The 59,794-nt window shown below is 39.4% G+C and overlaps 1 protein-coding gene and 1 pseudogene across 3 annotated transcripts; both read right to left on the bottom strand.

The window, feature by feature from the left end:
* Positions 1-4,505: 4,505 nt before the first annotated feature.
* LOC116556410 lies at positions 4,506-5,442 on the bottom strand (annotated as a pseudogene). Its single transcript, XR_004270983.1, has one exon. The product of XR_004270983.1 is annotated as a 60S ribosomal protein L6 pseudogene (transcript).
* A 15,623-nt stretch (positions 5,443-21,065) lies between these two features.
* MMP7 (matrix metallopeptidase 7) lies at positions 21,066-32,099 on the bottom strand. 2 transcript variants are annotated; one of them, XM_032285763.1, is made up of 6 exons: positions 31,880-32,033; positions 28,754-28,980; positions 28,520-28,668; positions 25,821-25,949; positions 24,156-24,317; positions 21,066-21,357 (listed from the first exon to the last, which is right to left on the bottom strand). In XM_032285763.1, the coding sequence occupies exons 1-6, from the start codon at positions 31,994-31,996 to the stop codon at positions 21,329-21,331; spliced, it is 813 nt and encodes a 270-aa protein (XP_032141654.1). In that variant the 5' UTR covers positions 31,997-32,033; the 3' UTR covers positions 21,066-21,328. The 2 variants fall into 2 exon arrangements, with proteins under 2 accessions (XP_032141654.1, XP_032141653.1); XM_032285762.1 differs by lacking the exon at positions 21,066-21,357 and adding an exon at positions 22,650-22,732 and having other exon boundaries at positions 31,880-32,099.
* Between the last annotated feature and the right edge of the window lie 27,695 nt (positions 32,100-59,794).

Here is a 59,794-nt window from a genome sequence, read left to right as displayed (position 1 = left end):
GAGTGCAATGGCGCGATCTCGGCTCACTGCAACCTCCGCCTCCTGGGTTCAGGCAATTCTCCTGCCTCAGCCTCCTGAGTAGCTGGGATTACAGGCGCGCGCCACCATGCCCAGCTAATGTTTTGTATTTTTAGTAGAGACGGGGTTTCACCATGTTGACTAGGATGGTCTCGATCTCTTGACCTCGTGATCCACCCGCCTCGGCCTCCCGAAGTGCTGGGATTACAGGCGTGAGCCACCGCGCCCGGCCCTGGAGATTCTTGAAGGCAGGGTCTGTGTGTTTTTTATCTTTGTATCTTTCTTCATTCCCCAAATTCCTGGCTCAATGAATGCTTGTCAATTGACTAAGAATAATAGTAAAATCGCATTCCTTGTGTGGTTCTCAGAACAAATATTAATTACAGAGGTAATTAATATTCAGATATTAATTATGTTTAAATAGACTTGAAAATAATAGGTAAGACAGTCACATGAAAGCAGGAATTTCTTTAAAAATATGTTGTAAACAGATTTGAAAATAATAGTGAAGACAGTCACATGAAAGCAGGAATTTCTCTTTAATGGTACTTTGCTGTTCCTATCTTAGTAAATAGTTTCTATAGTCTTGTCTGCTAGCACTGCTCTCCTAACATTTTCTGACAGGATTATGGATAGGAGAATTCATAACTAACTAGACTGACATTTTAGTTTACTTCCTTGAGAGTACATTTGATCTTGTAAGTTCTGTACCCAAAGCCTTCCTTGTCACTGTATCCTATTGTGGCAGTCCCCGAATTTTTGAATTTCATTTGATTAATATCATTTTTTAAAAATTGGGATGCTGACACTTATTTTGTAAAGCAAGAACATCAGAAATAATCTATGACCTGTTATTACCATCATTTTACAAAAGAAAGGCTATGTTCATAACAAAAAGAGAAATTATCTCAGAATTTTAAAATGGAATGAACAGAGACAGATTACAGAGTTAATACATTACCGTATTGTTCTTCATTTCTTTACAGTTTGGTACCAAACTGTGTACCTGAACTATTGGTTGTAAATTAAAATTTCAACTTATTTAAGGCTTTCCTAGTTTGTGCTCAGCCTACATCTCCAGCTTTTTTTAATCCCCATATCCAGCAGCTGCCATTTTCCAGGAGCTGGGAAGGAGGAATGAGAATGTCCTGGGGACAACACTTCTTTATTTTTTTTTTGAGATGGAGTTTTGTTCTTGTTGCCCAGGCTGATGGGCTGGTATGCAATGGCACAATCTCGGCTCACTGCAACCTCCACCTCCTGGGTTCAAGCCATTCTCCTGCCTCAGCCTCCCAAGTAGCTGGGACTACAGGTGCCTGCCACCACGCCCAGCTAATTTTGTATTTTTAGTAGAAAGGGAGTTTTGCCATGTTGGTCAGGCTGGTCTTGAACTCCTGACATCAGGTGATCCACCTGCCTCAGCCTTTCAAAGTGCTGGGATTACAGGTGTGAGCCATCATGCCTAGCCAATGCTTCAGTTTTATAGAGGCAACACAGGAGGTACACACCTCACATTTGCTTACATTCTGTTGGCCCGGACTTGGTTGGAGGAACAGACCAGTGAGGCTGGGGAATTCTGGTCTGTAGCTCTTGGCCATGTACTTGGTGGTTCTATTTTTGAAAGGAAGGGGAGAATGGATACTGGAGAAAATAGTGATCCATCACAGTCCACTTTCTTGGCCCTCCATGTAGCCAGACTCATCTTTTTTCTCACCAGTGGAGCATAATCACCACGTACTAACAACCCAAAGTCCTGTCTGGGTGCTGCATCCATCCCCAAGTCCAGGATTGTTGGGTAATGTGCTGTCCACTCCATCAAGTGACAGGGAGGCTCTTGCCTCCCACACCCACATCAAATACGTAATGATGCTGTAGAATTGTATAGCTGCAATAAAATCTCTCTTTCAGAAGTGGAAAATTGGGAAATGGGAAAGGTACAGGACTCAATGGTTTATAACAATGGCGAAATTCTAATGGGCAGATAAACAGACTCCTTGCCCTGGGAATGGAATACATTCTTGGTTAGAACTTGTTCCATTTTCTGTGTGCAATTCTTTGTCTATTGTCCTTTAATCATTATTCTCTACTTTTTGCAAGTATTAAGAAATATGTTCTTGTAGAAGTCTGTTCAGATTTCATAGCCTTCTTCCTGCTGGTGCAAGATAGGTGTGCCTGATCTAGTTGCTAGATACATTATTTAGAATAGGCTAGAGACCTCAGAACATAATGATTTAAAGAAAAGATAGTCAATTTCATTTTTACAGAAGAGTTCTGTGCTGGAGTTTCATATCAGCAGTTACCCTGCTGATATGGTAACTGCTCCACGCAGTCCTTTGAAGACTAACATCAGTAGAGAATGAGCTAAGCTTCTTTTTTTTTTGAGACGGAGTTTCGCTCTTGTTACCCAGGCTGGACTGCAATGGTGCGATCTTGGCTCACCGCAACCTCCGCCTCCTGGGTTCAGGCAATTCTGCCTCAGCCTCCTGAGTAGCTGGGATTACAGGCACGCGCCACCATGCCCAGCTAATTTTTTGTAGTTTTAGTAGAGACGGGGTTTCACCGTGTTGACCAGGATGGTCTCGATCTCTTGACCTCGTGATCCACCCGCCTCGGCCTCCCAAAGTGCTGGGATTACAGGCGTGAGCCACCGCGCCCGGCCCGGAGCTAAGCTTCTTAACAAGGGGATATATATATGCAGTGGCTTAAAAAATAGAATTTAATTTCTTTCTGTATTTCTGCCTACTGGCTGGAAATTGGAGACAAGCAGAGCAAGCTTGGGAGCCTCATGTTGAGGAGAGCCCCTGCATCTGTCCAGGTCTGTGCACCACTGGACTGTTAGATAAAAGAGAAATAAAATTCAGTGTTGTTTGAACTTCTGTCCAGCTAGCTTTTCAGGCTGCAAAATATAAGAAAAGCCGAAAAGCATAAGACCAACAGTCACCTGTCTTTAAGCTTTCCTGGATATCCCATGTAACATTTCTGTATACTCTCTTTTAAGAAAGTCAGAGAAATGGTCTTTGATTTACAATGGCAATGTTATTAGCTAAAAATTGGGGCTCTCCAAAAAAAAGAAGCAGAGAATGAATGTTTGAGTAGGCATCTAGCAGTCTATGCCATCCTATCTAAATGCCAGGAGAAAATTAGTTGGCCTTTTCAGTGCCTGCCTTAGTCTGTTTTGTGCTGCTATAATAAAATACCGTGGACTGGGTAATATATAAAGAACAGAAATTTGTATCTGCAGAGTCTGGAGGATGGGAAGTTCAAAAACGGGGCTGGCATCTGATGAGAGCTTTTTTGCTGTATTATTCTGTGGTAGAAAGCAAGAGGGTGTGACAGGGAGAGAGAGAAAAAAGGGGGCCAAACTAGTCTTTTTATTATAAGGAACCAAATCTCATGATAACAAACTCACTCCTGAAATAATGGCATTAATCCACTCATGAGGGCAGAGCCCCCACAGCTTTGTCACTTTTTTTTTTGAGATGAAGTCTTGCTCTTTCGCCAACCTAGAGTACAGTGGCGTGATCTTGGCTCACTGTGACCTCCACCACCTGGGTTCAAGGGATTCTTCTGTATCAGCCTCCTGAGTAGCTGGGACTACAGGCGCAAGCCACCACGCCTGGCTAATTTTTTGTATTTTAGTAGAGATGGGGTTTCACCATGTTGGCCAGGATGATCTCAATCTCCTGACCTCATGATCCGCACGCCTTGGCCTCCCAAAGTGCTGGGATTACAGGTGTGAGCCATTGTGCCCAGCCTCAGCCTTGTCACTTCTTCAAAGGTTCACCTAATACTGTTAGAATGACATTTAAGTTTCAACATGAGTTTGACAAACATTCAAGCCATAGCAGTGGCTTAGTTTGTTCATCTGTAGTCGCATAAACTGGGTTGCTATGTGAGGTTAAATATAGTTCAGTTATTGTCAGGAACATTCTGGAAGACATGGAGTTGAAGAAAAAGAGTTCTACAACTGCAAAGTGTTACTAAAAATGATTTCTTTCAGCCTAATAAAACTAAACCTGAAATAGCTATAATTTCTTTACTAATTTATTAACTTTGCAATAATAAATAGCTGGTTCCTTTTTGTTACAAAAATTTTAAAGACACTTTTATTCCATGGTAACTTGTGTTGTTTCTTCCTAACAGATACACTTCATTTTTCAGATGAGATATCCTGTCTCTACCTTCTTCTTCTTCTTTATTAAAGGAACTTTTTGCCTGAAGAAACTTTGTGGTGATTATTTTTTATGTGCTTTTGAAAAATATTTTATGATCTTATTATTACAAAATAAATTCATGTCCATTATAAAAATACCTATAAGGAAAACCTGGATATGACCATGAATACTATTTTATTCTTTATCATTCCACATCCAAACATATGTTTATACTATAGTTATACATTTTAAAATATGTTAAAAAATATACTAAAAATATAACTGATAATTCAATACATAGTATTTTACAAATTGAATTTTTTTTTTTAAAAGTTAATCAGTTATTTAATTAGATCATCAGGACATTTAAAATACCAATTTGTGAGGATAAATTCCATTTGTCAGGGCAAACACAGATCGCAGGTAGCCCTGGAGCTGAGGAATAGCTTTGATTTTTGGTAAAATTTGTGAGTCCACAGCTTTCTGATCAATCTTGCACTATTCTGTAATCTCGTATTTCTCTTTTTCTGTGTCGAAGATCTCACCTTCCTGGTGTCTGGGCTTTTGCAGCTGCTTCTTCTTGAAGTAAGCATCAGTAAGATGTTTTGGGATTTTTACATTACTGATATCAATTTTGGTTGAGGTGGCAATGACAAATTTCTGGTGCGTTCTTCGCAGAGGAACTCGATTGAGGACCAGAGGTCCAGTCACAAGTAATAAGCCACTAGCCAGCTGCTTCAGGAAAACCACCCTTTTGCCCCTGGGGCGTCCAGTGAGGATGATCAGAATGGTCCCGGGGGTGATGCTGGTTCGCAGTTTTCTCACGTGCTGACTGAAGGGTTTTTTGCCGTGGCTCAACAGCTTTCCAGGCACATCTTCAGTAGGATAATACCTAGGCATTTTGCAAAGTTTAACCACCCGGGTACCGCCGTTTTTGTCACCACCAACTGGTTTTGTAACAGTTGCAAGAACCTTCTCCTTCTTTTTCTTTTCAACCTTGGATTTAGCCACTGAGTACTTCCTCTTGTACATGGCCTTTCTGGAATACATGGCAGATCGGGAATACCTGCCAATTCCTCTGACAAGAACAGGATTGCAGCTGCAATGGGGCTTCCCCTTCTTGGGCTTTTTAGCCTTGGGGTTACCCTTTTTCACTTTGCTACCAGCATCAGCCTTCTTGGCTTCAGGTTTCTTCTCTTTAGTATCCGGCTTCTCAACTTTTTCACCCGCCATCTTGCAAGATGGGAAAGCTACAAATTGAATTTTAACTTGTGATATTTTTTCATTGTAAAGATTTTCTCTTTTTTTGGGAAAAATACATATAAGATAAAATTTATTCTCAATCATTTTTAAGTGTACAGTTCAGTGGTATTAAGTACATTCGTGTGGTTGTACAATCATCACCACCATCAATCTCCAGAACACTTTCCATCTTGCAAAACTGAAGCTCTGCACCCATTAAACAATAACTCTCTATTGCCCCTTCCCCCAAAGGCCCTGGAAAATACCATTCTACTTTCCATCTCTATGAATGTTATTACTCTAAGTACCTCATATAAATGAAGTCATGCAGTGTTTGTCTTTTTGTAATTGGCTTGTTTCACTTAGCATAATGTCCTCAAAATTTATCCAAAATTTTCTTCCTTTTTATGGCTAACATTCCACTGTATCTATATACCACATTTTCTTTATCTGTTCATCTGCCAGTGGACACTTGGATGACTCTACATTTTAGCTCTTGTGAATAATGCTGCTATGAACGTTAAGTGTACAACTGTGTCTTTGAGATCGTGCTTTCACTTCTTTGAGCACACTCCCAGAAGTGGAATCGCTGGATCATATGATAATTATTCTACTTTTATTTCTTGGAGAACCACCGTACTGTTTTCCACAACTGCTTTACAATTTTTCCTCCAAGAGTGCATAGAGGTCGCAGTTTCTTCATATCTTTGCCAACATTTATTCTCAGTTTTTAAAAATTGTAGCCATGTTAGGGGATGTGAGGTGGTATCTCGTTGTAGTTTTTTTTTTTTTTTTTTTTTTTTTTTGAGACGGAGTTTTGCTCTTGTTACCCAGGCTGGAGTGCAATGGCGCGATCTTGGCTCACCGCAACCTCCGCCTCCTGGGTTCAGGCAACTCTTCTGCCTCAGCCTCTTGAGTAGCTGGGATTACAGGCACGCGCCACCAGGCCCAGCCGATATTTTTGTATTTTTAGTAGAGACGGGGTTTCACCATGTTTACCAGGATGGTCTCTTATCTCTTGACCTCGTGATCCACCCGCCTCGGACTCCCAAAGTGCTGGGATTACAGGCGTGAGCCACCGCGCCCGGCCTCGTTGTAGTTTTAATTTGCATTTCTTTAATGATTAGTGATGTTGAGCATGTTTTAATGTGCTTATTGATCATTTGTTTATCTTCTTTGTAGGAACTTTGATTTAAGTTCTTTGCTCGTTTTTGAATCAAACTTTTTTTTTCTTGTCGAATTTTAGGAGTTCTCTATATATTTTCAATATGAATCCCTTATTGTTGAGAGTGTTTTTTGATGTACAAAATTCTTACATTTTCATGAAGTTCAATATATTCATTTTGTTGTTGTTTGTGCTTTTGGTGTCATATCCAATAAATCATTGTCAAATTCAATATCATGAAGTACCTGCCCTTTGCTTTCTTCTCAGAATTTTTTTTTTCTTTTGAGATAGAGTCTCACTTTGTCATCCAGGCTGGAGTGCAGTTGCCTGATCTAGACCCACTGCAACCTCTACCTCCTAGGATCAAGTGATTCTTGTACCTCAGAGAATCCAAATAGTTGGGATTACAGGCGCATGCCATCACACCGGGCTAATTTTTGTGTTTTTAGTAGAGATGGGGTTTCACCAGATTGCTCGGGCTGGCCTTGAACTCCTGACCTCAAGGGATCCACCTGCTTTGGCCTCTCAAAGTGCTGGGATTACAGATTGGAGTCACTGCGCCTGGCCTCTTCTCAGAATTTTAGTTTTAGGTTTATATTTAGGTCATAGACCCTTTTTTCTTTTTTGAGACAAAGTTTCACTCTGTCACCCAAGCTGGAGTGCAGTTTGATCTTGGCTCACTGCAATCTCCACCTACCGGGTCAAGCAATTCTTGTGCCTCAGCCTCCCAAGTAGCTGGGATTATAGGTGTGTACCACCATGCTCATATAATTTTTGTATTTTTAGTAGAGACGGGTTTCACCATGGTGGTTAGGCTGGTCTCAAACTCCTGACCTCAAGTGATCTGCATGCCTTGTTCTCCCAAAGTGCTAGGATTACAGACCTGAGCCACTGCCCAGCCCCTTAGACCCATTTTGAGTTTTTTAAAAAAATTATTCTTTGAGTTCTAGGATACATGTGCAGAACATGCATGTTTGTTACATAGGTATACATATGCCATGGTGGTTTGCTGCACCCATCAACCCATTATCTAGGTTTTAAGCCCCGCATGCATTTGATATTTCTCCTAATGCTCTCCCTCCCCTTGTCCTCCACCCCCTGACAGGCCCTGGTGTGTGATGTTCCCCTTCCTGTGTCCGTGCGTTCTCATTTTTCAACTCCTACTTTTGAGTGAGAATATGTGGTGTTTGGTTTTCTGTTCCTGTATTAGTTTGCTGAGAATGATGGTATCCAGCTTCATCCATGTCTCTGCAAAGACAGGAACTCATTCTTATTTACGGCTGCATAGTATTCCATGGTGTATATGTGCCACATTTACTTTATACAGTCTATTAGTGATGGCCATTTGGGTTGGCTCCAACTCTTTGCTATTGTAAATAGTGCTGCAATAAACATATGTTTGCATGTATCTTTATAGCAGATTATAATCCTTTGGGTATATACCCACTAATGGGATTGCTGGGTCAAATGGTATTTCTGGTTCTAGATCCTTGAAGAGTCACCACATTGTCTTCCACAATGGTTGAACTAATTTACACTCCCACCAACAGTGTAAAAGCATTCCTATTTCTCCACATCCTCTCTAGCATCTGTTGTTTCCTGGCTTTTTAATGATCACCATTCTAACTGACATGAGATAGTATCTCATTGTGATTTTGATGTACATTTCTCTAATGACCAGTGATGATGAACTTTTTTTAATATGTTTGTTGGCCACATAAATGTTTTCTTTTGAGAAGTGTCTGAAGCTGACAATCTAGAGTGGACTTTTTAGTTAAACAGAAGATTGTTAATTCAGTGAGGTAAGTGATGACTGTGAGGGGTAAAGTTTAGTTACCAAGGCAGCTCTTAAGAGGAGTATCTAAGCAGGTTTAGGTGAGTGTGAGATCAGTGAAGATATTCTGGACGTAGAGACATATAGACCGAGAGATGAAGAACTCCAGAAGTAGCCAGGGGAAAAGAAGCAGCTATTTTTATGTCAGTTTTGAAACCCTGTAAGCTAGGTTGTTTCCTTTGTAGAGCCCCGATGAGTGATTCTGATGGCACACATTTTCCTTCACATCCTTGTTTTTCATGGCAGAATTGATAGCATTCATAAATTTACTCGAGTGAAATAAAATATTTCGACATGTAAAGGATTCTAAAGTCATAAATGATTACTGGTAAATATTATCTTATTAGTTGATCATGAAATTCTATAACTAGAAGGATCATAAGTCTTGCTTTATAAAGTAAGGGAGTTAAAATAAATGATGATCCGTAGCTGAGAGAAGATAAGAAAGCCCAAGGCCTCCCTTCTAGTTAGAACATAATTAGGATCAAAACAGAACATCAGACACAGATCAATATTTTTTCCATTTCATATGATTATTTTTACATTGACAACAACAACAAAAATGTAAGAACAGCCCTGGTTAGCGTCACACTAGGCTGGCACCAGGAGAAAAAAGTAATTAACTTATTTGTTTATACCACTTCAGTCACTTTTGATCTGGTCTTCATTCCGCATTGTTGGACTCTATTTTTCTGAAAGGTTTCATGGCAAAGATGGTGAATGACACTGACAAGGAGAGGAAGACTACTATATTTTATTTTATCCTTTCGTAGTTAGATTCATTTGTTTTTGTGCTAGCATGGCACAAATAATTTATTAGAAGAACATTAGAATGCTTTATGAAATCCTAAAAAACTGTTAAAGAACCAGGGCTTGGGAAAAAATAGTCCTACAGTATTTCTGGGATCTTCAGCAGCTTATTTGAAACATATGGATCTTTCCTGTGGGATCTCATCATAAATGAGACTCAGCTCAGAGCTCTCAGTCTCTAGGCCTCTCTGTTTACTGTGGTTAGTTTGTGGAGTCTTTGTGCATCCAAGAGCTTGCTCTGTTCAGGATGGTGTCTTTCAGGTGAGAACAGGGCCTGGAAAATGGTTGCTGTGGTTTGGATATGGTTTGTTTGTCTCCACTGAATCTCATGTTGAAATTTAACCCCCAGTGTGGTGGTGTCAGGGGGTGGGGCCTGGTGGAAGAGGTGTGGGTGATGGAGGCAGATCCCTCTTGAATGGCTTGGTGCTGTTCTTGCAGCAGTGAGTGAGTTCTTGTTCTTGGGAGACTGGACTGGTTCACAGGGGAACAGATTAGTTTCCATGAGAGTGGATGGTTATAAAGCCACGCTGTCCCTCAGTTTTGGGCCCTGCTTCACACATACCTGCTTCCTGTTTGATCTTCTCCATCATGTTAAGACTTAGCACAAAAACTCTCACCAGAAGCCAACCAGATGCTAGTGCCATGCTTTTTGTACAGTCTTCAGAACCATGGGGTAAATAAATCTCTTTTTTTTTTTTTTTTTTTTGGGAGGGAGTCTCGCCCTGTCACCTATGCTGGAGTGCAGTGGTGTTATCTTGGCTCACTGCAACCTCTGCCTCCTGGGTTCAAGTGATTCTCCTGCCTTAGCCTCCCAAGTAGCTTGAATTATATGTGTGTATCACCACACTTGGCTACTTTTTGTATTTTTAGTAGAGACAGGGTTTTGCCATGTTGGCCAGACTGGTCCTGAACTCTTGACCTTAAGTGATTTGCCCACCCTGGCCTCCCAAAGTGCTGGGATTATAGGCATGAGCCACCATGCCTGACCCAGCTAAAACCTCTTTCCTTAATTACCCAACGTCAGGTATTTCTGTATACCAACACAAAACAGACTAAGACAATGGTAAATACTCGGTACATATTGAATGAGTAAGTGAATGGAATTCCACAATTCCCTATGGAGAAAATACCTGATTGGTCCTGCCTGGATCAGGTGTCTGCCCCTGCTCCCAGCAGCTGTGGCAGGAGTTGGGATAGCACACAGTTGGCACGAAGGCCTGCTGTAGGTCGGGGTACTCATCAGAGAAGAAAAACTGTCAGAGAAGGGGGCTGATGACTTGCAAGTGAGTTATTTGTGTTTGTTCTTAAAAGACTGACAGGCAACCAACAGTTCTGGAGAACTGGCATTTAAAATAAAAAAAGATTATTGTATAAACTTTGGTGTCTTTTCATGTACTGCATCTAAACTTGGTATTCCAATTAGCACATTTCAGAGAAATAAAATGTCGTCTATTGTAGGATGAATGATTTCTTTGTATACCATTAAAAAAGAAGAGATACTAAAGAAGTAGAGTCTGATAGGAAACACTGATATAAAGCTCAGACACCAATGGCTGATCTTGTGGTACAAAGATAAATGAGAACTAAATCTGCCACACCAAAGATACAGCAAGGTTCAGCCTGGCCAACATGATGAAAACACGTCTCTACTTTTTTAAAAATCCAAAAATTAGCTGGGTGTGGTGGTCCACACTTGTAATCCTAACTACTCAGGAGGCTGAGGCAGGAGAATTGCTTGAACTCAGGAGGCGGAAGTTGCAGTGAGTCAAGATCACGCCACTGCACTCCAGTCTGGGCAACAGAGCAAGACTCTGAATCAAAAAACAAAAACCCAAAAAACAGAAAGGACACCACTATCTCAATTGTAGTACTGGAGGAAAATACATTATACTGACTGAATGTATGAATGCTAAGCTGGCACTCCTGCAGGTTTGTTGACTGAAGTCACACAAACAGTGTGGCCCAATCTCAAGCAAATAAATTAATATCAAGTGATCTCAGATTGATAGGGCTCCATATGTTTGGCAGAAACAAACCCAAATCCTCTTCAGGAGAAGAGCCAGCAGCTATTGTAAGATGCCTTCTTATTTTAGCAATGTAAACATGTACAAATGTATGTTTTACAACCTGTGAAATTGGCAATGTGCTGAATAATTGTGGAAATTCATCCAATTCTCCTGCATCCTAGATTCACAGATTAATTTCAGGATAAAGGTAAGTTTTGAGAGGATGAGGAGAGTTTGGCTAAGGAATGATAAAAGGATAAATATATGGAAATCAGAAAAGATTTAATCTCCTGGCACCAAAAAGATGATTTAGTCTCCTGGAACAGCAATCACAGAAAGACTAGTTTATAATTTTAGCATCCTCAAAGTATCATTTTAAATTCGGCCTTTAAGAAAATGCATAAATTAGATGGTATTTGTTTTGGTCATTTCCATGTGAGATTTTTTTTGTCTTTTCTTCCCTGTTCAGAGAATCATCATTTCATCTCATTCATGTGCCCTCATGAGAGGATCAGTATCAGTTATTTTCTCCTTGGTATAAATTTGTGTTTATACATTACTTCTTTCCTTTTTTTTTTTTCCCCCAAAATGTGTTTGTAATTGTGGCAGAAATTTTCAGGCATTTGCTAAGAAGTGGAGGAAGCATTGAATTTCAAAGCCTCTCCTTAGCACACCTGTAATTAAACCATATGAGCAACACTCTTGACTTCCTCTTTCTTATTTCCTTACATTTTTAATAAATAAAATATCTCAAAATGTCAAGAGTAAATATTTCTGATTTTAATTTATTTTATTTTTATTCTTTATATGCATTTTTATTTTAAAACATTTTCACTATGGACATATATTACATTTATTTAATTTATAATAAAAACAATACTTTTATATAAATTAGAAAATAGAACCCAGAGGGAAAAATGTTCCCAGAAGGAAAAGCAACTTCTCTTTTTCCTTCTGCCACCAGAAGTAATACATTTTCTTTCATTTTTAGCTGTCTAAAAATAGTTACCTCCATATTATTGAATAATATGCTTACACCACTATTACTTTTCTTTTTTTTTCTTTTTCTTTTCTTTTTTTTTTTTTTAAGACAGGATCTCATTCTGTCTCCCAGGCTAGAGTGCTGTGGTGGGATGATGGCTTACTGCAGCCTCCTTGACCTCCTAGGCTCAGGTGATCCCCCTACTTTAGCATCTCAAGTAGCTGGGACTACAGTGTGTGCCACTATGCCAGGCTAATTATCTATCTATCTATCTATCTATCTATCTATCTATCATCTATATCAATCAATCAATCAGTCTATCTGCTTGCTTGTTTTTTGAGACAGGTTCTTGCTCTGTAGCCCAGGTTGGAGTGCAGTGGTGTGATCTTGGCTCACTGTAACCTCTGTTTCCCAGGTTCAAGCGATTCTGCTGCCTCAGCCTCCCACTTAGCTAGGATTACAGGTGCCTGCTACCATGCCCAGCTAATTTTTGTATTTTTAATAGAGATGGGGCTTTGCCATGTGGGCCAGGCTGGTCTCGAACTCCTGACCTCAAGTGATCCACCCACCTTGGCTTCCCAAAATGCTGGGATTATAGGTATGAGCCACCACGGCTGGCCATAATTTTTTATTTTATGTAGAGATGCAAGTTCACTAGGTTGCCATGTTGGTCCTGCCTGTGTCAGGTGTCTGCCCCTGCTCCAGTGTGACAGGAGTTGGGATAGTACACAGTTGTCATGAAGGACTTCTATAGGTCACGGGTACTAACTAGAGAAAAAGACTGTCAGAGAAGGGGACTGATGACTTGAAAGTAAGTGCCTGGCCCAGATGATTCTCCCACTTTGGCCTCCCAAAGTTCTGGGATTAATGTGGTGAGCCACCACACCCGGCTTATATCACTATTTATTTATCAGTTTTAGGTGTTCTGTATTCAGAGAATTTGCTCACTTGTACTGCTCTCTGCTGTTCTTCCCTTCTCTCCTAATTTTGATAGTTGCATCTTTATTGGTTTTGCTTGTAACTTTACATGATCTTTGTAAATGTTTGCTTCTTGTTCCATTAGTTTCAGGTACATCCTCTCAATTCCCCACCCTGAAATATGAGGCTCTCAAAGCCTCTTGCATTGTCTGTATCTCTCCTTCACCTCCCAACTTCCCATATTGTTAACATTGTCGTGATTGATATGACTTTTTCATTCTGTATCCATCAATAAATTGAGCTTTATCAATATGCTGATTATAAATACTGAAGAGCATTTAAATAAATCACCATGTAAACATTACTCAACTCAGAGCTGAGCAGTGAGCCACAATTACATTTCTTCTCTCTGGTTCTGACATGACCCCTTGCCTCTCACAGGAGAATTTTCCCTTTATTTCAATTGCACTCTTCTTTCTTCCAATTCTCTGGTTCCTCTTTGAGTAATTACTCTGATTACTCTTTGAGAATTACTCTTGTCACATTTGAGTTTGTTGCCTTGTATTTGGATTATGATTTTTATTATAATTCCTCATTTTCCCTTGAATATCTGGTTGTCATTTTTCTCCATTGGGAGATGACATTTATGTCCCTTCACCATATATCCTATATATTTTCCAGATTTTTACTCATCATTTCATATATTGTTTAGTAGCTATTTCTTTTTTTAAAACCATCTTTTTAAAATTTTTATTTATTTATTTAGGTCCTGTTGTAATTTAGACTGGTTACTTTCTAGTCCTGGGGCACAGTTATCATTCTCAGATTCCTTTTCCATCATTTCCATATCTCACATCTTCTTTCTTGGATTTCATCCTTTGTGTTTGCAATATATTTTAAATTAGCTATCTCAGAAAATGTACATGAGAGATAGACTTTCTGAACTCTTGTCGTACAAGATTGAACTTATGTTGGCTTCACATTTATATCAGTTTTTGAGGGCTGACGTTAAAAAGTATGGTAAATTGTATGGCTTAAAATAACAGTCTCACAGCTCTGAATGCCAGAAGGCCAAAAGTAAGGTGTCAGCTAAGTTGGCATCTGTGGGAGAATCTGCTCCATGTCTCTCTCCTGACTTTGAGTGGTTGCCAGCAGCCCTTGGCATTCTTTGGCTTATAGTTGCTTTGCTCCAGTCTCTGCCTCTGTTACCACCTGGCATTTTCCTTGTGTGCCTCTGTCTTTACATAGCTTAGGCTTTCTTAGAAGGACAATAGTCATTGGATTTAGCACCAACTCCACTTCAGAATGGCCTCATTTTAACTTTACTACCTCTGCAAACACCCCATTTCTTTTTTCTTTTGTCTTTTTTTTTTTTTCTTTTTGAGACAGAGTCTCCGTTGCCCAGGCTGGAGTGTAGTGGCGTGATCTTGGCTCACTGCAACTTCTGCCTCCTGGATTGGAGTAATTCTCCTGCTTTAGACTACCAGGTAGCTGGGATTACAGGTGTGTGCCAAAAATGCCTGGCTAATTTTTGTATTTTTAGGACACATGGGGTTTCACCATGTTGGCTGGTCTTGAACTCCTGACCTCAGGTGATCGAGCCACCCACCTCGGCCTCCCATACAGGCATGAGCCACTGCGCCCGGCCCAAACACATTTTAAAATAAGGTCCCATTTTCACAGGTACCGGGGATGAGTACTTTAACTTGTCTTTCTGGGGGACACGATTCAACCCACAACCACACTGGATAGATGATTTGGTTGAGCATGGAATTCTAGGATAAAAATAACTCATCCTTAGAACTTGGCTTCACTCTAGCTTAGAATCATTTTTGCTGATGAGAAATCTGATGTCAGTTTAATTCTATTTTGTTGCAGTATTTAAAAAAAAAAAACCTTAGGGCATGGTTAAAATCTATTCTTAGTGTTCTAAAATTTTAACACAATGTCATTTCTTTCGTTTGAAGATTTGTTTTTCTCCAAACCAGTCCCCCTTCTCAAGATTGGAACATGTCCAATTATTTCTTTGAGAATTTTCTTTTCTTTATTTTGTCTATTCTTCATTTTTGGAAATCTTATTGGCTATTGTAGCAGACAAGGTTGAATGAGAGGAGCAGAACCACTGAGAATGACGTAAAGTAAGGGACTTAGAGGGATTTATCCTCATACCTTTGTGGGAGCTGGTAAAACGATCTTGGTTTGGCTGTTTCTTCTGTATCTGGTGCTGAGCTTGAAGTTACAGGACAGGTGTTAGGGGTTAAAAGATAGAAGTAAAATGGGGAGAGCGGCACACCTGGGACCTGTGAGGCGAGTAACAAGCTGGAACCTCTCCTTCTATCACGAGGACTTGTGATGGCTTCTCCCTGTTGCTAAGTCTCCAACCTTGCCTCTGTGAGTGCCCTATCGTAGATACTATTATTATTGTGTGGAGCCACACTCAGGCCTAGCAGAGGAGAAGGAAGAGATAATGTGGGAGCTAGAGTTGGGCCTGCAGTGTTTTGTGCCAACAATGTGAATGAGCAGAATCATAAATTTGTGCATGAACTACAACAGCACCAGACCCATATCAGCCTTGGTAGAGCAAATATTTTTTTAATTCCATGGTCCAAATTCCATGCAGATTTTTCTTGTGACCAGCCCTAACAAGAAACATAGAGAACGGAATTCTGGGAAATAGTTTCGCTTAGTCAAGTTGACTTATTTCAAAGCCAACAGAGGTGGGTGTTGGACCTCCTGAATTGATCTTTTCTCCTTTTCTCTGTCCTATTTTCTATATGTGTATAGTCTTTCAGCTCATTTTGAGTGGCTTTATCTTCCAACTCTTTTATTTTATACTTCTATCTCAACAATCATAAATTCAATTTTCAAGAGTTTCAGCTTATTCTCTGATAATTTTTAATAAAATCTTGGTATTACTGTTTTGTTTTGTTTTTGAGACAGAGTCTCACTCTGTTGCCCAGGCTGAAGTGAAGTGGCATGATGTCGGCTCACTGCAATCTCTGTTTCCTGTGTCCAAGCAATTCTCTTGCCTCAGCCTCCTGAGTAACTGGAATTATAGGCGCCTACCACCATGCTCAGCTAATTTTTGTGTTTTTAGTAGAGACAGGGTTTCACCATGTTGGCCAGGCTGGTCTTGAACTCCTGACCTCAAGTGATCCTCCCACTTTGGCCTCCCAAAGTGCTGAGATTACAGGTGTGAGCTACTGCGCCTGGCTGGTTACTGTTTTTTATGTATAAAGTATCATCTCAAATTTCTGTGAGAATGTCCTGTTATTTTTTTCTTATACCTCTTCTATTCTCTAAATTATTTCTGTTTTTTTCTGGGGTAAATTTCTTTGGTGGCACTTTTTTTTTTTTCAATGAGCTATTAGTTTGTTCCCCATTTCATTGTAATAATGGGTGTGGAGGCTAAAGCAATTCCATCTTGGATGTTAATCCACCATATTAACTTCTCACTAACCGCAGTTCTGGGAAGGCCTCCAAGATTTCCAGTTTATTTTTGTTCCTTGTGTAAGAGTAGGTACTTACCATAAATTTCTGCCCTTAGGTCAAAACAACCTTGATGTTACTGTGCTACAGTTTTCCTATATGTCCCTTCTGAAGCATGGATACCCTTTCTCTATGGCATGTGAGTCCTGGTTCTGGGGGTAATGGTGCAGGAATCCACCCTCTTGTCTTATGGCTGCCCAAGATAAGGCTTCTGTTTGTAAGTTACTAGTAAATGTTTCTTTCCGAGAAACTGGATTTGTCATCCTCTTCTTGAGCCCCACAGCTTCTCAGGCCCTTGTGGGTAGGTTTGCGTAGATCTGTCCACTGAGGAACAATGCAACAATACGAAAGCTGACTAGAGGCTTGGTGTCCATGGATGTTCTTGTTCACTGGTACATTTAAGTTAGGATGAGCAGATGGATGGAGCCTTCCCTACTCCCAGCCTCAAAGCCAAAATATGGATATTTTGTTCAGAGGTACATAACTCAATTTAAATGTCCTGTTCTCTCTCAAAATTTTTAAACATTTATCTAGCAAAGAACTGTTTGGTATTTTGCCTGAAAGTGAACATGTGACTCTCTGCCATTTTTGTTAAAGGGATGAAATGAAGTCAATTGTCTTATATACATGTACACATACACAGTTAATCCCCTAATACCATTTTTCATCCTGCCTTCCTTAAACCTTCTAACTGAGCCTCTCAGGAGTTGGACAATTTAACTCCCATTTTCACTGTAGGCCTCCTTGTACATCCTAGGCTGAGGCTGACAGGTTTTGTCTATCAACTGTATTAGATCTTACAGAAATTTATTGAAATCTGTTGTCCATTGCAGACCTCCTCCTGTTGTTTTATTCCTTCCTAGTGCTTAAATGAAATCTTTGAAGGGAGGGAAGACAAATTCATGTGCTCAGACCTCTTTCTTAAATTGGAGTTTATTGACTTTAAAACTAGAAAAATAACAAGTAATTTACAAAATACACACAAGTCTTATTGACTTCTATAAATACATAGTACCCTGGCGTTGGAATACAGATTTTTTTTTTTTTTTTAAGGCAGGCGTCGCAACTCTATCACCTAAGCTAGAGTGTAGTGGTGTGATCTCAGCTCACTGCAACCTTTGCCTCCTGGACTCAAGTGATCCTCCTGCCTTAGCCTCCCAAGCAGCTGAGATTACAGGTGCCTGCCATCACACCTGGCTAATTTTTGTATTTTTAGTAGAGACAGGGTTTCGCCAGGCTGGTCTTGAACTCCTGACCTCAAGTGATCCACCTACCTTGGCCTCCCAAAGTGTTGTGATTACAGGCGTGAGCCATGCTCCTGGCCGGAATACAGGTGTCTTCTATTTCTTAAAATGTGACAATCTTTTTTTTGACATTACCTTCAAAAACAGGCAATGTCATGTTAATCTCTTACTGGTTTTCCTTTCTCATGGGATAGTACAGAATTAGAGTATGGTAGGTCCTGGGTAAAAAAGTAGAAGGGATACTAAGTATAATGCAATGAAATAGTTCATTCTCTTTAGCTCAGTGGTTCTCAACTGGGGGCTATTTTTCTTCCTAGGGGACATTTGGTACTGTCTGAAGACATTTTTGGTTGTGAGAACTGAGGATATTCTATTGGCATCAGTGCATAGAGGCCAGAGGTAACTGTAAGCATTCTTTTTCTTTATTCTTTTGAGACAGGGCCTTGGTCTCTTGCCCAAGCTGGAGTGCAGTGGTACAATCATGCCTCACTGCAGCATGGATCTCTTGGGCTCGAGCAGTTCTCCCGCTCAGCCTTCCAAGTAGCTGGGAGCCCAGGTACGTGCAACCACGCCTGGCTAATTTTCAAATTTTTTGTAGAGATAGGGTTTTGCTATGTTGCCTGGGTTGGTATTGAATATCTGGGCTCACACGATCTGCTCGCCTTAGCCTCCCACAGTGCTGGGATTATAGGCGTGAGCCACTGTGCCTGGCCTGGCATTCTTAATATAGGACTCAACAAAGAATTATATAGTCAAAAATGCGAACAGTGCTGAGATTAAGAACCTTTTCTCTTGTGCAACAATGTGAATATACTTGACAATACTGAACTGCACCCTTAATGGCTGAGATGGCAAATTTTATGTTATGTATTTTACCACAATTAAAAAAATGGGTCCTTATTTGCTAGGCAAAATTTCAGTTTGCCTGTTAGTTTTGTGCTATTTGATCATAAAAAGAACATTTTATTTACTTTTATGCTCTGTTAGAGCTTACTTAATTAAGATTGAAGTATAATATGTAGTGAAATACAGAACAGAGCCCATATGTCTAGATACCCTAGGAGAGCCAACTAAGTGACTGTGCCAGGGATGTGCACAGCACAGACATAAAATAACTGTGGATAACTTAAGCAATAGACAAAATGTATTGGAAGGCAGTGCAGTCAGTTGTAAATATGGAAAAGAAGCCCTGCACCTAAGCTGTGAAAGAAGCCCTGCACCTAAGCTGTGAGAAGGACAGGGCCCAGGGAAGCTTCAGGGAATCTGTCTGGGTGCAAGATTGAATAGGCAGTGTCTCCAGTGCCTCATGGCCAGGATGAATCCACCTATACTCCCTCCAGTGTTTTTGGGAGAGAGTGTCTGATAGGCCAGGCTTGGGTTCTGTATTCTTCTCTCAGCCCAGGAAGCTTGTGGCAACCTATGTGACATCTCATGAAGATCGTACACAAGGGGAAGAGGCAGTTTCTTGTCCCCAAAAGTAGGGTGATGGGATGCTGGGCAGGGAAAAGCAATAGATGCCCGCTTTAGCTGCAAGATAGATACTGTCTCCTGCTGTCCAAAATCAAAATACTGTACAAAGAGCTGAACGAATAAACAACAAAATGCTGAAATCACCACTTTGGCTTACTGTGAACCTTGGGGAAATCATGTAATCTCTGTTTTGTCCTCTACAAAATGAAGAACTTGAATTTAATGACATAATTTCCTTTTTATTCCAGCATCATGTATATTTCCTTAGGTTTTAAAAGAGTCTTTGAACTCTTGTTCATGTATACTTTATATTTTGCCTGGATTGAGGATTCTCCTCTCATTTGGTCTATTCTTGGAATAGCTTCCTAAGGCTGTGGGACAGTTCTGGATTCTGGGATATTATCTGCTTTTAGGGTATGTGTGGGAGGGATAATTTTTATTAGTAAGAAAGTAAATTTCAGTGAGGTTTAAAGATAAGAGGAGTTGGGAGAGACCTGGTAGGAGGCTGTAGCCTGCTAAGAGATTCCTGACCTGGGATAAGTAAAGGATTTGAGTTGGGCACGGTGGCTCACACCTGTAATCCTAGCACTTTGGGAGGCCAAGGCTGGTGGATCACTTGAGGTCAGGAGTTCAAGACCAGCCTGGCCAATATGGTGAAACCCCATCTCTACTAAAAATAAAAGAATTGGCCAGGCATGGTGGCATATGCCTATAATCCCAGCTACTCAGGAGGATGAGGCAAAATAATTGCTTGAACCCAGGAGGTGGCGATTGCAGTGAGCTGAGATTATGTGCCACTGCAGGCCAGCCTGAGCAACAAAATGAGTCTCTGTCTCAACAAAACAAAACAAACAAAAAGCAACAAAAAAGGGCTGGGTACGGTGGCTTATGCCTATAATCCCAACACTTTGGGAGGCTGAGACGGGCAGATCACGAGGTCAGGAGTTTGAGACCAGCCTGGCCAACATGGTGAAAACCCACTAAAAATACAAAAAAAATTAGCTAGGTATGGTGGCATGCCTCTGTAGTCCCAGCTACTTGGAAGGCTCAGGCCGGAGAATCTCTTGAACCCATGAGGCAGAGATTGCAGTGAGCCTAGATCGTGCCACTGTACTCCAGCCTGGGTGACAGAGCGAGACTCTGTCTCAAAAAAAAAAAATGGATTTGAAGGATGGGGATAACATCCAATTTTAGTTTTGTTCAATTTCATGGCCCTTGTACAGTAGAAAATTTCACTATTTATGCAAATCTCCAGCAACATCTACATTCTCATAAAAGCCTGTAGGACTGGTTTGTAGAAAGTTAAAGAGAACAAGGAGAGACCAATATCTGGGCTGGCATGAGGAAAAGGGAAGGGAACCTAGAGAGTGGCTGCAACAGGAGAGGTTGCAGGAAAATCAGGAGGTGACGGGGAGGTAAAAACTTGGAGCTGGAAGTGACCATGAGGCGGTAAGTCCTAAGTCATTGGAAATTCTCAGACATGTGTGGGAAGAATTAGAGTTTTTAGAGGACTCAGAGTGAGAGCATAGGCCACAAAGGTAAGGGGAAATTAGTGTAACTTTGGGCCACACTAACGAATAAAAAAGAGATGGAGCTCCCACCTTCCTTCTTGGGTGGTAGGTGAGGTGCTGCAGAAGACCCCAAAATAGTGTGGAGGGATTCTTTTTTTGTCTTAGTCTTTCATCATATAGTATGTCTTCATTTGCCACAGAAAGGGTGCTCCAAAATATAAATAAATTTACCATGGAATAAACATTTTATTTATTTGTGTATATAACATTTATTGACATCTACCCACTGCGAGTATAGATGAGTAAGACACAGTCATGCCATAAAGGAGTTTATCCTCAAAAAAAGTGAAAGACATTCAAAAACCAACTGCAATAAAAAAGGTGACATAATTGCTAAATGGAGTGAAGGAACAGTGTTTATCAATGCTGATTGCGGAACAATAATGTGGAATCCAATGAATGAATGGATGTTCTCTCTGAAGTTTCTATTTCTTTCCTGAATTACTTCTGGATCCTATTGAAAGAAAAAAAAAATGAGAACATTCTGACACGTAGAAAATGCATAAAACCATCCTAAGTTTATAAAGACAAAGGAAATGTCACAGAAAGTATAATCTATTATTCACTCAGGCCAGTTATGTGTATCTGGGACAAAGATTCTGAAGAACTACCTCCAGAGGTTAAGAAGGCAGAATTGACTAGAGTGTAGGCCCAGGGCTCAGATACCCTTACACCTTGTCTCTACCAGTTTACTAGCTGTGTGACCTTAGGTAGTTTACTACTTACCCTCTCTTAGCATCAGATTACAAATCTGTAAAATGTGGATAATAATGTCTCATTGAATTCTTGAGTTAAATGAGTTAATCCATGTGAAGCCATGGAACACTGCAAGTACTCAATGCATGTCAGCTGTTATTTATTTATTTTTTGAGGCAGAGTCTCACTCTGTTGCCCAGGCTGGAGTGCAGTAGTGTGACTTTGACTCACTGCAACCTCTGCCTCCTGGGTTCCAGTGATTCTCGTGCCTCAGCCTCCTAAGTTGCTGGGACTACAGATACCCACCTTCACGCCTGGTTAATTTTTGTATTTTTAGTAGAGATGGGGCTTTGCCTTGTTGCCCAGGTCTTGAACTCCTGGCCTCAAGTGATACACCGGTCTTGGCCTCCCAAAGTGCTGGGTAAAGGCGTGAACCACTGTGCCCAGCCAGCTATTATTTTTATCATTCTCAGAATGGCATCAGGAATCTTGTATTTACAAGTTTAATCACTTTCTTTGGAATCTTTGTTTTCTGCTCATATTACTTTTTAGATTAATGAACTCCCTACATTTACAGCCTAAATAATTCTAATTCCATTTGTCCAGAAGTTACTTTTTTCCAACTCTGACCAGGGATGTCTTTTTGTCTAAATACTTAAGGTTTTAATGCATTAGTCTCTTTTCTTCCTGTTAAATTTAATCATTATGCCTCAGATCTTTAGTCTCTTTGTATTTTTCTTTCTTTTTTTTTTTTTTTAATAGAGACGGGGTTTCACCTTGTTGGTCAGGGTGGTTTTGAACTCCTGACTTCAGGTGATCCACCCACCTTGGCCTCCCAAAGTGCTGGGATTACAGCTGTGAGCCATCACGCCCGGTCTTGTATTTTTCTTAAGGTTCTAAAATACTTATAGACTGCTGTGGAATATTCCATGAGCTCCACAGTTTTATTTAAGGGGAGGATAGTATTTTCAGTTTTGTTGATGGTAACTTTACCAACAATGGTCAGTATTTTATGAGTCATTTTTGGATGACAGTGGTTCTTTAAGTCAGATCTTTTGGGAATAGTTACACAGCATTTTCCAAAGTGTGTTCTTTGAAGTGCGGTTTTATTGGTTTTAAACACTCATTGAGACCTGTAAAAAGGATTATAACTTAGGAAACACTGAGTTAAACGTTTGTTCAATACTCTATACTCTCTAATATTCTGTGCACCTGAAATATAGTAGGTTGTGTTTCTTGAACTTATTTCTCCCTTGCCTCCTTTTCTGGGAATCGTCCGGTAGGACTAGTGTTCCAGGAATACAATTTGGGACATGCTGAGTTATAGTAAATTCTAGGTTGAACTGATATCTTAAATCCATTGTCTTACTGGAATATTTCTCCCTTGAGGACAGTCCTCTATTATGTGGAAGCACTTTTGTTGCTCATGTGGGCATTCGAAGACTCTTATGTGTTCTTTTTGTAGTGTATTCTCTTCATCCTGATATTTTTACTGGATAGGTTTAGTTATATCTACGATTTAAAGACATCATCCTGTATTGTTTTATCCTTACTAGGATAAAAAGCTTACTGGGCAGTGATAGGCAGGAGTATGTAGTAGAGAGAATATGAAGTCACATAGCCCTAACTTGGAATCATGACTCAAGCACTCAACACATGACTCAACACTCAGTCACATGACCTTGGACAGTCTACTTAGCCTCTTTGAACCTTACTTTCTTTATCTTTATCCAGAGACAGAGCTTTTTATTCTTGTCCTCTGATTTCTTTCTCAAATACTACTTTTGGCAGACTCAATACAGTAAATACAAATCAGTATGCTTAAAAAAAAACTGAATTTAGAATTTTGATTAAACCAAAAATGTATAGATTGGGACATGGGATATACATAAGTGTCCAGACCACGAATGATAAGCAGTTGCTGTCCATGGTTAACCACTTTCTCTAAATGTATATGCAAACAGGAAGAGTTGGGTCAATCTTAGTTATTTAGGGTTGAATCCTTAGGAGTGGGCACCGATGAAGAAAGGTGTTTTGTCCCTTCAGTCCACCCCTATAGGGGAGACTCTCCTAAACTATTTAAACTGAGAGAGGAAGAGCAATGGGTGGCAGCATGAAGAAAATCTTGACAATATCATTTGTATAATTTTACCACATAATACTATGTTACTGAAACTCACAATCAGCATCTTCATAGTATGACACAGCCTAGTTAAATTTTGAGTATCTAATAAGTTCCCTAATTCCTCCCTTCAATAGGCTTTTTCTTTTTCTTTTATTATTTATTATTTATTTATTTATTTATTTATTTTTGAGACAGGGTTTCTCCATGTTGGTCAGGCTGGTCTTGAACTCCTGACCTCAGGTGATCCGCCTGCCTCAGCCTCCCAAAGTGCTGGGATTACAGGCATAAGCCACCGTGTCCAGCCCAATAGGCTTTTTGATATAAGTTCCAGTGTGGTTTTCCAGGTAAATACCCATTTCCTAGCCTTTCTTTTCCTATCCCACTCTAAAAAGAAAATGTGAAATCCTCTTATTTAAAATAATAAATATTACCATATAGTTTCTGAATGCCTTTAATATCATCCTGGGAAAGTTTAAAATTTTGTGGATCTCCATGTCCGTAGGTTGGATACATCACTGCATTAGGATCAGAGGAATGTCCCATACCCAAAGAATGGCCAAGTTCATGAGTTGCAGCATACAGGAAGTTAATTCCTACAACCAAAGAAGTGACAAACCATAATGATAAAAATAACTGCATACATTATGTAATATTATAAATAACATATGATATCATAATTTTAAAAAAACTAAAGAAAAATACCTAATTCTTAGCCCTTGGTAGCTTACTTATTTGTTTCTAGACTTTCAAAAGTGGAGAAGGGTTAGAAGGATAATTTGAATAGCAGTGGTTTAATCTCATCACCACTTCTGCTTCTTAAAAATGTGTAATGTTTTTCTATTTGCTTCTTTCACTAAGCCAGCAGTACTCTGTAGTGGAAAGCAAAGATTTTAAAGCACCAAGAACTAGGTTTGAAATGTAGCTCCACTCCTTACTAGCTGGACACCGCTGGACAAATTAATTGATATTGCTGAGTCTCAGTTTCTCACCTGTTAAACAGAGACAATAATTCCTGCCCTATAGATTTGTCATGATAACTAGAGTTTATCAGTATTTGGGAGTCATGACCATTCAATAAATGTTAGTGACTCTGGATATCAGAAGAGAGAAAGTTGGCTTTGAGAAAGCCAAGATCGAAAGGTATGGGATCTCCAGGCAATGCTGGGCTTTGTTTTTGATTTTGATTCATTAACTTGTATTACATATATCCTTTGCTCTCCCTCAGACTTATTGAAAGGCTTTGCAAGCATGTGGAAGGTGTGAGCCTGTGAATTTGAGGAATGGCCAGAGCTCTGGTGGTGTTGCACTGGATTGAAGGAAGCTGCCTTTAACCTACCTTGAGTGGGAGGAAAGAAGAATGAAAGGATATGCCAAATGTGAATGGGAGGCAGCATTGCAATTTTACGTAGATTTTCACAGCAAGGCAGCAAACTGTGGTGAATTCTCTCTCAAAGAGAATTCAAGTACAAATTTCCTTTTATGGCCAGATGATAGCCCAGGGCTCTTCTCCATTAGTTCTCTGATGTGCCTATAATATTCTACTGTGTAAAATGATAAATATGATAGACTAAGTCATGGAGTTGGTTCTTTTTGGAAAACAGTAATTCCAGAATTGCATATACTTCTTAAATATCATAGTTTCTGCTTCTCTTTCTTTTCTATTTGGGCATGTATTTTTTGGAAATATGAAGAAGGAGCTATAATTTATTGAATTATTAATACATTTCAAGTACTCTATGAACATTATTTCATTTAATTAAAATAACCCTTGATGTGGGAACTATTTATATTCCCATTACACAGAGGAGGAAACTGAGGCTCAGAGAAGTTCAGTAACTTGCCCAGTGACACAGAGTAATTGGTAGATGCACAGCAAATTGGACCAATGCTGCTTGACTCCATAGCCTGAGCATCCACCTTCTGTTGTATAGCATTATGAGTATATCACATGAAATATTGCATTTCAGGCATATAGTTCAGTGTTTGGCACTTAGCAAGGGATCAATACCTATTAAAAATTAAAATAATTATTAAAGTTAGTAGAAGTTCAGGATTTTGAAAAGGATGTGGAATAGAAAAGACATGGGATTCTATACCTAGACTGCTACCATCTGTCCAGCGTTCATCTTCATCGAAGTGAGCATCTCCTCCGAGACCTGGCCCAGGTGCAAAGGCATGAGCCAGCGTGTTTCCTGGCCCATCAAATGGGTAGGGGTCCCCATGAGCTGAAAGAAAAGAAGTGATTGTTCTTAGTGACTGATTTTTTTTCTTCTGCAGTCACTTTTTCAGTTTACATGATTGTTGAGACTAGAAAAAGCAGCCCAGTACAGGCCAGACATGGTGGCTCATGCCTATAATCTCAGCACTTTGGGAGGCTGAGGCAGGCAGATCACCTGAGGTCAGGAGTTTCAGACCAGTCTTGCCAATATGGCGAAACCCCATCTCTACTAAAAATACAAACATTAGCCGGACATGGTGGCACACGCCTGTTATCCCAGCTACTCGGGAGGCTGAGGCTGGAGAATTGCTTGAACTCCGGAGTTGGAAGTTGCAGTGAGGAGCCGAGATTGTGTCGCTGCACTCCGGCCTGGGTGACAAGAGCAAAACTCCATCTCAGAAAAAACAAACAAACAAACAAACAAACAAAACAGCCAACCAAAAAACAGCCCAGTCCAAGTAGCTAGTAGCTGGCATTGTTGTTAGACACTGTCGGTTGCATTCACAGGGTAGTTTGGGTGCTTTTCTGGCCCGGACACTTTTCCTTTCACAAAACCATTGCTCATCACTGATAATCACCATATATTGAAAGTTTTCTGGATACAGGACTTAAAATGCAGTTATATCTAACGTATGATTGCATTAAAACTTTTGTTAAATTTAACCACTTTGCTTGGCCAAAGGGTGGTGGGAGGGAGAATGAATGTGAATACTGCATTTGGCAAGTAATTTGTGCAGCATTTCGTATGTTTGTTTGTTTTTTTTTTTCCTTAAAAACCTAGCTTATTCTTTGTGGGCACAGTCTCTTAGAGAACCATGCTCAAGATCTCTGAAAATAGCTTTTGATAGTCTTTTTATTTGTGATGCAGAGTTATCTTCAAGGTGATATGAGGCCAGTCCAGTTTATCTTGCTCTTAAAAAACTTGTAGTACTGTGATTAGTGCTTTCCCATAAGTGTTGTAAATATTGTGGGTTGAAGTTCAGATTTCGGCTGCAGTAGCCAGGCAGTTGCACATAGAACAGACTGAAATGGGTAGCATTTTTCTCTAAATTTGTACCATGAAATACTAGCAATTAAGAGCAGTTGGGCTGGGCGTGGTGGCTCACGCCTGTAATCCAAGCACTTTGGAGGCCAAGGTGGGTGTATCACCTGAGGTCAGGAGTTCAAGACCAGTCTGACCAACATGGTGAAACCCTGTCTTTAAAAAAAAAAAAGAACAGTTTATGTATATGGGTTTTATATATAGAAAAACCCACGTGCAAATATATATATACATATACACACAGCGTGTATATATACTGTATGTGTATATATACATATATATATACATATATTTATATATGTACAGTGGTGTGATCTTGGCTCACTGCAACCTCCGCCTCATGGGTTCAAATGATTCTCCCGGTTCAGCTTTCCAAGTAGCTGGGATTGCAGGCATGTATCACCACACCCAGCTAATTTTTGTGTTAGTAGAGACAGGTTTCAACATGTTGGCCAGACTGGTCTCAAACTCCTTGCTGCAGATGATCCACTTGCCTTGGCCTCCCAAAGTCCTGGGATTACAGGTGTGAGCCACCACACCCTGCTGGGTTATATATTTTTAAGCTCTTTAATATGAAAGTTTCCATTTCCTACTTCCTTGTTACATGAAAGGCATTAGCAACAGCTCATAGGACTATACCACTTCTCAGGGGCCTCTTGAGGCCTTTGGAAGCTGTAACTGATTTAATATTGATGTTAGCAAGATATATTGTAAACATATAGTCATGTGCTGCATAATGATCTTTCAGTCAACAGACCACATATACAACAATGGTCCCATAAGATTATAATGGAGATGAAAAATTCCTATCACCTAGTGATACAGTAGCTATGGTAATGTCATAGCACAAAGCATTACCTTTTCAATGTTTACATATGTTTAGACATACAAATACATGTGTATTTGTGTTATGTAACTTGTGTCATTGTGTTATGTAACATGCTATATAGGTTTATAACGTACAAGCAATAGGCTATACTATATAGCCCAGGTGGATAGAAGGCTATATCACCTGGGTTTGTGTAAGTGTATTCTATGGCGTTGGCACAATGACAAGATTGCCGAAGGTCTCATTTCTCAGAATGTATTCCCATTGTTAAGCAATGCGTAACTGTATATATAAATAATAATTCACGTTACAAAACAGGGGTTGGCAAACTTTTTCTATAAAGGATCAGATAACAAGTGTTTAAGCTTTGTGAACTTGATGGTCTCTGTCAAAGTTGCAGCCTGACCGCAATCAGTCATAGATGATAGGGAGATGAAGAAGCCTGACTGTGTTCCAGTAAAACTTTATTTACAGAAACAGAAGGGGAGCTGGATTAGGCTTATGGGTTGTAGTTTGCCAGCTGCTGCTATTAAAAGTGGTTCTATGTTATCAGATTATACAAATTGTAATAATATTGCTAAATCTGTTATCTATCTCTCTGTCATCTCTCATTAAAGGTTTTTAATCCTCTTAAGAAAAGAGCACTGATATAAACAATGAACAAACAAAACAGGACACAGGATTAGCCTACAGGAATCTTTCTTACCTCCTCTTGCAAAGCCAATCATGATGTCAGCAGTTCCCCACAGAAGTTTCCTGAAATGCAAGGGGATCTCTTTGCCCCACATGTTTAAAGCCTTTGACACTAATCGTTCCACTGTAGCATGTGGTAAGTCTCGAGTATATGATATGATCCTAGCAGCAAACAAGAAAACAGTATTTGACCTCTTGGGAAACAGGCTTTACTGTTTTTTCCAAAATGAGCTAGGGCAAAACTAACCTGTAGGTGACTACTTTGGAAGTCCATTTTGAGTTATCTGGAAATAGTGAGTATTCTGCAACATCTGGCACTCCACATCTGGGCTTCTTCATTATTTCTATGATGCGGGAGTTTAACATTCCAGTTATAGGCAGGCCAAAGAATTTTTGCATCTCCTTGAGTTTGGCTTCTAAACTGTTGGCTTTATTTGTTTTTGAGTCATAGAGATAAAATTTCTTGAGATAGTCCTATTAAAAAGAGAGCAATTAATCTATAGTTCTTGTTTATCATCTTCTTTTATCTTAGAAGCCTATACATCTCTTGCCTTAGGTTCCTGTGGATTCAAATAATGATTTGAAGACAGAATAATTACACTGTCACTGAGTAAAATAAGTGTGCATTAGTGAGGAGAAAATTTAATGTTACTAATGAAGCACTGGCATGCCATTTTGTGAGCAAAAGAAAAGAATCCCTCAGTTTTTGAAAAATCCCATTAAATGTTTTGGGGAGAAACACACCATACGCTTTATAAAGTCTAGATGTTTGTGAGAGCAATCAGGTGGCATGTACCTGTTCGTCCTCAGGGATGTGAGTGGGAACTTTCCTCAGTGTTATCATAGACCCTGTTGGGGAGATCTGAGGTGAACCCGTCCTATCTAAGGCTCAGCTGAGATGTGGTTCCAGCTAAAAGTTAAAGGTCTTAAAATTTTAGTTCTGGGAAAAGATATTAGGAAATTATTAAATAGTTCAATTTAATAATCTGGTGAAGGAACCAAAGCTCATAGCAACTAAATGATGGATGTGCCCAGGCTCACACATTAAATTAGTAGCAGAACTGGACCTGACTTTCCTGACTCCTAGGCCTTCTTTGCCCTCTTTCTGCTCATTCCATTCCCAGTCCCTCTTTCTGCTGTTATATCTCTAGTCAAACCCACTTTGGGTGATTGCAGGATACAGTAGGTCCCCCAGGTCTATTCCATGTAAGGTGGGGTTCTTGGGAATTTCTTAAAGGTTCTCAGTATTTGGATTTGAGGGTGGGAATCCAGCAGCACAAATACAACAAAAATAAAACTGAAGGAACTAGCAATAGTAGCTACCTCACAGGAACATTTTTAAGCACTTACTAGTGCCAGGCACTTACATATTTATTTTATTTAAACCTCATAACCACCCCATGAAGAAGGTATGGTATTGTTATCCCTAGTTTATATATGAAGAAACACATCTCAGACAAGTGAAATAAATTGCATAAGATTACGTTGTGAGTAACTGAAAGAGCCAGTATTTGAACTCAAGTGTTCTGAATTCTGTACATTAGAAATACGTGTAGGGTTATATGATGCATGGTAGTATTGTTAAAATGATTTAACATTGGCTCACTAATTTGCAGTTAATTTGGAGTAGATGGTAATGGTGACCTGTCTTAGGACATCTCAGGAATATGCAATTAATGTAAGAAATCTTATTAATATTGTACCATCTTATCCTGTTACCAACAATTGTGTTTCGTTATATAGGACATACATCCATGACAATTGATAACTGATCTTTATAAAAAAAAAAAACCCACTTAATCTCTTATACCCTCTGGAAGAAATCTTTCTGTGTTGCTGAGTTGACTTTTCCTGCTCTTTGTTAAACCTAGCTAATTTCCCTCCAAGTAAAGAAAGTTTTTGCCGACTTGCACTCTAGGTAAAGAAACTAAATGCACAGACTTAAAGCAAATTAAGGCAAACTTAGAAAAGAAAGAAGAAGAAGAAGAAGAAAAAAAAGAAACTAAATGCAAAGTACTCTTTCTGGAGAATTCATTAGGTGGAACCATATAAAATTATTGTTTTGGACATTTTAAAAGTTAAATGTTAGTAATTTCATGTAATTTTAGTCTATCTTATTACTGGAACTTTTTAAAAGTCTAAGTTAATGTGAATTAAAACTTGACTTTTCTTATGTTTAAAGCCTAAATTTGCAAATAATACTTATAAGTAATTATCTCATTAGTTGACCATATAATAATTAGTAGACTGCTTATATTTATTAAACTGCTTATTGAAAAGCATATTGGAGGGCCAGGCGCGGTGGCTCACTCCTGTAATCCTAGCACTTTGGGAGGCCGAGGTGGGCAGATCACAAGGTCAAGAGATCGAGACCATCCTGGCCAATATAGTGAAACCCCATCTCTACTAAAATACAAAAATTAGCTGGCTATGGTGGCATGTGCCTTTAGTCCCAGCTACTCAGGAGGTTGAGGCAGGAGAATTGCTTGAAGCTGAGAGGGGAGGTTCCAGCCTGGCTCCTGGTGAAAGAGTGAGACTGTCTCAAAAAAAAAAAAAAAAAGAAGCATTTTGGAAAAAACATGGCTTTTGAACCAGAAGCACTTGTCCTTGATTCCTATCTCTACCACTAATAAGTATGCAAATCAACTTTGGTTTCTTCTTTTTATAGAACTAAGGATTAAATGACATAATGTATATGTAAGTACTTTATAATCTACAATTGTTACATACATGCTGATTGTTTTGTTATCACCTCATTTACTTTTAGAATACCCCATGAGGTATAAAACACATAGTATTATTATTTCTGCTGGACACATGAGTAAACAAAGTCAGAAGTTAACGCCTTGTCTATTGTCACTGGCTTGTGAGAGAATTGTAATTTCTACCCACATTTTCTAACTTCAGATATCTCAGTTACAAACAGCAATGGAGATATTTACAAGTTTATCTTAAGAGGCAACATTCTGTATACTATAGAAAAAGAATCTCAAGTTATAATAATAAGAACTTAATTTAAACAATGTTTCAGGTAGTATTGTGTTGAATTCTTTACAACACCCTCATTTGGTTAATACCATTCTTATCTCCAGTTTCCAAATTGGAAACCTGAAGCTTAGGGGAAGTTTGATGACCTTCCAGAGTCTATCTACATAGTGAATGGGGGTTGGAACTCAAGCCAGATTTTAGCAGACTCTGAAACCTACTCTTAATGGCTACTTGATGAAAACATATATTGCTTTTATAATCAGAAAAGCTACCCCAAAGAAAATTCCACTGCAATACTAACATGGGAGGGGAAATAATTGAAAAACACATTTCTTAATGCAGATGGCAAAAGAATGGAACCCCAGGTAAGTGGGCTGTGACATACCTGAGCCTCTTCCCACTGTAGCTCACTCATGCCTCCTGCCTCTCGAGGCAGCGGCAGGGCCAGGCTGCCAGGCAGCAGGTACACAGCACACAGCACGGTGAGCCGCATAGCTGCCATCCAGAGACAATTGTTCTTGGACCTATGGTTGATTTGGTGTTTTCTGCTAGAGGCTGCAGAAATTTATATAGTTTCTCAACCCCGAATGTGGAAACGGGTGACTCATTTGAGTGTTTTCTTTCTTTTTAGAGTCGACAGAACTTTGAAAGTATGTGTTATTTTTCATTAACTAAAACGAGGAAGTATTATATCCTTATTGGCAGGAAGCACACAATGTATTTGTCTTTCAAAGGATTTTTTTTTCTGTCTGCTGCATGAATTGAATCCATGAGAAAACTCATTTGTTTGCTAAAGTTAAATGACTACTCACATAGTTCTTCTCAATTTAAAATGTGGATGAGCATCATTCAGGACATTATTATACCACATATTTTTAAAGGATATTTTTAAATTGAAAAGTATGGAAAAGTGCACAAAACATATAAGTAATGAAATAATTAAGGAAATACTGTATTCGCTTAATTAACAGTATTTGGTGACTATAACAGTCACCAAAGTCAAGAAATAAAACATTGCCAACATCCTGTGGTTCTTTATAGAGGGGAAAGATGGCAGGAGGCAGATGGAAATGCTGCTGTGTGGCTGGATTAGTGGCCACCATAGAACTGTGCTATGTCCCCTCACCTTCCAGGTCCCTTAGCAGAGTAGTGATAATTCTCTTCTTTGGGTCTCCTTTTAATCAGTGTATGTCTTTTCTTAATGATGAACACTGCTTTTAATTCTTCTTGAATTAAACATGAAAAAATACCGAGCAAACAAATATCTACAAGCATGAGCTTAACTGTTCAACTGACTTACTTATTCTGCTTCTCATTTTGTAGTAACAGATTCTTCCAAAGCTAGACCTTCAACTTGGAAATCATTGTATACAATTTTTTTCTTCCAATCACTCTGACTCTGGCTGCTACCCAGCTACAGGAAGGGCTGCATTGGTCCTTAATACATGAAATCATTGTTTTACATATAGCAGTAAGGACCCACTACCTACAGATTCTAGCCCAATGACTCCATTCTTACCAAAGATTAAACCGAGGCCAAGATGACAATTTAACTTATTATACTTCTTCCAGCTCACACAGAAAAAGCTCAGTGCTTTTTTTTTTTTTTTTATTCCACTGCACTGCCTATCCATTTTGTAATAGGTCTGTCTCCTTTATTATATTATACATTTCTTGGGAGAGCACCATGGCTTTTGACTCTAATACGTCATGGGAAACACTCCAGATATACTGAAGCTAAAAAATTTAATTAGTCACATATCACTTAAATTACCTGGTAATTGATCACTGTGAGCCAGCAAGGTAAAATTTTCAGATCAGTTAATTAAATTTGCTCTCTTTACAGAGATACCTTGATTCTGTATGGTCACAGTTTAACTAGAGTAATTGGTATCCTTAGTCAGAGTTTGACATATGATCGGGTGCACAATAAATATTTGTAGAATAATGAATATGAACTTTACTTGAATCAGCTAAAACTAAAATATCAGGTTTTTTTTTTAGTAATATTTGCACTGAATTAAAATCAAAAGGCATTTCCTCAAGTGAATGAGCATACAAGCCGCAAATTGGGTGAAAATAAATGCAAAGACATATCCACAGCCAGGTGCGGTGTCTCATGACTGTAATCCTAGCACTTTGGGAAGCCAAGGCCAGCAGATTGCCTGAGCTCAGGAGTTTGAGACCATCTGGGAAACATGGCAAACTCTGTCTCTAATAAAAATACAAAAATTAGCCAAGCATGATGGTACACACCTGTAGTCTTAGCTACTCAGGAGGCTGAGACATGAAAACTGCTTGAACCTGGAGGCAGAGGTTCCAGTGAGCTGAGATCACTCCATTGTACTCCAACCTGGGTCTCTCTCTCTCTCTCTCTCTCTCTCTCTCTCTCTCTCAAACAAACAAACAAATAAACAAAAAGACACATCCAATAATGGACTGCTATCCAAAATATGTAAGTAACTTCTAAAACTCAACAATAATAACACAAACAACTTGATTTTAAAAATGAGCCAGAAACCTTAATAGACATCTTACCACAAAAGATATACAGAGAGTGAATAAACATATGAAAAGATTCCTCACATCACATGTCATTGGAGAAAAGCAAATCAAGACAGTAATGAGATACCACTATACACCTATTAGGCCAAAATCCAGAACACTGACGGTGGCAAATGAAGGCTGTTTTAGTGGAAATAAAAAATGGTACAGCCACCTTGGAAGACAGTTTGATGGTTTCTTTCAAAACTAAACATACTCCTACCATATGATTCAGCAGTGGTGCTCCTTGGTGTTTACCTAAAGGAGAAAAAATATATATTTACACAAAAACCTACATATGGATGTTTATAGCAGCTTTATTCATAATTGCTCAAACTTGGAAGCAAACAAGATGTCGTTCAGTAGGTGAATGAATACATGTACTATGGGACACTCAGACAATGAAATATTATTCAGTCCTAAAAAGAAATGAGCTGTGAAACCATAAATATACATGGAGGAATCTTAAATGAATATTATTAAGTGAATGGAACAATCTGCGGGGCTATTTAGTGTATGATTCTAACTATATGACATTCTGGAAAAGGCAAAAATAGGTAAAGATATCAGTAGTTGTGTGGGCCGGAAGTAGGATGGGGAGGATGAATAGGCAAAGCACAGAGAATTTCTGGGGCAGTGAATCTATTCTGTATAATACTATAAGGTTGGATTCATGTCATTTTACATTTGTCCAAATACATATAATGTACAACATCAAGAGTGAACCTGAATGCAATGGACTTTGGGTGATTATAATGTGTCAGTGTAGGTTCATCAATTTTAACAAATGTAGGCGGGGCACAGTGGCTCATGCCTGTAGTCCCAGCACTTTGGGAGGCTGAGGCAGGCAGATCACCTGAGGTCAGGAGTTTGAGACCAGCCTGGCCAACATGGTGAAACGCTGTTTCTACTAAAAACATAAAAATTAGCTAGGTGTGGTGGCAGGCGCCTGTAATCCCAGCTGCTCAGGAGGCTGAGGCAGGAGAATCACCTGGACCCAGGAGGCAGAGGTTCAGTGAGCCGAAATCATCATGCAGTAGCCTGGGCAACAGAGTAAGACTCTGTCTCAAAACAAACAAACAAACCCAACACACACACACACAGACACACACACACACACACACACGTACCCTTCTAGTGGGAAATATTGATAATGGGGGAGGTTATGCATGTGTGGTGGCAGGAGAATATGGGATATTTCTGTACTTTCCTTTTAATATTGCTGTGATCTTAAAACTGCCTTAAAGAAATAAAGTCTTAAAAAAGGCATTTTCTAGATTTTGTATTTTATATTTCTGCTTACTTTTAGCAATTCAAAGAGCATTAGAAATTATAAACACTTTAAATGAATTTTAGTAACTCCCTTCAATATTCACTTTTGAATAATGAGAAAGAAATCTCTTGTTCATCTAAACTGTAATTAGTGAAAAAAGACCCAGGGGAATCAAGCCCCAGTTCCAGCCTTTAGAAGCTCATGCTCTAGGGTGGCAATACCAGGAGGTAAATACTCTTAAAGTGACACTTGCTTATAATGTGCAAAGCTACCAAAGAGAAGGGAACAGCTAATCCTTCTTGTGGGAATTGAGGAGTAATCCATACAAAAGGCGGCATTTTGGCTGGATTTTGGAGGATAACTAGGAGTTCCCTTGGAAAAGGGCAATCCAGGAAGAAGACATGGGAAAACAGCATGGACATAGTAGAGTGAGCAGTCACCATGGCTGTGGTGGGGGATGGTAAGTGGCTGGAAAAGCAGGTGGGGGTCAAGTTGTTGAGAGCAAGCCTCATGTGCCAGGGAGTTTGGCCTTTATCCTAAGTGCATCAAAGAATGTTTTAAAGGAAGAAAGCAGCATGATGAGATTTCTAACGCTGTAAGAAAATGCTAGTGGTGGTTGTAAAGACAGATTGTGGAAGATGAGATGATGCTCTGTAGAGCAATATTGGAGAGGCAGATAGACCAAGCAAAAAGTTATTATAATAACTCAGGTGAAAGAGGGGGAAGATGAGGCCCTAAACTAGATTGTGACCATAGTGATGAAAAAGAGGAAGGAAATTCAAGACATAACTAGAAGGTAGATTTGATAAAAATAAAACAAAACCAGAACTTGGGAGATGATTGGTTGCAGGAATGAGAAGAAAATCAAGGGTGATCTGAGCCTAATAAACTTGGTGGGTGGTAGTGCTGTTAATATGGAAATGTGGCTTACAGGAAAAGAAACTAGGAGTTGGTTTTGTGAGGGAAACAAACTTGGTTGTTGGAATACAAAGACAGTATGAATCCCTAGACACTGGGTTTAAGGTTTCAGCTGGGAATCAGGTCTGGAGTTAATGAGAGTGATCTGGTGTATAGGTTATGAATGACTTATTTTTAAGGAAGAAAACTATGTTTTCTTAACTGGTAAAATATACTCATATAAAATCTATCACTTTAACCATTTTTAAGCGTACAGTTCAGTGTCATTAAGTACATTCACAGTGCTGTATAACTGACACGAGTATCCATTTGAGAGCTATTTTGCCATCCCAGTGAGAAACTCTGTATTCAAGAACAAATAGCTCTCTTCTTTCCTGTCCCTCCAGACTCTGGTAATCTCTACTCTGCTCTCTTTCTCTGTGAATCTGACTCTTCGAGGTACATCCTATAAATGTAACCATACAATAGTTGTCCTTTTATGTATGGATTATTTCACTCAGCACAATGTTTTCAAGGTTTACCTATGTTGTAGTAGCACGTGTCAGAATTTCACTCTTTTTAGATGACTATGTAATATTCCATTGTATGGAGAGAGCATATTTTGTTTATTCATTCATCTATCCATGGGCACTTAAGGAGATGTCAGCTTTTGGCTGTTCTGCATAATTAATTGTACAATTTATCACTGGTGTACAAATACCTGTTTGAATTTTTGTTTTCAATTGCTTTGCGTATATACCTGGGAGTAGGATTGCTGGGTCATATGGTAATTCTAGGTTTAACTTTTTGAGGAGCCACTAAACTGGTTTCTATAGTGGCTATACCATTTTACATTCCCACCAGCAATGTACTAAGATTTCAATTTCTCTGTATCCTCTGTATTCAAAATAACATTTGTTATTTTTAATTTAATTTTTATTTTTAAAAATTATCATGACTAAGTAGGTGTGAAGTTGTATCTTATGGCTTTTTAAAATTTGTATTTCCCTAGTGACCAATGAATAATGCTACACATCTTTTCACATGCCTGTTGTCCATTTGTAGATCATTGGATGAAGTTCTATTCAAGTCATTTGCTTATAGTTTTAATTGGGTTGTTTGACTTTTTTTATTGAGTTGTAGGAGTTCCTTATATATTCTGTGTATCAAAACTTTATCAGATATGTGATTTGCAAATACTTTGCAAATTTCTCTGGGTTGTCTTTTACTTTCTTGATAATGTCTGTTGATGCACAAAAGGTTCTAATTTTGATGAAATCCAATTTATTTATTTCTTTCCTTGGTCGCTCATGCATTTGTGTCACCTCTAAGAATCAGCTGCCAAGTCCAAGGTCACAAAGATTCATTTCTACATTTTCTCCTAAGAGTTTTATGGTTTTAGCTATTATATTTAGTTCATTGTTCTAGATGCTTTGATTCTGATCACTTTCCTTTACATACTTTTGATTTCCTCGTGATGTAGTGTGATTTTCCGCTTCGGTGATCTGACCAGACTGACTTAATTTGTAATTATGTTAAAGGAGAGTCATTCAGCCCTGGTTAAATCCTTCTGTGTCACAGTGACCAAATATTTAACCTTTCTGAAATTCACCTTCCTTATCTGAAAAATGGAAATAGTACTTTTCCTTAGGGCAGTGGTGAGGATTAAATGAGAGAATTAAGTGTATAAAAGACTTAGCAGCGTTTTTGAAGCACAGTAAAAGCCTAGTAAATGCTAGCTATTATTGATGTCGTTATTCTCATTATTATGCGGAAAGTTTTTATGTACTATAATATCCTTTTTTCCCCATCTATGAACCTAGCATGGCGATCAGACACATATAAAGGAAAATACAAGGTTTAAATGGTTGAGTTCCAATTTTGTTGATATCAATGTTTTCTGAGACACAAAGAGGTAACTATCTTAAATATTTCAATGTGATTTGTTTTAATAATCAATCAAAGTAATCTTACTGTAGAAGCTATTAACTTTTTAAACAAGAAAAGTACATGGTCTTTATATCAATAAAATCTTTGGGTGTACAGCATGAACAACAGAACAGATTCACGGGGAAAATACTCATGAAAATTGAAATAGAGTAAATCAGATAGGAAAAGTAACACAATTTTAATTTCAAATGGAAACATTTTATATTCCAGAGCAGGATTTATGCAAAGAAAGGGAAGGCGGTGGAGCACCTTAGTGGATACACCTGATATGAGTGGCCTTCCCTCTGTTTGGGTGAGAGGCAACTAAACATGGTGACAGCAAAGCCTTTTGCAAGGCACGTGTAAACTGCTGCAGCAACATTGCGTCTCAGTGCAGCTGTCATTTCTCTGGGACTCGTACATCAGTGGATGGAAAGCTCTAGAACTGAAGGAGGAAGGAGCATAAAGAGGAAAGGAAAGTGAGAGGAATGTGAAGGAGAGGATAGTTTGAGAGACTATAGTCTTCCCTCAGATGCCATGCTATCAGAAGCTTGCTTTCTTTACCACCAAAGGGAGAAAGCAAAAACAAAACTATGTATTCTTCCTTTCTGTCTATTCCTTCCTTTCCCCTCAAACTCTAGCCTGTGAAGAATTTAGAAGTTACTTAACTAAGTACCTCTCCCCTGCTTGCAGGAGGAAGGGCAGGGAAACTTTCCAATGGGCTAGATATTTTTTCTGCCACTGCCAATTTTTACAGGTTACACTTCAGAAAGGAAGTAAAGTAATAATCCATGCCCCAGCCTGAACTCTGAAGTAGTATATATTATGTTTGACCTCCTCCATGTGGACTCACAAGAAGTATCTTTGTAAAATAGATTTTACTGGTGAGTAGGGAGTAAGGAGAGGCAAGTTTCAGCCCAGGATCATAATGTAGATAACTTAAAAATTAATATTAAGCTTCCCTGTCCTTAAAAAAAAATCTTTCACCAAATAGATCTTCTGCTTCTGCCCTGGCTTTTCCTATTCTATATTCCTTCACTCCTCCAATGAACTTTCATTCATTTTTTAAAATGAGGGCCCCTTTACTAATCTCTAGGCTGTCTCTCAATAATCCAAGCTTTCAAGGCCTTCCTTTCCATTGGCAAGCAGTTAGTTAGGTTTGTTGTTGCTTTTTTAAAACAAGTACAGTTATTTCTCTAGATAAACTCTGTGCCTGCTGGTGAAACAAGAACTTAGCTGCTCAGCTACATCAGGTAACATGAACTCCCCTTAGAGTTTGTATAGAGGTAATCATAGTTATGACTATATTTTATTTTGTGATTTAAAAAATAGAAGCAAGTAATTTACTTCAGATCATGCCTAAAACTGTGATGGCAAAAATTGTCTGAGTAATTACTTGGACTACCTGAGAATATTTTTGTCTTTCAATGAAACTCAGAATATTTGACTTTCCCTGTCCTCTCTTTTCTCATGTTTAGATTAATGTTGAAAATTAACTAGATTGATGCTTAGGACCAAAACATTTATTGGGACTTTTTATTGCATTGTTTATATACAAAACATATATTGGGACTTTTTATTGTATTATTTATATCAATAGCTTTATGCAGTTTACAAAGCTAAAATCAGTAATAATTTTTGAAGCCCAGTACCTACAGCATGGGCTGACTCAGGAGGAGGAGGGTTAGAGATAATCTGTCCAAATGGCAGCCTCTGGGCTCTGGCGGAACCACACCACCACACCCTCTGATTCTTTTGAGGCCAGATTTGTGGTTCAGCAAGGGTGGTGTCTTCACTCATTTTTCTCATGTGGTTATGGTTGAGGGAATTTGCAAGTTTAAGACAGGGTTCAGGTTGGGCACAGTGGCTCATGCCTGTAATCCTAGCACTTTTGTAGACTGAGGTGGGAGGATCACTTGAACCCAGAGGTTCAAGACCATCCTGGGCAACAGAGAGAGACCTGGTCTCTACAAAAATAAAAAAAATTAAGGCAGGGATACCGGATTAAGATGGCAGGTGGGAGGCAGGACTAGCTTGCAGCTTCTACTCTGATGGATGGAGTAGCGTGTGGAGACTCACATCATGAACTTTTGCTCCAAGAACTATGGCAGGAACATAGCAGGAAAGCTGAGAGAATCCATAGACCCTTTGAAGGAACTGGATTATCTCTGCAGGCTCCCTGACATGCTGAAAAACTGTGAGTTGGCTTGCTTTCTCAACAAGGAGGCTCATGGTCTTGGGCAAGTTCTCAGCCCTGGTCACCGGCTGCCTGCAAATAGACTCAGTGCTGTTGAGGGAGCAATGTGGGAGTGAGACTGGCCTTTAGGACTGAAGGCTGAGTGGGAGTGGGGTGCAGCCTGTGACTGACTGCTGACTTTCCCACACTTCCCTGGTGACCTGTATGACTAAGCAGAGGCAGCCATAATCCCCCTGGGAATATAACTACATTGGACTGGGAACCACATTCCCATCCCCAACAGTAGTCACAGCAAGTCCTGCCCAAGGAGAGTTGGAGCTCAGACACACCTAACCCTGCCCCCATCTGGGGGTCTTTCTCTACTTATCCTGGTAGTTGAAGACAAAGGTCAGAATCTCTTAGGTGCTCTATAGTCCTGCCCATCACCTGAGAAAGCTGAATACTTAACCAGGTGTCCCTAGGGCATGTTTGTATCCTCCCTACAGGACTGCAGCTGATGCACTGTAGAATGCACCTCCTCTTGGCTGGAAGCCAACCAACACAAAACCAGCCCACTAAGCAAAAAACACAGCCAAGGACCCTCAGAGTTCACTTTACTCCCTGGCTACTTCCACCAGAGCAGATGCTGGTATCCATATGCTGGTATCCATTTGGCTGCAAGACCTGAAGATGGATCACATCACAGGACTCTCTGCAGACACTCCCCAGTACCAGTCCAGAGCCCAGTAGCTACACTGGGTGGCTGGACCCAAGAGAGCAGTAATAATCACTGAGGTCTGTGTAAGGTATTTTAGGCTGACTGACTGTGCCATAAATGGCATGGTAACCTCTGTGACCTGCACATACACCCCAGGTGAGTTCTGGAAGAAACAATCAACCCCTGCGGCACCTTGAGACATTCTTCTGTTGTTTCTTATTCTGGCCTCAATTGACAAGGCCATTGGACTTTGTAACTGAACTTGGTCAACCTTGTGACTCTAGACCCTACGACCCCCTTCCAGCTTGCAAACCTATGACCCCCTCCCAGCTTGCAAAACACCCTAAACTATAACTTCCGTAACTTTCCACTGCTTACCCCCAAACCTATAAAACCAACTCCTATCCCACTGCCCTTCCCTGACTCTCTTTTCAGACTCAGCCCACCTGCACCTGGGTGAATAAACAGCCATGTTGCTTACACAAAGCCTGTTTAGGGGTCCCTTCATTCCGAGCATGCGTTTTACCAGTCTGGTTCTCAGGAAGCCCCATTCCTAGGGGAAGGAGGAGAATACCACATCAAGGGAGCACCCCTTGGGACAAAGAATCTGAACAACAGTTTTTGATTCCCAGATCTTCCCTCCAACATAGTCTACCAAAATGAGAAAGAAGCAGAAAAACATTTCTGGTAATATGACAATACAAGATTCTTTAACACTCCAAAAGATCATAACAGCTCATCAGCAATGGATCTAAACCAAGATGAAATCTCTGAATTGCCAGAAAAAGAATTCAGAAGGTCGATTATTAAGCTAATCAAAGAGGCATCAGAGAAAGGTGAAGTCTAAATTAAAGAAATCGAAAACATGATAAAGGATATGAAAGAAAAATTCCTCAGTGAAATAGCATAAATTAAAAACAGCTGCAACTGGAAATCAAGGACACAGGGAAATGCAAAATGCACTGGAAAGTCCTAGAAATAGAATCAAACAAGCAGAAGAAAGAACTTTACAGCTTGAAGACAAGGCTTTTGAATTAACTCAATCCATTAAAGACAAAGAAAAAAGAATTAAAAAAATGAACAAAGCCTCCGAGAAGTTTGGGACTGTGTTAAACATCCAAAGCTAAGAATTTTTGGTGTTCCCAAGAAAGAAAATAAATCTAAAAGTTTGGAAAACATATTTGAGGGAATAATCAAGCAAAACTTCCCTGGCCTTGCTGGAGATCTATACATCCAAATACAAGAAGCCCAAAGGACGTCTGGGAAATTCATCATGGAAAGATCATCACCTAAGCACATAGTCATCAGGTTATCTAAAGTCAAGATAAAGGAAAGAATTTTAACACCTTTGTGGCAAAAGCACCAGGTAACCTGTAAAGGAAAATCTATCAGATTAACAGCAGATTTCTCAACAGGAACTTTACAAACTACAAGGGATTTGGGTCCCACTTTTAGTTTCCTTAAACAAAACAATTATCAGCCAAGAATTTTGTATCCAGTGAAACTAAACTTTATAAGTGAAAGGTACAGTCTTTTCCAGACAAACAAATGCTGAGAGAATTCAGAACCTCCTTACATCATAAATCTAACAGGACCTATATTACAATAACACAATGAAAACAACAACAACAACAAGGTATTCAGGTAGCAAATAGCACAACGAATAGAATAGTACCTCACATCTCAGGTCTAACATTGAATGTAAATAGCGTACATGCTCCACTTAAACAACACAGAATACATAAGAATTCACCAACCAAGTTTCTGCTGTCTTTAGGAGACTCACCTAACACTTAAGGACTCACATAAACTTAAGGTAAAGGGATGAAAAAAGATATTCCATGCAAATGGACACCAAAAGCAAGCAGGAGTATCTATTCTTATATCAGACAAAACAAGTTTTAAAGCAACAGCAGTTAAAAAAGACAAAGAGGGACATTATGTAATGACAAAAGGACTAGTCCAACAGGATCATACCACAATTCTAAATATGTATATGCACCTAAAACTGGAGCTCCCAAATTTATACAATTACTACCACACCTAAGAAATGAGATACATGGCAACACAATAATAGTGGTATACTTTAATATTCCAGTGACAGCACTAGACAGGTTGTCCAGAAAGAAAGTCAACAAAGAAACAATAAACTTAAACTATACCTTTCAACAAACGAACCTAACAGATATTTACAGCACAGTCTAGCCAACAACTGCAGAATATGCATTCTTTTCAGCAACGTGGAACATTCTCCAAGACAGACTATCCAGTAGACCACAAACAAGTGTCAGTAAATTAAAGAAAATCAAAATTATATCAAGTACTCTCTCAGACCACAGTGGAATAAAATTGGAAATCAACTCCAAAAGGAACCCTCAAAACCATGCAAATACCTGGATATCAAATAACCTGTTCCTGAATGATTGTTGGGTCAACAATGAAATCAAGATGGAGATTAAAATATTCTTTGAATTGAATGATATTCCTTGGAAGGAAGTCTAATACTATGTCATATCTTAGTCATTCCTTGAAGTTTATTACCCCTACTCTCTTACATTTCTAAGCTCCCCAAGACTCATTCTTCCTTTGTCAGCTCTTAGGATCTATATAGGTTATCTATGCCTCAGCAAGATCTTTAGCCTCCATTAACACTCCCACTTACATTTTAATCCTATGTCTATAGCCGAGGATGGTCATCTCCTTTTGAAGAGATGTCAAACATCAGTGAATACATAAGAGACATTTTGGAGAAAGGTAGCTCTTCCTGCCTGTTCTTATCTCCTTACTTTTTTCATTCAGGTACCCTTAACTTCACCAATGCCTAGGGATGTGTTAGTCTGTCTCTGGGCCTCTATTACATGGTGAGGATCTTGTTACTGTTTTTTATCGCATATAATTGTGCTTCTCAAACCTCTCTACTCAGGCGCCCTTAAGTATCCTAAGGGTGTGACATGAAGTATCTCCCCATAGGTGGGGAAAGTTCTTTGATATCTTACACTTTGTTTTTAATGATTCATGCCAATTTTACATTTTAATTAATAATATCTTTATTTTAAAAAGCTTCCATTACTAAATCTTTAAGCAAAAGACAATAAAAGAATTAACAAACAGATATTTCAGGAACAATGATAACTAAATTTTTTTGAGGCACTGTTCTAATGCTTTATGAGTATTTAATCTTTGCAATCCTATGATGTAGCTATTGTTGTTAATCTCATTTTTACAGATGAGGAAACCAAGGCACAGAGTGTTTTAGTAACTTGTTCAAGTTCTCATGAGATACTAAATATTGAAGCTAGGATTTAAAACCAGACAAAATCTGATGCCTGAGTCTAGAAATCTAGACTTAACCATGTCTATGATCTTAAACACTTTTGGTTAAGGGTCTGAACCACTTTTCTGTGCCCCTACCCTGCCTCTCCATTACCCACCCTTCTTCCACCTCCCATTCACCCTTGAGGGTATAAGTGCCCTAAATTTGTGAAGCTGAAGCCTAACAATAAAGACAAAATTATTTTAATGTGGCATTAATGGAGTTTTAGGATCTGATAACCATTTACCTCTCCAGCCTCATTTTCTGTCACTCTTTCCCACTTACTGCTTTAATCATACCAAGCTATATCTGACTTATTGAATTCGCCACACTGTGCCTTTCCTACTCTCCTTCCTGAGTTCCCTACCCACTGCACCCTATCCAGAAAAATTAACTGTCTGGAGAATCTCATTTGTCTTTTACATGTTAGTTGTTGCTCCCTCTTGAATCACCCCCATGTCCCAAGGAAACATTATTCATGTTTCAATGTTTGCGTGTCTCTCACTATAGCACAATTTACACCTTAGCACATCTGTCTAGACTCTGAAGTCCTTGAGGCAGGAGCTGTCTCATATAATGTCTTTTGCCCCATGTGTAATATATACAGTTTTTGTTTCTGGGGTAGACAATGGCTGAGAGAACGTCATGTTATTTTTTTTTTTTCTTTGACAGGGTCTTGCTTTGTTACCAGGCTGAAGTACAGTGATGCGACCATAACTCACTGCAATCTTGACCTTCCAGGCCCAAGAAATCCTTTTACATCAGCCTCCTGAGTAGCTGGGACTATAGGCGTATGCCACCACTCCTAGCTAATTTTTGTATTTTTAGTTAAGATGGGGTTTTGCCGTGTTGCCCAGGCTGATCTGCAACTCCTGAGCTCAAGCTATCTTCCCATCTTGGCCTCCCAAAGTGCTGGGTTTACAGGCATGAAGCCACTGCACCTGGTCAGTCTTGTTCTTTTTCTGCAATATGAGTTACAAGAACCATACAAACTTGGAACACATAGTGGTGTTCTTGTTAGGACCTGGAGAAAATGTTTGTGAATAAAACCAAACAGAGGTCATTAGATTTCCAGTTATAGAATTTGAATCCCTTTTTTCCAGTCAGACCTGATGGAAGTTACACTGCATGGATTTCCGAATCGTGCAAGTCAATAAAATTTCCCAATTTTAGTTTGTTAGTGATTGAGATTGTTAGGGCTGGTTTTCTGATACTTTCGACCGAATAAATTCTGTGTAATACAGGAGGTTATCATTATTTCATCCCAAAAGGTACATAGTTAACACATGTGGAGCTTGGGTGTGAATCCAAGCCTGCTTCTCTGTTAAGCTCATATTCCTTTCAATATTCCATATTATTTCTCATTCAGTAATTCAGATATTTTTCATTCATTCTACAAACATAATTAGTGTATGTGTCATGCCAGGTGCTAGGACTATAGAGACACATGGCAGAATGACAGACTTTTTTTTTTTTTGAGATGGAGTTTTGCTCTTGTTGCCTGGGCTGGAGTGCAGTGGCATGATCTTGGCTCACTGCAACCTCTGCCTCCTGGGTCCAAGCAATTCTCCTGCCTCAGCTTCCTGAGTAGCTAAGATTACAGGCACATTCTACCACACCCAGCTAATTTTTTTTTTTGAAATTTTTTTTCTTATCATATTCTATCATAATTTTTGTGTTATTAGTAGGCAGGGTTTAACCATGTTGGCCAGGCTGGTCTTGAACTCCTGACCTCAGGTGATCCACCTGCTTCGGGCTCCCAAAGTACTGGGATTACAGGCATGAGCCACTGCACCTAGCCGAGATTTCTAATGCTAGGTTTTTGTGTCATTGTGTCTAATTATGGTTATTAATAATGAATATACAATAAAATGGTTTTACCAACCAAATTGCTATCTGTTCTGATTATCCCTGTATCCTGAGCCCATTATAGTTATGAAAGGCTCCCTGACTCTTGGTGTGGTAACTGTGAGGGGGTGTGCCCTCGGAGTCAAAGGACAGAGGATTCTCCAAACCCGCTGCTACTGCTCTGCTTATGGCTCTTAGTATCCCTCATCTGGGTGTTTGCATGAGTTTTTCTTTCTGCTTCCATGCTTCCTTCCTTCTTTTCTTTTTTTTTTTTTTTTTTTCCCCAAAAGACAGCATCCTACTCTATCACCAGGCTGGAGTGCAGTGGTGCAGCCATGGCTTGCTGCAGTCTCAAACTGCTAAGCTCAAGGGATCCTGCTGAGTACTTGGGAATACAGACACATGCCACCACATTAGCTTTTTTTTTTTTTTTTTTGTAGAGACAGTCTTGCTATGTTGCCCAGACTGGTCTTGAACTCCTGGCCTCAAGTGACCATCCCACCTCGGCCTCCCAAGGCATTGGGATTAAAGGTATGGGCCATTGTGCCCAGCTGCATGAGTTTTTCACTCTTTCATTTTCTTAGCAAATATCTATAAAGCTTATGCTGTGTGGTTTGGCCCTGTGGTGGGAGTGGGGCACCCATGAATAATAAGCCCTGGAATTTGCCCTCAAGAAGATTATGTACGTTGGCACAGACATACAAAACCGGTAGGTAATGTGGTCTGCACAATGGTAAAAGGTATTTGCTAGGTAAAAAAATATAGAGAGGATTTAAACATTTAGCAGGGTCTCTGTGACTGATACACTGAGGGTAATGAAGGCAGATCCATGCCTGTAATCCCTGTCAGTCCTAATAAGCATGAGTGGCTGTTTCCTATTGGGTAGAAGCGTTCTTGACTTAATTAACTTGTAACCAAGTGACTGGTTGGTGCCATTGAAGGATGGTACCATATTGAGGGTTTAGACTGAATCCTTAATGCTGCCAAGTCAGACCTTCAGCAGCAGCAGAGGCTAGGTCAACTGTAGTGGGTCTCATGAGTCACCTCCATGCCTATTACCACAGCCATGCAGTTTGTAGGCCCAGCAATGTTCCTTGGGTAGCTGAGGACACAGGCTGACTGACCCCCACTGGACGCCTCATCCTGTCCACACAGGTGTTCATTGCTTCCTTCTTAGATGTTCTGTCTTGAGCATTGATGTGAGACACAAAGATCCACACGTTTTATGGTTAAAATTTCGTAAATTCATTCAGGTGCTACTTTCCCAAACATCTTTGTCTCTGATTTTATAATCTTGGTATCTTGCTCCATCCAGAATGTGACAAACCAGCTCAGCAACTTGTGATTGCCCGGCAATCTACATGCACTCTTACCTATGATCACTTCACTTCCCCGCCATGCTGGGTTGGTGACTGCTTATCATCATCATCATCAATACCAAATGTACTCAGCGCTCTGCTTACTGGAAGCAGTATCTTCTCCACCGCCTTTCAGAGTTCCACTGTGTGAGGCAAAAGTGCAGCAGCAGTCTATTTTCAGTCAGCCAGGCATGAGCTTTCTCTTCCTACTTGGTGAAGTTAGTTAATAAGGGGCAGCAGAGTATGCCGCCCCAAAACATGCCACTTTGGCATAAGGATCGTATTGAGCTGAAGGCAATTGAGAAGAAGCAAATACAATGAAAGCTCTCTGCCTTTTCCCTATTTGCCTAAGAATGTGACATAAATTTGTAAGGTGTCCTCCATCTCATTTGCAGTAGGAAGGATAGAAGTTAGTCACTGGAAACAACTTTAGAGCTTTCTTAGCCAGGAAAAGCATAACAGACTTTACTTAAACTAGCTATTATCTTCCAATACTTAGTTCCCTCATGCATTTCCCTTCACATAATTTGCAGCTATAGAAGAAAGTCCTTTTCCTTTGTTTTGTCACTTCTCTCAAAATTTATCATTCTTCTGTTAAGATGCTATCTAAATCCACGTTCTTACTCCTGCTTTCAGCTACACATCACTGAATGCTCCTTTGTGTACACCTGTGTTAATAAACGTTTGTCTGTCTTTTTACTGTTAATTTATCTTTTGTTGGTCTAATTTTTAGGGCCTCAGCCAGAAAACCTAGGAGGGTAGAGGGAATAATATTTTTTCTATCCTATATTAGTCATAGGGAACCCTCACTGGGTTGTAAGTATTGGCTGGGGAAGAGGTATTGGTGGAAAATATATAAGTGACATGAGAGTTTTGGTTACTTGATCATGCGAAAAGTCTCCTCCCTTTCCTTAAACACAATAGTTAGTGCTTTTTTTTTGATAATTTGCATTGGATTATTTTTGGTCTTTTTCTTCTTAATGTAAATAATTATTAGATTATATAGCATGCTACTACTTTTTTTGTGGTGGCATTTAATAATAGATTCAATACTTTTGCTATCAGGGTTTTCTTTTCTTTTCTTTTTTTTTTTTTTTTTTTTTTTTTTAAAGACAGGGTTTCACCATGTTGGTCAGGCTGGTCTTGAACTCCCGACCTTAGGTGATCTGCCTGTCTTGGCCTCCAAAGTGCTTGGATTACAGGCATGAGCCACCACACCCGGCCACTATCAGGATTTCCTTTTGGCTGCTTTCTTGTTTTGAAGAAATTGTATTCATTTGTGGTAAAAGAAAGAATTCTCTAATGTTTCATACATTCATTGGAAGGAAGCCTGACACCATATTACATACTAGTCATTTCAGTCTGAGAATTTCCTAAGGTGTTTGTACAATCAGAAGTGTCCGTTCTCCTTGGTAGATATGAAACTGCATTAGTTCTTCTTTTATCAGGGCCTGCTTCATTGACTGAACTTCCCCCACCTTCATGTCTAGCCTCATGACAGATTGTCTAAATTCATGCATTATTAGCAGAATTATTTTGTATAAGTGACATTCTTTTTCCTTAGGGACCTGAGTTTGGGGTATGCTTACAAGCCAGACAGAGAATTAGGCAAGCAGAATTAAAGTTCCTTGTTGGTTATAAATAATGTGGGTGGGTAGCAAGATGCTGGAAGCGTTGGCACAGCACCCATGATGCCCTTGACCACATTTACAAGTCCCTTGAGGCAGTGACCAGCCCTGACCCTGGTTTGTGATCACAGAACCGGTTAGTTGTGTGACATGCAGGAGGCAACGGAGGGTGGTAAAAAGAACATAGACTTTGAAATAAGGAACCTCTGGATTTAAATCTCAGAACTAATCATGTGGGAAGAATATTTAACTTCCCTGGGCCTTATTTCTTACCTCTAAATGTGTTTAGGTAGAAGGTTTAAAACTTTCTTGTTTCTGGTCCCCCTAGGTCTTAGTGAATTTTTTTCATAGTGCCCTTAGGCCAAAAGAAATGACCAACAATCCTGTTTATTACAGTCGTATTTATTAGGTCTAAATAAGCTTATTAAGTATGTCCCAACAACTTAGTAGCTATTTAAAAAAAGAAGATACATAAATTGAAAGAAAAAATAAATTTTAATTTTATTCTTAAATAGTCACAATTCCTTATGGATTGAATTTGTATGCCTTTTGGATACCAAACAATTTCTTGATTTTTGGAAGAAGGTTAATCCACACTGATTTTCATATAGTGTTTACTGTTTTTTTTTTTTTTTTTTTTTGAGATGAAGTCTTACATTCTCTCCCGGGTTGGAGTGCAGTGGTGCGATCTCTGCTCACTGCAACCTTCGCCTCCTGGGTTCAAGTAATACTCCTGCTTCAGCCTCCTGAGTAGCTGGGATTACAGGCACCTGCCACCACGCCCAGCTAATTTTTAGGAGGACTGGGTTTCACTATGTTGGCGAAGCTGGTTTCGAGCTCCTGACCTCATGATCCGTCCACATTGGCCTCCCCAAGTGCTGGGATTACAGGCATGAGCCACTGTACCCAGCCTCACAGTGTTTACTTTTTATTACAGCAACAGCAGAAAAACCAGCTTTGCAAAGTTCAGTGATATCTAATGGAATCTACTATTAAAATGGTAAAATACATCGAGCAGTTTGTACAGTGTCCAGCAAACATCGAGTGTCACTGTATTTCCCTTGGAAACTTGAAGTTTTCTGAGTTCACTTTTTCAGCTCGGGTTGTCTCAACATGCAGTTTGAGAACTGTGCATAGAATTGAGAAAATGTAAGTGCAGGGATGTTGGGAGAGTAAATGTTATAGTGATTAGGGAGCACCTGATACATCATAGGTGCCCAATAAAGCAGCTAGGGACATGCGTTTGTTGAAAGAAAGAGAAGGGGAAGGGAGGAGAAGTGGAGGGGGTTGGGAATAGAGGACTCAGAAATATATGGCTCATAACTTGATCCAGCAATGATTCTTCTGAAAAATAAAATCTCAATATGCCGAGACCAAGTCTTCTATATACATACCTCTGGCTGTTGCACTGACATGTGCTATGTGGTGGTACTGTCTTTTTCACACACACACATGGTAGGCAGGTAGTGCATTGGAAAGAACCCAGGAATTCTACTTTAGAAGATCTGAGGTGGTGGTTTCAGTTTTGCTGTTGAGTAACCTGGGGGAAATTATATGGCCTCCCTGAACCTCAAGCGAGGACAGACAAGTTTGGGGATAGCTTCAGCTTGTAGAGTAGTTCATGGCAAACCACGCGCTAATTGGTGACCAAGTGTCCAAGTGTTGGCCTCTGGGTCAGGGGGGTGATAAGGGAGAAGTGATGACTGCAGTCTGCTGGAAAGCCACGGCTAGGCTGAGCGGGGCAATTGCTACTCAGTTCTTATTGATTGTGACTGAATTGTCTGATTTTTCGAGAGATGTCAGAAAATGTTAACACTGCATGAGAACCCTGATTTTTAAGTATCAACTAATTAAAACGAATACATTTTTAAAAGAACACTACTGTGTGGTCAAACACCACAAAAAAACCCAAAATATACCTTGAGATTAGCTTTCACCCAGGGGCCACTCCTTTTCAACCCTTAGGCAGTCCAGTCCCTTTACTTCTGGTTGGCAGAGGCAGCAGCAAACCTAGTATATACAGCCCATGGATTGGATCACCTTTTGACAGCCCCATTCTCTATACACCAAAGTTATTTCCTATAATAATCAGGAAACTGTTTGCTGGGTAGGGTGGCCCAATCTATAATTGCAGCACTTTGGGAGACCGAGGTGGAAGGATTACTTGAGTCCAGAAGTTTAAGAGTAGCTTGGGCAACATAGGGAGACCCTGCCTCCACTAAAAATACAAAAATTAGACAGAGAAAGACCCTGTCTCAAAAAATATATACATAAACTGAAAAAGAATGCAGAATACAAAATTTTCAGTTACTGAACATTTTATAGATAAGCATGCTAGGAAAACAAATAGAAAATAAAATAAATATTCAAGTACAAAAGGAAAACTTAATTATCATAGTAATGACTAATGTTACAGTTTTTATTTTTGAGCTTAAACTTCATCACAACTGATCTTTGCATATTTATGTTAAATAATGTATCAATCTATCTAGATTCATGGTTAATTGGAGAACACCCTTTTTATTAATTTTAATTTTGAAAAGTTTCTTCACATGGAGTAATATTAAGTAATTAGGAAAAGTCTGAAACATAAGATTAAATTTGTCAAAGTCATAGCAAATCCCACTGTGCCTCAGTTCCAGAAATCACAATGCTATCATGCAATTTTCATATATCTCTAGAATTGAAAAATGTTTAATACAAATAAAAGCTCTATGTATGTATCACAGATAATGACAAAATTGATGGAATTCAAGATCTGTTTTCCCATCTTTACAATCCCATGCTCCTATTGTTAATTTTGAATCAACTGTTTAAATGTAGGGATGTGTAATGCAGAGGAATTGGCAGAACAAATTGTGCCAGAGTGAGCAAGAGCCTTTATGGACTCATATTCAAAGGGTATGTGTACAGCTCAGTCCTCATTTGTCCCATGTGAACTGAATAGCTAGAAGTCCTCCAAACTAACTTCCGTGTGGTATACAATATCTATTAAGTAATAAATATGTGCTAGTTGGAGGTATACTTATATATTAGTAAAGTTCAACAGTCACTTCAGCATTTGCTTAGAACATAGACCTATATGAGATTAGTCAAGGAGGAAGATTTTGTCAATGATATTGTTTAGAATTGCTGGCACATGGTGATTATAAAAAGCAGACTGAGTTTTAGTTAGTCTGAAAAGATGCAGCAAATCATGCAAGAATACAGAGCTTATCAGCAGGAGACCTGGACTAGAACCCACACTTCTTATTACCTGGCACCAAGTAACACGATGGATAGCACCACCACATGGGGCATGTCCTTAGGGATTTAGAAGGGACATAAAAATACAAATTATTCTAATATTATACCAACTGTTAAATGATTGCTTTTTGTGAACAGTTGTGCTAAGATCTTTATCTAGATTATCTCAATTCTCATAACATTAATTCTGTAATCATTCCCATTCCATTTTGCAGTTGAGAAAACTGAGGCTTAGAGAAGTAAATAGTTTGTCCCAAATCACATAGCTCCGACTGGCCTGATTACAGACCCCATAACCAATGATGTATTAGTAAGGTATGTCTCATCGAAAAGGTAAAGAGGACAGATCACAGAACCACATAACTGCCCAACGTTGTGAGCTCCTGTTGTAGCCACTGCCACCTTCCCCCAGTCTCTAACCACCTAGCAATTCACCTTTTTACTTTTGGATTCTGGGAGCATACGCTGGGTCTCAGTTCTAGTTTCTATTTGAGAACCTGTGGAATCATAGACATGTTATTTAACTTTCACTGCCTGATGAATGATGCAAGAAGGTGGGACACATGTCATCAAGGGCCCTTCTGGGAGTGGAGCACAAATCCCTTTTAAGAGCACACTGACCATCGCAGCTCCAGTGGAGTCCAGAGAATTCCATTTGCAGCTCTCTCAAGCTGCAAAATCCTGCTTGTTTCTGGAGTTTTCACAGATAGCCAGGGAGACTTTGAAGCTGCTTTGTCTCAGGCATGTGGTGTTTGGTCACAATGCATTGATCAGCAATCTACATCCCCCGTACAGTGATGCTTTCTTCTCACTTCTCAGTTGACATTCTTCTCACTCATGGCTGTGACAGTTGGGCTGGAAATCCTGCTTTCCTTCACAGTATTACCCATGAAAGAGGATAAAATAAGAGTGTTAGCCCCTCTGTTTGCTCCTGGGAGACGGGGAAACTAGAGTGTTAACTGTTCTCCTTCTACCCTTGAACTCCTGGGAGGGGAAAGCACAGGTATTTTTACCAAGAAACTAGAACTGGAAAGTTTGAAGCTGTTAAAAAAAAATTTCAGAGATCCAGGCTACCAATGAAATTGGAATACTAGAGTGAACAATTTTCTCCTGAGAATATAATTTATGGCATTTTGAAATTATGAAAGTCACGATCCAGGAAATAGGAAATGGAGGCAAAGGAAGTAAAATTGATTTATGTAATAAAGCAGTAGGCCTTTTCTCTTCTTCCTTGTGGGTCCCAAGGAGTATTATAGGGTCTCTGAATGTGGAGAATTAGGAAAAGGAAGAAGAGAGGCAAGAGGAGAAAAAAGAGGCCACAGCAACTGTGAGAGACTATGGCCCACAAAGAGAAACAGGAAGAAACAATATTGAGATGAGAATGGCCAGGGAAGGTTACAAGAGTGAGGTCCGATACTCATTAGTAAATTGTTTCCTCTCCTATGCTCTGATCTCCCTCTTAAACCTGCTGCCCTCATCAACATTGTGAAGAGGTGAGATGGAGTTGAGGAGGAACTGTGTGCACACTGAAGAACTCCAGACTCAGGAAGGGTGACAAGCACAGACAATCATGACAATGCTCAAGGTGGAGCTTAGAGAGGATTTGATGTACATAATGTGGAGAATGTAGGCATCCCCCCAAACAGAAGGATTATTAGAAGGATTTGGGTGCTGGTGGTGTTCTGGCAGGAAGGGGATAACTAGAGAACCAGTCAGGATGGGGGATTTCATCATTGTATTTGGATGTTAGAGAAACGTGTGGCCTCAAAGGTGGACATTTGGAGACACTTGAGCTAAAATGTAATGCTTTAAGCTGGTTCAGATAAATGTCCACCAAAAAGTAAGGCCAGGCTCGTCTTGGATCTCAAAGAGGTGGATAGAGTTTCCCAGGGCTTTCTTCCCTTGAGGGAGGTCCAAGTGTTTTAAGAGGGGAAAACTGATGATCTATGCACAGAAACACTCCACTTGTGGGTTGTGGAAGGTGGTTAAACAGCTAGAGGTTCAGGGCATCCTTCCAGGAGTTTACCTTAGATCTGCAGGGCAAGGCTCATCAAAGGGACTGCCGGCATTTTAAGAGGAATTCCCATCAGAGTGGTGACATATTACAGACAAGCACCAGCAGAATGAGGAAGAAAGAAAAAAAAAAACCCACTCAGAAACAACAAGCAGAACAAAAGAAGGAGTTCCAAGGAGAGGTAACTGAGTAATGTTCTCCCCTGGGAAAGGGGAAATGTCTGGAAAAATCACTCCTTCATTTAAAACCCTGGGGTCTGTATTATTCTGGGAAGAGCTCCAGAAAAAGCAGACAACTCACTGCAAAGGATGACATCTTTGTATAAGGCTGCAAATGCGCAGGGCAGAGTGAGCCAAATGCATAGAGCTCTTGACCTTGCTTGCATATTCTCTACCTCCCAGCCTGGCCTGGGCCATCCTTCCCCTCGTTCCAAATTGCCTGATCTTTCTTCCCTTGCTAACTCCATCTGGAAGCCTCCTCTCCTCATCAGCCTTGTGCAGTGCTGACAGTTAACTTATGCACAAGATAAAATGCTTCTCTTCCTTTAGCGTGCTTTGATGGGTATTTTTCACATGTGTTTTCTCTGTGGCTACAATTGCATTGAAATTTATCTCAGGGAGGCTTAATGGCTAAGAGCATTGGACATGGGTTCAAATCTTGGCTCACCTCTTTTTAGCAAAGGAGAGAGGCAGGTTCTCTTAAACTGAAAATGGAGAAAAGAGTAATACCAACCTCATTGAACTGTTGTGAAGATTAAAGGAAACAACACATGTAAATCACTTAATGGATGGCATATAATAAATGCTGAATAGCAATGATCATTCAGTAGAACTCAATGAAAACTCTCACACACTATGGTGGGAGTGTACATGACAACAACTGCTTTTGAAAACAACCTGGTAGTATATATTAAAGCTGAATGTATGCATAAATTATGGCTGAACAATTTCACTTCTGTATACTCTTAGGCCTTTACTTTCCCAAGTACATGCATATTAGTTACCTAACAATAAATCACTCCAAAATGTAGTAGCCAAAACAGCATTTATTATCTCAGTTTCTGTGAGTCAGGAATTGCAGTGTGGCTCAGCTGGGTCCTCTGAATCAGGGTATTTCACAATGCTGCAGTCAAGGTATCAGCCAGGGCTGTGGTCACCTCCAGGTCTGCTTGGGGTAGGATCCACTTCCAACTTTAAACAATGAAGTTGTTGGCAGGATTCAGTTCTTCATGGGTTGTTGGAATGACAACTTCAGGTTCACACAGAAGTCTGTCCTCAGTTCCTTGTCACTAAGCCTCTCCATAGGGCAGCTCAAAACAAGGCGGTGGCTTCATCAGAGAAAGCAAGCAAGAAGATTGAGAGTGAGAATGAGCAAGAGAGAGAGAGAGAGATCCCCAGCAAGACCAAGGTCATGGCCTTTAATAACCTAATCTTGGAGAGCAACACTCCCCATCATGTTTGCCATATTCTATTTGTTATGAGTCACTATGTCCACTTCATGCACAAGGGTGGGGATTGCATAGGACAAGAATAGCAGGAGGTAGGGACCATTGAGAACTGTTTTAGAAGCTCTCTACCACATGAGTTTCACTAATAGATACTCACAAGAATATTCATAGTAGCACTATTTGGAACAGTTAAAGCAGGGAAACAGTCCAATGTCCATTAACAATAGAATGAACAAATCAATTGTATGAATATACAATTACATTCTAAACAATAGTGAGAATGAGCAAATTATAGCTACATGCAGCAATATGAATAAGACTTTCAGACATAATTATGAGCAAAAGGAATCAAGAATATACTGTACATGTTCGTTTCACTTCAAGGGTTTTATCCTTATTCAGAAATAAGTATAGCATAGATAGTGAGCTTGGGAAAACTACTAATGTTCCCAATCTGACAAAGTAAAATCTTACAAAGCAGTTGCCTTACCTAACCTCCTAACTCCCTCCATTTTGTGTTGATAGCTGGAAGTTACTGGAAATCGTACTGGACTTCTTTCTCCTCTTGGATTTTGTTTCTGAGAGACAGAGCCACTCTTTGAAACTTACCCTCTTTCTAGGTAAACAAGCAGTCCTTTCCATTCAGACTTCCTTTTAAGAACTTGGGTGATACTTGATAATCTTTTTCTATCCTATTACAAAATAGTAATAGTAGACATTACCAATAATATGTATTTAGTAACTCACATTGATGTAGACCACAGTGTACCTTTAAAGAACAGAAAATCTAAGTAAAAAAATTAGATATATTGAAAATTAGTTGTGAGGCATTTTGTGGTACAGAAAATGGTACTCTAAAATATAGTGCTTTGGCATGCTGAGTGCTTGGAATTTGAACAAAAAATTGAAGGAGCTTAGAAATAAGTCTCAGAACCAAGGTCTTTCTCTGACCTGCCCCCTCCTTCCTGTCTCTCTCTGATCCTTTTTCTTCATGAGGAAGGAAGGGACTCTGTGAACTTTTCTTTTCTGACTAAGAAAGCTTCTTTCAAGAAGAATTGCAATTGTCTTAAAACACCTTTTCTAAGAATCACATCAAATAACCAGAAAAGACTAACCACCAGAGAAGAGGAGGTACTGGCAGTCATCATCACACCTAGACAGACTTTCCATCTACTAAGGGCAGCTCCAGGAGATTACCTGGGAAGCTTTAACTGGATAGTAAGACTACCTTTGTTCACAGTGAAGTTCTGCCCTTTGCCTTTTTACCACCTCCCTCTGAACTCAAAGGAACTTTGTTATTTACTCCTTGCTGTATAAAGAAGGCTATATAGGCATCTGGACCTCATTGGATTATTGGGCAATCATTTTCCTGTGATTCCTCCGTGCTTATGCACATTGAATACATTTGTTATGACTTTTTCTCCTATTAATCTGCCTCTTGTCAGTTCATTTTCAGCAAACCTTCAGAGAGCAAAGGTGAAGCTTTCCCTCTTTGCTCTAAAGGCCCTTGAGATATCTTGAAATATATTCTTCACTACTTTAAAGCAATTCTGTGCTGTGAGAAAGAACAGCAATTAGTCTCTGTCAATTTATTCAAAAAATTATTATTAGGAGGCTAAATATTTTCAGTGATGGAAAGAATTTTTCCTTTTCTACAATGAGCTTAAATTGTACTAAGTCACTTAATATGTATTTGTGTAGTCATTTATTGAACTTCTACCATGCACCAGGGGTTTGCACACACTAGTAACCAGTATTTTATTGTATCAGCTGTTTTTATGTAATAAACCATTCCAAACACAGTGCCTTAAAAGAATCATTTTATCAAGCTTTTGGGTATTTGTGGTTGGCTGGGATGTTTGGAATGGCTGAGACTTTTGAGGCAGCTAAAACGGCTTAAGTAGCTGGCTTCTCTCTGGTATAGAGAGAGAAGTCTCTGGAAGACTAGCTGAGATTTTTTCACATTGTGATCTCAGAGTTTCTGACAGCAAGACATCTCAAGCTCCAATGTGTACATACTTTTCAGTCCTCTGCTTGCATTACATTTGATAATGTCCTATTCAAACCCAAATTGAAGTTTAGATTTAAGGAATAAAAAAATAAATTTCACTTCATCATGGAAGGAGTGGCAAATTCACATTTAAGTGGGCACATGTACAGGGCTGGTAAGAATTTCTGTGGCCATTTCTGCAAGCAATTTATCATAACTAGCATCCCCATTTTTCACTGAGGAAAACAGGCTCAAGGAGCACTTTTAGCAAGTGTATAAAGTCAGACAGGATTTGAACATAGATGAGTGACTTTCAACTTTATATTCTTCCCATATATCACCCTGCTCTTAGGTAGACCAAGCTTCACAAACCATTTTTCAGAGATTGCCAACTCTGAGAAAAAGGAAAGATGTGACTTTACAACAACCATTTCGCCTGTAGTAGGAGGCAGTCAATACAAAATATGGTCTTTGATGTCATTATGTCAGTGCTCTGGGCAGAGTCAGTGCTCTGGTAAGTCTCCCTGGCAGCCTATTCCCAAGTACAGAGAACTAACTTAGAATTAGGGCATGAAGAATTCATGACAAGGGAGTTCAGAAAATTTAGTGTACTTCCTGCCTTCAGGAACCACTTGATTGACTTCTCACATATTGGGGTCTATAGTAACCATGTAATAAAGCAAGGGTACATGGTTGCTACCTAGGATGGTAAGGGTATCAGGCAGGTTTATGAGATGTCTGTAGCCATGGCTGCATGTACAGAAGACAGTGATCATAATAGTGTCATAAGTGTCATAGAGGAGAATCTTCCTAACAAGATTTAGTTTACTAAGTTAACATTGCAGGTATTATTTTAATTGTTTTCCCTGCTATTTGCAATTATTAAATTAGATTTTTTTCTTAGGGATGATACTCTTTATATTTTATTGATAAATATTTAGTGACAATACTTCAGCTATTTCACAGGGTTGTATTTGCATTCTGACTAGTTAGTTCAAAATGCTACCTCTAGGCTGGGCATGGTGGCTTATGCCTATAATCCTAGCACTTTGGGAGGCCGACACAGGAGGATCCCCTGAGCCCAGGAGTAAGAGACCAGCCTTGGAAACACGACACTCTTGTTTCTACAAAAAATTTAAAAATTAGCCAGGTGTGGGGGCATGTACCTGTGGTCATAGCTACTCCAGGGACTGAGCTGGGAGCATCACTTGAGCCGAGGAGGCAGAGGTTGAAGCAAGCTATGATTGCACCACTGCACTGCAACCTGAGTGACAGAATGAGACTTGTCTCAAACAAAAACAAAAACAAAGACCCAATAACCAAAATGCTGTCTTTAGTTTTCTGCCTATTTGTAATAATGTATATGCATATTTCTGATATGTTTATGATTGTAGAATGAATAGACTAATCAAAGCTAAAGCACAAATGCAAAAATTGGCATTGATAAGAACTGATTCTACTTATGTGACATTCTGGAAAAGACAAAATATACGAACAGAAAACAGATCAGTAGTTACCAGGAACTAGAGAAAGGTGAAGGAATTGACCACAAAGGGGAACAAAGAAACTTTTCTGGGTGATGAAAACATTTTACATCTTGATCGTGGTGTTGGTTACCTGACCAAAACTCATAACTGTATACTTAAAATAGGTGAATTATACCATGCATATATTATACCTCAATAAGCCCAAATTAGGCAAACAATAAAAATAATGATGCCTCAACCTTTTTATTTAAATAACCTACATTTTAAAGGATGCTAATATAGGACAAATTTAAAAATTTTTCAAAGATTTTTACTGTTTATAAATTTATCATTAAGTAAAACCATTCAAAAGTTAGAAAACGTAGACATAGTTGTGTCCTTTCAAATTCATGTAAAAGCATTGTCTACCAAGCTCACCTGAGAGACATCTGA

Source organism: Sapajus apella, unplaced genomic scaffold (genome assembly GCF_009761245.1).
Source record: "Sapajus apella isolate SASKATOON/1434 unplaced genomic scaffold, GSC_monkey_1.0 scaffold16, whole genome shotgun sequence".
Taxonomy (NCBI): domain Eukaryota; kingdom Metazoa; phylum Chordata; class Mammalia; order Primates; family Cebidae; genus Sapajus; species Sapajus apella.
This window is presented reverse-complemented; position numbering and strand designations above follow the sequence as displayed.

What these genes read in the sequence shown, in the direction of transcription:
- MMP7 (XM_032285762.1), bottom strand. Translation starts at nt 31,996, where the DNA reads ATGGCAGCTATGCGGCTCACCGTGCTGTGTGCTGTGTACCTGCTGCCT. An exon ending in TCCAAAGTAGTCACCTACAG is followed by an intron (nt 28,669 to 28,753) that starts GTTAGTTTTGCC and finishes GTTTGCTGCTAG; the next exon opens with GATCATATCATATACTCGAG. An exon ending in AGGCATTCAGAAACTATATG is followed by an intron (nt 22,733 to 24,155) that starts GTAATATTTATT and finishes TCCTTTTTACAG; the next exon opens with GTCTCAATGAGTGTTTAAAA.